Source organism: Passer montanus, unplaced genomic scaffold, assembly GCF_014805655.1.
Source record: "Passer montanus isolate IOZ18808 unplaced genomic scaffold, ASM1480565v1 scaffold29, whole genome shotgun sequence".
Lineage (NCBI taxonomy): Eukaryota > Metazoa > Chordata > Aves > Passeriformes > Passeridae > Passer > Passer montanus.
The window spans coordinates 10713644-10784573 of NW_024367596.1; the positions used below are offsets into that span (position 1 = coordinate 10713644).

Sequence of the window (70930 nt, forward strand, 5' to 3'; positions counted from 1 at the left end):
TCCTTGGGATGGGGAGCTTTAGGTGTGCCCACCTTGGAGGGCTGGTGGGGCTGCTGAGGGCAGGGACCCCCTTTCACAGCAGCCACGTGTGCAGCAGTGCCTCAGGCAGCCTTGCAGAGGGATGGGGGCTATCAATGGCTCTGATGCCTTGGCCAGACCTGCACCCCAGGACAGGTTTGTTGCAGAGGAGCTTCATGGGATGGGGTGAAATTTGGTATCCCAGATATCCTGGAATCACCTTCTGAGGATAACAACGGAGGTGTGTTGAACTCAGTCCAGGTGTTGTAGCCAACAGTGCTAAGAAGCGCTGCAGCACTTTGAGCAGACAGGAGTTTCCTTAGCACGACAGGCTTTGTGTCCAGCCATTTCTCTCTGCTGTCAGCCTGCCAAGATGTGATAAAAGTACCAATAAGGGCAGGTTACTCACTGCCAGGATGGAAGAGGCTCTAGGCCAACCTGAGAGGACAATGAGCTTTCCCGGGCAAGGGCACTCCTACACTAGGGGCTGCACTTAAAATCGCTGGCCACATTCTCCAGGAGCAGTGCTGGCCCAAATCTCTGCAGATTTTTATTCCACTCCTCAGACTCCCTGACACTGCCCTTGCAGTCTGTTTCAGGTGCCCACTCCTCATCCATCATCAATTTCAGCCTCATCAAGGCTCTGTCTGTGCCGGCAATAGAGAAGAAACGGTGACACTTCTCTGGGACGAGGTGGCATCAGAATGTCCAGGGAGCCCCGGGAGGAAATTACGAGGAAGGAATTCCAGCACACCAGAGAAGAGAATGGGAAACTTTACTTTCCCGGGGGGCAGGTGGCCCGCAGAGCGCTCAGGGGCTGCGGCAGCAGCAGGGCTGTGTCCGCCAGCCCATCCACAGAGTGCCCCGAACGTGTCCAAGGGCTCCGGGCCGGCTCCACGGGCTCCGGGCGCCTCGGGGCCCCGGGCACTGCCGCCGGCAGGGCGGCTCCGGCCAGGAGAGGGAGCCGTGGCCCCGCGCACCCCGCTCGCACCCCGCCTCCCCGGCCCGACCCGGCAGCTGCGGAGGGCCGGAGCTGAGGGCCGGAGCTGTGCCTGTGCCTGTGCCTGTGCCTGCGCCTGCCCCAGCCCCTGCCCCTGCCCCGGCCGCGCTGCCCGCCGTGACCGCGGCGGGACCGCCCCGAGCGCCTGCGGAGCGCGGCCGCGGGGACAGGGGCGGAGCGGAGCCCGGGGGCGCGGATCGGGCACCACGGCGAGGAGGCAGAAGAGGAGGCAGAAGAGGAGGAAGAGGAGAAGGAGGAAGAGGAGAGCGCGGCGCGCCGGGCACAGCTGCGCGCTCCCCGCGTCCCCAGGTGAGCCGCGCTGCCTGGGGGTGCGCGGGGGACGCCCGTGTTCCTGTAGGCGTGGGCGTGGGCAGGGACAAGGGACGGGGGAGCCTGTCCCGCCCCGCCCCGGCCGTGAACTTCCCCGCACGCGAAGGGAAAGTTTGTGCCGGAGGAGGCGGGCTGCAGCCGCGGCGGGGGGAGCCGGGCGGCGGCGAGCAGCCGGCAGCGGCCCCCGCTCCTCGGCTGGCACGGGCGGATCGCGAGGGAAGAGGAGGAAAGAGGAGGAAGCGCTCGGCAGAGCCCGGGGAGCAGCGCCCGGCGGCCACGAAGGAGGAGGACAGGTGGGCACGGTGGGAGCGAGCCTGGGGGAGCCGGGGATGGGGACCGGGGGTGGGCGATGGTGCCGGGGACCCTCGGGGGACCCTCGGGGAACCCTGGGTGTGCAGGGACCCAGCCGATATCAGCAATTTGTCCCCGCCGCTCCTGCAGCCGCGCTGGCGATGCCCCCGCTCCCCGACATGCGGAGGGATTTGCTTTAATTCGCTCCCGTGGGGGCCGTGGAGATCTGGGTATTCCTGGCTGGAGCGCTGCACGCGCTGGGAAATGCAACTTTAATTTTCATCCGGATTGCAAATTCTTGAGCCTCCGATACCTGCTCTCTGCTGTCAAACGGGTCTCTGAATGGGAGTGGGGAGAGGAAGGGGTCAGGCTTAAGCCGTAGCAGGGAAATAAAGTGGAAGAGACGTGTCCAAGAAATCAGACTGGAAGCGATTAGATGCTGGCAGCAAGATGGCCTTTGCTGTGTTTGTTGGGGGCAGCTGCCCCCTTATGTGAAGCAGGTACTTTTTTGGTTTTTTATTTTTTGGTGTGTGGGGGGGGTGTATCTGGAGGGAAACCGGATGGTTTCCTAAAAAAGAAGGGGGAAAAGGAAACCATCAGGGCTTCAGTACTTCGGGTGTCCCTTTTCTGTGCCAATGTCGCTTTCCCTGTTACAGTGGCAGTACTTGTTCCTCACTCTGGGCTGGTTTCTTGCAGTGTGCCTGTACAGTGCTTGGCACAACAGAATCCTGATCTTGGGGCCTTAGGATGTCACAGCAAACTGGATTATAAATGCCCTCTCACATGCACACTCTCTCTTTTCATCCTGACCTCTGCTTTGTGAATAGCTGGTTATAGTGCTTGGATAAAATCCTGGTTGGCTTTACAGATCTTTCTTTTCTTATAAAATGATGGATTTTGTTCCATGCATTCAGTTTTTTGTCCTAGGAAAGGCTTTTCATTTCTGGATTTGTGAGATTGCAGCAAGCTCCTTGTATTATAAAAACACTTATCTCCTTCGTAATTAAAAAGTATTCTTTTCTTGACACTCCATTTTTAACTGTGCCCCTCTAGGGCAAGCAGAAGTGTCACCCAACATATGCTTCCATACCTAGAAGGATTGTGAGGTGTTAGTTATTAACTGTACTGTGGAGAGTCCATATCTCATAACTTAGAGGGTCATTTATAACAGGTTGCTTTTGGCAGCTCTGGAAGATTTACTTGCTGTCTTGTATTCCTTGCAGGAAAGGCATCCCTTGTATTCATGGAGAGCATCACTCCAGCCCACAGGCTCTCGGGTGGGCAGGCTTGGTGCTGGAAAGGCTCCTGCTTTCTGTCTCCATTGCCTGCCTGTGGTGAGCAGGAGAGGGCAAGCAGAGAGGATTAAACTCTGAAACCCAGATATTGTTCCCTGGAAGTAGGCACGGTGTTGTTGCTGGGATCACCTTGTCTGGAGGGGCAGCTAAGGATGGAGCATAATGGGGGACATGGAGAGTCAGCCTGAGAGGACTTGGGCTGGTGGAAGCCTGCAGGGCACTGCAGTGACTGGGAAATGTTAACCTGGGAAGGTGGGAGCTGCCGCATGGAGCTGGAGGAAGGGGCTGTGGGGTGAGAGGTTGTGTTTCTAACTCCTCTGCCGTCCTCTGTGCAAGGCAGAGGGCAGGGCTGCATCCACACAGCCCTGGGATTGCTTTCCATGTCTCTGCTTCTAGCTTGAGTTCAAAGTGTCTGCGTTTGATATGATGCTTGCTGATGTCTGTCCGTGCCTCCCCAGAGTCCAGAAGGTCCCCTGATCCCTCCGTGGTGTGGAAGGAAAGGCTGTGTATGAACATTCTGGGCTCTCCCTTTCCAGACTCCCTTGGTCTGTGCAGGTATCCTGCATTTGAGCAGGAGCAGTGGGGATGAGTACTGCCCTGCTCTGGGCTCCAGCATCCTCATCCCCAGGTAGCACTACACAAAACCACCTGGCACCACGAAGCACACAAAGATAAGAGAGACTTAAGAGGGTAGTGGGAGTGGTGTAGCAGCCTGGATACTTGGAGGTGTGGGAAATGCCTCCCTGCTGGCCTCAGAGCTGTAATTTTAAGCTCTAAAATAAGCATTCAGGAAGAATGAGGCAGAAAGATTTTGTCCTAGCCTTATTCCTTCAAGACCTGCATGAACCAGATGCCAGCTCTAGGGAGGAAGAATTATATTCCTTCAGAATAAGAGTCCAAAATTTGAGTTTTTATTCCTTCTTCTCACTTCTGTTTGGATTTCTCTGTTGGTTATTTTGGCAGGCACATGATTCATATTTCTTTCCCTGTGTGTCCTGGGTCCCCTCTCTTGTCAAGTGTCCTCCCATTTCAGCAAGACTCTGACTTGCAAAAACTTGCCACAAAGCCCTTGTGACTGGTGGTGTGGGAGAAGAGGTGCCCCAGCCTGGCTCTCAGAGTGCAGGTTGGATTAGCCAGGTGGACACTTGGGAAGATTGTATCAGCATGTGAATGCATTCATGTCTTTTTTTTTTTTCCTTATCATACAGTAATGGGGAGTGCTTTGGGAATAAAAATAGAAATAGTGAAAAGCCTATATAAGCTGAAATCTGTGAACAGCGCCACGTTATCTGGGAACTAAAACACGTTCTACAGTGCAGCTCTGCTCTCCTCCTTCCTCCCCTGTCTTTCTCTTGACACAGCTCATGGATTTCAGTGCCCCATGGGCAGAGCCTGTGTCCTCTGTGCTGCTGCAGCCTGACTGGTGGCAGCTCTGTACCTGGAGGTGAGCTGGAGCATCTCTGGCTGGGCAGAGTGGGACAGCTGCAAAGGCAGAAGGAGGCAGAGCTGGCTCAGGTGTGCCACGCTTGGGCTGACCCTTCTCCACACCCTGCAGGAGGCTCGGGGGCTGTGGCAGGAGGGGCTCTGCCATCCACGGTTTGGAGCTGCTTTGTTCTGCTCCACCATCAGCAAAACCTGCAGCTGAGATTCCCGGCTAAGCTGGAACAAAGCAGCTTCTTCTTTTGGGAGGTATTTTAGGATTTCTCCCCCTGCCACAGCGGTGCTTTTGCCAGGCAGAGGGCTAATCTGACATTTCTCAGCCACGGTGCTGGTCTGTGTGAGGCTTTTGCACGTGCCTGAGCCAGATGAGCTCAGAGAGAGGGCAGAAAGGGAACTGATTTGGGGAAATTGCTTCCATGGTGCCTGCCCTTTAGGGAATTTTGCTCTTGGCCACTGTGTTTACTGTGTTCAGCCTCAGAAGTCCCAATAAGACACATGCACAGAACATGATATTTGTAATTTTGGAGTCTGATTTTACAGAAAATAAAATACAGGAAAATGAGTGTACAAGTGTGTCTATTTTGTTACAGGGTTCTCTAAAAATAGTTACTTGTAAAACAGTATTTTCACTACAAATGAAGAATCGTGTCTTTAGTCAGTCCTTTGTTAACCTAACAACTCTCAGTTTCATCAAATGGGAATATATCCCCAGGAATTCCTCTGACAAAGGTTTCCCCTGAGTCTGGATGATTATCCAATTACAATTTAAAGAAAATTACAGCAAGGATAATTGGCTAAAGATAGAAGTATCTGAGAGTGCTAGGGAAAGAGAAGGAGAGAGTGAGAAAGTGAGAGCTCCACTTTCTCATATGAGTAAATGAGAATTATTTCAGTCCTTAACTTTTGCAGTGAGTGGATTCAAGGTCCCTGGTGTTTGGATCTCCCTCCTCTTCTCTCCCTCCTTCTACTCTGTCTTCTTATGTGTTGACTTGATATTTAGATGAAAAAGTTACATTGATTCTTAGGGAATCTTTTTACATCTACATGTGTTAACAAAAAGAGACTGTTAACTTAAACGCTCTATTTGCAGCAGAGAATAAGACATTTCCATGAGTCCTGGGCTCAGCCGGGGAAGTGGTGGGTGGCTCCTTCTCCTGGGAACACTGGGAAGGTGCCAGAGAGCCATTAGCTCGGAAATCCCACTCAGAGCGGGGCCATCAGGAGCTGCCAGCCCTGCCTGGGTGCCCACAGAAGGAGATCCACTGCCACCCCTGCCTGGCAGGAGCCCCGCGTGCCCCAGCGCTGCGCCCATCCCTGTGCCCATCCCTGTGCCCATCCCTGAGCTGCCCTGGCAGAGTGTCCTGGTGGTTCTGAAGCATTTGAGGCTGCCTTCAAGCCCACTCGCTCTATTTCATTGCTGACAGCTTGTTTGGGCAAGGCTGGGCAAGCGTGGGAGCTCCGAGGTGCAGCCTGGCAGTGCCAGGGCAGAGCATGGATTCGGGTCCCCATGCAGCTCCCTGGACAGCTTTGCTGTGCTTGCAGCTGAAACACGAAGATACAACATGAATCATTCTCTTATACAAATACTTAAGGAGCCTCTTCAGCTTTACTAAGCCGAGGTGTTATCAGAATTAGAAGAAGGCTTAAAAAAATAGTAAAGAAAAAAGAGTGGGTTTTAATACCTCTCTATTTATCTGGGAAAGCTGCTGGGTTTGCTTGTTTGTTTGTTTGTTTTCCCCACAGTTTTCTTTAATCCCTTGCATTACTGAAATAAAAGTGTAGTGGAGTGTCTTGCCTCTCTTAGGCCTGATGCTGTTTATTTAGAGGGATGTGAGATTTTTCCAGTGTTCTGAGGAAGATTCTTAGGTATTTGATCAATTTGTGTGTAAAGGCTTGCAAGACTGTGACTTAAATGTTTATCCTTAGTGCTGACAGGATGTTGTGGAGTTGTTTAACTGTATATTTGTAACAATTATGATGCTTGGCAAGAAAGACGTGTTTTCTTCTCAGAGGGAATTTTTGTTGGTTTTCTTTTTTTTTGGCCTTTTTCTGCCTGTGAGTTGTGGTTATAGTGCCTTTCTTTATCATTTTACTTTTTGTTTTAGATGTAAATAAAGAGCTAATTACAGTTAATCTCAGTGCAAAGGAATGAGGTTTTAAAGCGTGAAAAATAACACCCATCTGTTGGATTTGCAGTAACATTTTGGGGTTTGCCTTCTACTTGGAAGGATGCCAAAACTTATCTTGCTCAATTTAAAGTTTTCTTTGCACTATTTAAACTGGATTTTTAATAATTTATAAAAACAAACAGAAATGGAAATAGCTTTTCAAATTATGTTTGGTCATGTTCTTTATGTGATGGTTGCTAAAATGTGAGCAGCTCTAACTGAAATGAGTTCAAATCCCACCACCAAATTCTATAGGAACAGGTTGAAAACCTTCTGGAAAAGCATCCATTTTTCATAGTAGTGTATTGCATTTCTCTGTTCCCTGCCTGCTGGGGCTCCATGTGCCCAACTAACCAGCCCCAAAATTACTTGTTGCAAGGGATCTGTTCCTTAAGTAGCTACTATTTGAGATAGGCTCAGAACCCCTGTTTTTTGTGGTGGGTATGTGTTACTTTTAGCCCCATCAGCTCCACTGACAGTTGAGCACTGGGAATTAATCCATACTTTGCACTCATATGTTATCTTTCATCTCAGCATCTCTAAGCACTTTAGAGATATTAAGATGCACTGCTGGGGTGTGAGATGGGGAGAGGCTGTTCTAAATGTGGCTGGGGAAACAGAGGCACAGATTTCAAAAGCCTCTACTAATGCACTCAGTTCAGGGGCCAGCCATTTATAAGTTCTCTAATGCCTGATTATCAGGGAGGCACTACAATTTTTCATGCACTGCCTTTGGTGATTGATGCCTATATACAGATTTCATGTTTATTAGCCAGAAACTCATATTTCTGCCCTAAACTAGAGACTGTTTTAAAATCTTCAACCTTAGAGACTTACAGGAGGCCAATAAATGCAAGTGTAAGGATTCCAAATTCCTAGTTATTTTTTTCTCAGGTTAGTCCTGTTGCAAAAAGTAAAACCTCACCTCCCTCCCACCATAGTAACATCAAGAGCCCCACCTACATGAATTTATTAGCAATCTGTTGAGTCAAAGCTCTGAGATGTGTAAAAAAAATACTTAATTTGTCAGTAAGAGGAATGCAAATTCACTCTAATACAAATAATTGGATTTGTTTTGTTGAGAAATAGCCCCTCTTCCTTCAAGCACAGATCTCTCCCAGCCCTTGTTTTTAAGAAGGAATCTGGGTAGTGGGAGGAGGATGTTGCTGCCCAGCTGGCAGGCTCTGGAGGTCTTGAGGGCACCCAGCCTCTCTGAATGAACACAGATGTGCTGCTGAATCCCAAAATGTGTTGCTCTAGCAAATTGTGCTGGTTGCATTTGAGCTGATGCGTTGCGGTGACTGACAGAACTCAGACTCCGCTGGAATAACATCCCTATGGACTGGGATGGGATTTCCCCTGTGTCCATTCTCTTGAAAAATAGCCCCAGTGCATTTACCTTTCTCCTCCTTGTCCTCTCTCACAGTGCTGTGTGGAATTTTGGGAGCCTGGTTAACTCTGTCTCCTTGGGAGGTTTCACACACACAGACTCCTGACCCATGGAGAGACAGAAACGCTTTTCTGCAGGCTCACTGTGTCCTCTTGTCCTGTGTCTCCCTACAGGGGAGCTGTACCTTGCATTTCAGCCCCGTTCAATAGTCCAGGAGGGTAATGTTTCCCCCTTAGAATTTTTTTTTGCCCCCTTGTCTGTCAGGTGCAGTGACTCTGTAGTTGCTGACATGAAGTGTCAAAGAGCAGGAGGGAAACTCAACCCACCTGTGTTGGTTTTTGCATGGCCTGGTTTTTGGTGGTGATAGGAGGGCCACAGAGGTGGCTTCTGTGGGAAGCTTCTGGAGGCTTCCACCATGTCTGGCAGAGCTGGTCCCTGGGGGCTCTGGAGATGGACATGCTGCTGGCCAAGGCTGGGCCAGTTGGAGACGTGGGTGGCACCTCTGGGATAACGTATTGGGGAGCAGGATCAACACAAAGTGGGGCAGGTGCAGTTTTTCTTCCAGTCAGAGAAGAGGAGGGGGTGTTGACATGTGAGGGAAACAACATGGAGACACCACGGCCAGTGCTGAAGGAGGGGAGGAGGTGCTGCAGGTGCCGGAGCCGTGAATGCTCTGCAGGCCCTGGTGAGACCATGGTGGAGCAGCTGAGGCCCTGCAGCCCCTGGGGATCCATGGGGATGCAGAGATCCACGCACAGCCCATGGAGATCCATGGGGGATACAGAGATCCACCCACAGCCTGTGGGATCCATGAGGGTGCAGAGATCCACCCCCAGCCCATGAAGATCCATGGGGGATACAGAGATCCACCCACAGCCCATGGGGAGGTGCCCATGGCAGAGCAGGTGGATGCCTGGAGGAGGCTGTGATCCAATGCAGACCCAGTGGAGAGAGGGGCCCTGCTCCCAGGCTGGAGCAGCCTGTCCTTGGAGGATGGCACCCCATGGAAGAGTGACCCATGGCACAGCAGTTTTGGGAGGGCTGTCTGCCCGTGGGAGGGACTCACACTGCAGTAGGGGTGGTAGGGCTGCTGCTCATGAGAGTGGACTCACACTGGAGAAGTTCATGGAGAACTGCCTCCCGTGGGAGGGACCCCATGGGCTCACAGGGGAAGGGATCCTCTCCCAGACCAGTGGAAGAAAATCTCAGTGACAAACAGACCCAAAACCTCCCATGCCCTGTCTCCCTGTGCTGTTGGTGGGAAGGAAGGAGGGGTTGGGGGGAGAAAAGTGTTTTAAGGGCTTTCTTTTGCTTCTCATTATCCTCTTCTGGCTCTGCTAGTAATAAATTCACTTTGTACCTCTAAGCTGAGCCTGTTTTGCCCTTGGTGTGTTTTTTTCCTGGTCCTTATCTAAACTCATGAACCCTTCATTAATTTCTTCTCTCCTCTGCCCAGCTGTGGCACGGGAGGGGAGGGTGAGTGAGCAGCTTTTGTGGGAGTCTGGCACTGGGCCAGAGTCAAACCATGACACCAACTTCCCAAAGATCCTCAGTGATTACTTCCTCTCAATGCAAAGATGGGAGCCAGCCCAGGGCTGGGGTCAGCACAGATTTGAGAATATGAAGGCATCTGCTTCCTGGCATTGAAGGTGCCATTTCAGGTGAACATTTCAGAGACTTACCAGATTTTTGGCCCTTTGCAGCAGGGCTTTTAGTGCATAGCAGTATTTTCTTGTGTCTCTGCACCTCGTAGCCTTTGGAAATGTCAGCAGCGCATGTATTGCCTTTTGTTTGTCATTCAGCTGGAGAAATGAATTCATTGCCCTTGTGAGATCAATCATATTCTCCCCAAATAATTAATATTGATGACAGTCACAGCATACTGCTGCCTGCAGCTCCATCTCAGCTTTCCCACTGGGTAGGTGCTGTGGGTCACAGAGCAGACTTTCTCACAGGAGGCTCCTGGACTTCAAATTTCAGGGTGCTGTTCTTTGAAGGTTGAATTTCAAGATGCACTGATGGGACCAGGGCAGGCAGAGCCTGAGCAAGTTCCCTGTGATGGTGCAACCAAATATTTGCAGAGGGAGATGTTAGAGACATGGGGAGCAAAAGGAATTCACATCACAGCGGGGAAAGGATTGTCTCACTCTTCTCCTTTTTTCTGTACACAGCTTTTCCTAGTCCCCTTTGCAGAATGCAGCTCTACACTGTGCTGGCCAGAAAGGGACAGGTATGCAAAAGAAAGCTGCTCTGATAGTCACCAGGAGGACCAGGTGGGTGGGCTGGGAATGTGGAGGGCTGGAACGACCTCCAGAGAACTGCTTTTAAGTGAGGTGCTGTCTTGGGGAATGCTAGTAGCTCCTGGGCTATTTTTATATTGCTTTAAATTGATTGATGTATAAAGCACACTTGGAGTAGCCTGTCTGAGCTGCAGGACAGGGATTGAAGCATCTTGATGTCTTATTCTTGTTTGCTTTTACTTGTAAGGTTAAATGGGATTAAATTAACATGATTAATATAAGTACCAGGTGTGGAAATGCTGTGTGGCCGAAACTTGAAAAACTCATCTGACTTGCTTTTACCCTTGAATATGCTGCTTATCCCAGGATACCCAGGGTCACTTGAGGAAATCATTCTCTTATGCCTCAGGAAGAGCTGGGCTTCCCACTGGCAGCAGCATGGGCAAACCTGGTAATAGTGCTGGAGACATTGCAGCTCCTGAGGCACCACAGGAAAGCAGATTCTTGGGAAGGGAAGTGAAAGACAGTGCTGTGCTCTGGAGCATGGTGGTGCTTGGAGGATTTTTGCCTGTTGTGTCCCTCTCTGGAGGAATGAGAAGGGAAGGATGTTGTCTGGATATGGAGCATCCTGGGAATCTGGTGCTCGAGCACTTAGTGCTGTGAGGGGAGGAGATGAAGTGAAGGAGCAGGTATGTAGCTGCCAGCAAGGGCTTGAACTTAAGAAAAGAAACTCTTGGAGTGTTTTTGACACTGAGAGGCTGTTGCTGAGCAGGGCTGGTGCAGCCCCTGATGTGACAGGGGAGATGGGAGCGGGGCTGCAGGGCACTGGTTGGACCAGGCTGGGCTTGCAAGGAGACACCTCCTGGGAAAGCTGCTCTGGGGTTTGAGAGTCCTGGGCCTGTCCTGGAAAATGCATTAAGCCCATCTAAAAACCTGCTCAAATCTGCATTGTATTATCTGGATTTAGACACCTGTGCTGAGCTAGCCTGGGGCTGCTGCTGTGCAATGTGATGCACAGTGTGGATGTGCTGCTGTGTCCACTGGGGCAGTGGAACAACCTCCTAGGGAGGGTAGTGGAGCTGCTTACATTGTAAAACCATTAAAAAGGTCAGGAGGCACAATGTATAAATTAAATGCATGTTGTCAGATGTCTCCAAGTGTTTCATGGCAGTTAATTGGAGCTTTTCCAGTGAGGGAGGATCTCACCTTGGATTCCTTAAGTCTTCTCAGGTCTTTGGGCCACACGGATTGCAGATTTCCTTTTTTTTCTGTGCAAAGATTGGTTTCTCAGTTAATTTTGTGGTAGCACAATACGTGTGTGTTTCTCAGAACTCTCCCTTCACTATAACATAGCTGTCCAAAATAGAAAGCATTGTGTCTGGCTTCATGGAAGATCTCGGCTCTCTTTGAAGCACGGTTGGAAACTTTTCATTCCCTGGCTATTCACACATAAAAAATAGACTATCTTAGCTGGATACCTTTTGCTCGAGCACAGAAGTGCTCTTGTAGCTTAGTGTTTGAGCTGCTCAGTGGCCAGCGTGGATCCATTTGTAATCCATACTGTTTGATTTTATAGCTGTGCCTCTACTTGCCCCTCTCCAGCCCACTCCACAGATCTCCAGGCAACAGTCCCAGCTGCTTATTTGACTTGTCTAGGTGAGCATATTTTGCAGAGGTGACAGAGAGCTCATTTATGAGCAATGTATGATGTATGAAACGTAGTGTGCTCTGCCCACTAAATTGGTGGCAGAGTATGATCAGGGGCACCCTGGACTCCAGCAGAGCAGTGTGCAGGATCTGTAGCATTTCTGCTTTTCCAGGTCCTGAGAGGACCCCAGGGGAAGTGCAAAGGGAAGCAGGGGATTACAAATTTCTTCAGGAACATTTTCAAGCCCTCCCTCCACTTCTCTCCACATGCCTAGATTGCGCTTCTTTCTTTTGTGAGGGTGAAAAAAACCTTCTTCCTCTGAATTCTCATTGTTAGCGTTAAATCTGCTGAGCCAAAAGGATGCCAGGAGATGGTATGTAAGTGCCAATAGCAAATCACAAATTCCCTGCCTGGAAATCTCACCTCCATGTCCCAAACATTGGCACTGGCAAATCTTGCACTACCAAGGAAGCTCCCAGGAATGACTCACTGTGGATGAAAGTCTCCACACTTTTTCCTGAGCCTCTGAGCTTGAGGGGAGGCTGCTGCCAGCTCTGCCCTTGGGAGCTCTTGGTGCTCCTGGAAAGGCAGCCTTACTTCAGCAATTTGTGCTGCTCTGTTGAAGGAGAAATAGCTTGGGATCACCTCCCACGGTGACTCTGGAGCATCACACTGCTGAGCTCGTTCATCCCCATGTTGGGGATTTTGTAAAATGTCATTATTAAAAAGCCAGCAGGCTGCAGCCCTTGGCCTGGCTGTGCAGGCAGGAAGCCAGGGAGGGGCCGTGGTGGGTGTCAGGCAAATGGAGCCACCTTGGATGCTTGGTGTCATGTCCTTGGCTGGCAGTGAGCTGGCTGAGCCACTGGTTAAGAAGACTATTTCTAGATTTTCTTGTTGTGTCTTTGTTTTTGGTTTGGTATTTTTGTCCTTCAGGGTAGTCAGTAGCTCTGGCTGTAAAGCTGTGTGGCAGTGCCCAGGTCTGACCAAGCAAGGCAGAAAATCCTTTGTGCTGGTGACAGGAGACACCTCTCACCAGGGCAACTTTCCATCTGACTCCCACTAGTTTAATTCTTGTTCCCCTCTGCAAAAGCAGGTGTATAATATTTGATTCTTGCTGGTGAAAAGCTTTCAGGCTGCTCAAATTTCAGCATTTCCTGTGGTTCTGATGACATAAATTACTTTTGTAATAGAAATATTTCAGAACAAATTCCTTTCAGCCTGCTCTGATGTCAGGCATGCGATGGCCTGGTGAGTGCAGCTGCCCTGGCCCAGGTGGGACTCCAGCTCTGATTTTGCAGGTCCCTGCCTGGGATGTGTCACCAGTAGATGCAGTGACTGGGTCACACCTATGGCTCCTGTGATATCCCTGATTGCAGGGCAGGCTTCAGCTCTGCTTGATCCCTGCTGAAATGTGCCTGGCTGTTTGGGAGCTGCTGCCAGGACAGATTGGGCCCCCTGCCCTGAGGAGAGATGTGGATGTTTTTTGCAAGGCCAGCGCTGGGCCCTCTGGTCACTGTGCCTGTGTTTGGAGTGATGAGTGTGGCGTAGCATGCACGAGAGCAGGGCAAGTGCTGTGAGCTGCTTTTGGTGCTCATCATCAAACTGCTGCTGCATCCCTCCCCGCTCTCTTCCTGGGGTGGAAATTGTCATGAATGTGGTTATTCCTCCTGGGCAGTGAAGGCTGCACTTCCAAAAGCCATGGCCTGTCTTTCTGCCTAGGTGTCACATTGTGTTCCTCTGGAGGGCTGTCCCTGGCACTGACCAGCTCTGTGCAGGAGGGCAGGACAGAGTGGCACCATGGACACCACAGCCAAGGGCAGTGCCAGGCAGTGCCCACATGGCCCCACAGGGTCAGAGAGACACTGTGCAAGCCCTGGCTAAGTGGCACCAAGACGGTTTATGCTACAGTAATTCCTCCTTTTGTCTGACTTACTCCGGCACATACTGAAAAGCAAAAGTGTTTCCTGGGGGGCTGAAGGGCCTTTTCCCTTTTCCATTAGTGGTTTTGCTGTTACTTTTCTGCAGCTGCTTTTTCAGGCTGCCCTTTGTCTGCCTTTTGGATTCTTTGAATTTACTTGAACTGTACATCTATTTTTCCCCATAAGAAACCCAGCAAACTTGTCGAGCCGCCTTCTGCAGTGCTCTGTGTGATGATGCAGGGACCCAGGGTTTGTGGGCACGCAGAGAGCTGAGCCCCTTTCCTGAGCCCCTTTCCTGAGCACCTGCTCTGCTCTGCAGTCCATCAATCAACCTTCATCTCCAAGTCCATGTGCACAGAACCAAAGCGTTTCCTAAGCTAGCCCACTCTGAATTTTGCCAGCCTTCCTGTGTCTGTATCCCATTTTTTGGGGCTCTCAAATGCTTTTGAGTTGGGACAGAATTACAGAAAGAAAATACTATGCAAAACGTGCTTGGGCTGAAATTATTTATTTCCTCTTTCAAAAACTGCTTTATTTTACACTCCCTTTCAGTCAGAGCACTTAGTGGCAAGGTTCTGAAGGGCACTTTTGTTCTGCAGGCCGTAGTGTGACTTCTCCATAAAAAGCAAAAAACCTATCAGCTCTCCCTAGAGGCCTCTGGTTAGGAGGGACAAAGGCATTTTTCCTGGACAATGCAGCATTGTTCTGTAGAATTGGTACAGTGTCTTTGAGAATAGGTGTGCAGTAGTTACTTTGAGTGCAGTTCTCTTCATTAATTACTTGACATCTGTCTTTGGTTTTATAATTGCTGGTAAAGTGCGTGGGCTTTGCAGAGTCCATGCTGCTAAAGGCAGGAGGGAATGATGCCTTGCTGAGGTCTCTTTGGCAAGGGTGTTTTATTAAAGGGTGTTTTATATAAAAATACTCATGTTTTTTTCTGACAGAAATGCCACGTGTGACCAGTATGAAATGAAAAAAATTAGATTTTCCACCCCCTTTGATGTTAAGAGCATGAGACACTTCCATGATTGTACTTCCCCCCACCCCTCTTTTCTTTGCTCCTCAGTAGACAGAAGGTGAAAGTTTGAAGAAAAAAGTGCTCCGGAAGGAAAAGGGAACAATTTCTGATTTGAAACAAAGTGAACATTTCAAGTTAAGTTCCTTAAAAAAAATTCTAGCAAGGGCTGTGATGGATCATTTTCCCTAACCGCTCTATGAATTATTATTAAAATGTTAATTTATGGAGACATTAAGAGCACCTCAGAGTATATTGGTCTCGTGAGAAGTTCCTGGAGTGCTGAGGAAGTATCAGAGCTCTCCAGCTGCCTTCTGGCTGCTCTGATTGCCTGCTTTTTAGCTGCAGTGTGATTTCTGAGCTGGCGAGCTCTCCCGCTCACTGATTTTCTTCTCATTTTGTTTTTATTTGCACTGGGTGGATGCAGTTGGGAGAAGCCTTCTGCTGCAGCCTGGGTTTGCACTCCCTGGCCTCTGGCTGCTTTGGTTGCAGCCACAGAAGCTGGTGTTTGGTGCAGTTCTACAGAATTGCACAAGAAGTTCATCAGACACCACTGAAATTGCGTCACAGGCAGGAAAAATGGCAACATGCTTTGTCCTGTCACGAAACACAGAAGCTGGGAAAGGTTGAGAAAACTCTTCTGTTCCTGGCAAGACCAGGGTGGGTTGTAGCCCTGTGGTGTCAGGTTCTTTAGGGCATTGCAAAACCCACCCCTCTCTAAGGGATGCAATGCTCTTCTCCTGTGTCACCACAGGACTGCTGTGGGCAGAGCTTTTTATCTGGGGGGGTGTCACAGGTTTGGGGCTGCTGGGGTTTTGGAGTATTTTTGAGTCATCGTGTCCCACAGGAATGGAGCTGGGCTGGCAAACCCTGGCATGGTCAGGGCGTCCAGGAAGGTGTGATGCCTCCCCTTGACCAGCCCTTGACTCTGTGCATGTCCCTTCCATGGTCTATTGCATTTTGTGTAGAGTGGGGGCAGCCAGGGCTGTGGTCAGCTGTGTCCCTTCTCTGTAATGGAGAAATTGCTATAATCTGACAGGCTCTGTGTCTGTCTCAACTGATAAGATCTCTGGAAAGCCTGGAATGAACCAGAAGTAAATCACTCTGTGTGTAAGGCTTCTGATTTTATGGCTGGGCAGAGCAAGAAAAAAAGGAGTTTCCTACTAGTAGACAGAGCATGGGAATCTTGGATACCTTGCTCATGGGAACGGAGACCTGGTGGCTCTGTGAGACAGTTGAAAGGAGCGTGTTCCCGTGAGCACAGCTAATGGATGTAAATATTAGCTCACTGCAGAGTTCGTGTACCACCGAGTCAAATGTAGTAGTTTATTTTGGCCTCAGGCCACGCAAATGGCCTTGCTCAATGCAAGGGAAACTCATCCAAAGTCTGTAGTTGTTCCTGCTTGCTTCAGGGCTGAATTCAGTCTGATTTGTGCAAAATGCAGGAGAGAGTCGCTTGAAAATAAGGGTGAGTTAGGACACGCTGTGCATTTAGCTAATGACAAATGGAGAGGGAACCATGAGGGATCTTGATTATGGGAATGATTCCCTGCCACTCTTTACACCTCCTCTCTTTAAGCATCTCAATTACCAAAAGTTCCTTCATTTCCACCAGAAGTGCAGCACGTTGGATCTCTCTGTCCATTTATCTGATGGCATAAAAATGTTTTATCTTTCTTCAGCATTTCCAAGGGGTGGGAGTACTTAATATTGTTTCTTCCCTATGGAGTCTTAAGTAACGTTGGAAGCTGGTTGTAGGTGGCAATAGAGAGGGATTTGATAAGCAGCTGGCATTTCAGTTTGGAGGAAGGTGGTAGAGGATGATCAGCCCTCTCAGCTGGACCCCAGGGAAAAAAAGCCCTCATTTTTTCCTTGCTTCTTGACCATTTTTGAAAGCCTGATGGCTTCAGAGGCAGTGTGCAGCCCTTTCCATGGACTGTGCAGGGAAGAACAGGCATGCTTCAGATTTCCTTTGTCTCTTTGAGATGAGCCCAGCAGAGGGAAGGCATCGCACAAAGGCTTTTCAGATGTAAGCCCTGAAAAGGAAGGATTCAATATCCGCTGCTGGGTTTTGAGTAGTGCTGTTCACGTGTCGCATTCTTGTTAATCTCTGCAATCTGTGCAATCATAGGTGTTCTCTGCTTATGCTCAAAGCCCTTCTGTGTACTGCATATTTTCTGGACAGGTTTTTGAGGGATATGTTTAAGGGAGCTCTGTGGCTTCTCCCCCCTCACTTTTAACACACCCTGATGGAGCAGGTTTCTCTGTCATCTCATGAGCACATTCCTGACAGTATCACCATGCTCATTACTGCATCTGCCTGGCAGAGCTGAAATGCTTTGATGAAGTTCAGCCTTTTAACCATCTCTTCTCCCTTTGTGATCTGACAGCACACAGGAATATCAAATGTGACCTTAACCCCTTTAATGAGAGCATCTAGTAGATGTCAGTTTTCATGACTACCAGCTTATAAATTGCATCCTGAAAAACCTAGAAACAGAGGGGTATTTAATTCCAGTGAGTGAGCAGCTCTGAGAGCCGAATGCCAGATACTGGAGTGGGCAGCCAGTGAAACTCTGGCAGTGTACATTTATCTCAAATTACAGGAAATTGTGTTCTGTAGTGGAAATGGAGAAGTTTGGGATTGTTTTTTGCTTATCACTTCTGCTTACAAAGTATAAACCTTTGTTTAGATCCTTTCTGAAAAGTGTACAAACCTGGCGTTTGTTTACTCCTGTGATTTCCAAGGAGGGTTTGACTAGGAGGAGCTGATGTCTTGCCTCCACTGCCTGCAGGAGCCAGTGGAAGCAGGATCTGGCAGCTGGCCCCTTTGCAGGTCCCTGGCAGCACCCCTTGGGACTGCTGCCAGTTGGGACTGCTCTGGTGTGGCTGTCCTGTCAGAGTGTGGCACAAGCACTCAGTACAGATGTGCCACAGCCACTGTGAGCGCTCTCTGCACTTGTTCTTAGAGATGACCAGAAGGAGGTCTTGGCAAAGGACCTTCTTTTGGGAGTCAGAGCTTGGGATGTTTGTAGCCTGCAAACATCCATTTGACTCCTTGTGCTCCCTGATGTAGACCATTCTGGTGACTTAAGTCAATGAGCTGGGCTGTCCTTTTCAGAGCCATCACCTCCCAGGCTTGGCAAGCTGCCCGCAGGCGGAGTGATGCTGCCGTGCAGGTGCTGTCCTTAAGGAATCTTAATGAAACAAAACAGGGATGTGCCAGAATTAAAGGACCACTGGGTGAACGGAGGAATAAACACATAGAGTTAAAAAATGGCCTGCAGTGGTAAAACAGTGTCAAGTAACCAGGTCTGTGTGCTTTGTCTCCCAGGATGAAGATGGTCAGTGTCCTGCTGGTTTCACTCTGGCTGTCCATGGTCACCCTTGGCAGAGCCTCAGGTAAGGACATAGCATGTGATGGACCTGCTCTCTTACTCTGCAGAGGAGAAAACTGTCTGCAGTGAGTTTGGAGCCTTTGCAATATTTCTGGATTAAATAGTTGTGTATAAAATACTTTAGTAAATGCATGAAGACAGTGTTGGTTCTGGTGGGCTGTTGTACAGTGCTCTGTGTAGAGACGACCAGGGTGGTGTGAAGAGGTGCATGAGCAAATAGAAGCAGCACCTCGACCTAGGTGTGCTTTGCAAACTCCAGCTGTCCCCTTTGTCATTATTATCATTAGTCATTATTATAATTTGTCATTAGTATCATTATTGCCCTTCTGTGAGGGGTGAATCCAGGGCTGGCCTATGGAGCTGCCTTGTCACTGAGCTGCAGGAAGGACCCAGGCTTGAACCTGAACTCTGCTATCCCTGCTTGGATCTGGAGGGAACTGAGATTCAGCTCTCCAATTCTGACTCATGCCTTAGCAATGCAAGGGGAGAGGGGAACTTCTAGAGTAAGAGAAGCTCTGATACCCGTCTCACTGAGTCACTTTCCTGACAGGAAATATGTTGTCATGCTCGCAGCTCCTCTGGCACTCGTTCAGCCCAGCTCTTGTGAAGAGGCAGATTGTGCATGTCTCGGCTCCGGACTTCCTATTTGGGGGTGGAAGGAGACAGCATGATTTGCAGGAGGCAAGTGGAAAGGGGGAGGGAGGAAAGAACAGGAGCTGGTTTTATGGGGGGAAATGTTCAGAAATAAGGGCTGTACAGGGGTTTGATGAGTCGCCCTCATGAACTCTTGTCCCTCTGCAATGCTGGCAAGCAAGCAGATACAATATACCCCGAGCAGATGAACAGCTCTTCTGTCATTCTCTCTTGGACCACACTGAATTACTGTGGGCCAGATTCACAACGTGCACTTCAGCAAGGTTCATCTCAGTGCAGCGTTCATTGCAGAGGCTGAAGCCTGAGAGGTTTTTTCCCTTGGGCTGCCCAAGGGCTGCAGGCACTCACAGTAGGCTGTGATCTTTAGTGGGGGATGTCCCATCCTGGCTGACAAGGGCTGGGTGGAAGTGGTGAGCAAAGGGGAAACAGCAAAGGATAAAGAATACACGGCCTAGGTCTCCTCCACTAAGCCCTAGGCAGTGGGAGTGTGTGGGGAAGGAGGGAACCAGAAGCATGGATCTCAGCTGCTTGCTGGGAAAATCCCTGCTTTGCTTGTGCTTCTGGACGAGCTGTTCTGCTCTCCACCAACGCAACATCCTCCTCCTGCTGAGGCAGCATTACAACACCCCACGTGCAGTCATCTTGGGATTTTGCAGAAATGAGAGGTAGGTGCAATTGAATCAGGATTGCCCAGGAAATGTTAGAGCAGCTCTAAAAGCTAACACAGTTGGCTGGGAAGAAGCTGATTTCAGAAATGAGCACCCTGGCATTTTAGTCACACAGGCTCGTGCCAATTGATCTGGCAGAACCAGAACCCTCCATGCATTTCTGCAGGGCATTTAGTACTTTGTAAACATGTCTCCTTTAGCAGAGATTTGCTGTACAGGGTGGCCAGGACCCTTGTAGAGTGCTGCAAGAATGTAAGTCAAGTCTCAATACATGAGACACGTGATCAGTTAAAATACACTTCTCCTGCAAATCCACTGCAGTGTATACATTTAATTTCCTGCAGGTCTGTGGGTGTCAGACGTGCTCTTCAGTTCAGAGCTTCCTTTTTGTGCCATGGACTTCATAAACTGGTTTGGGCTGTCAGAATGTCCTTTGTTATTCATGATGGGCTTGGATGGCTGTTTGTGCTTGGATGGAGGGGCAGCCGTCTGTGCAGCCCTCTGTTTCTCTGCAGGGTTTCCTGGGATTGGCACCAAAAGGAGACTGGAGCTCGTTTCACCCTTGCAAAGTCATAAATACATAGCAGTATGATAGAGTGGCCTTGTTCTGGAAATGTTACAGCATTTGGGCTTGCTTTTCCTTCTTGGAGCAGGGATGTAGGTGGGGGGAGCAGAGCTGAGCTTATCTGGAGTGGATGCAGAAGGGCTGTGTACTGCAGCTGCCCTGGTGGTCATCTAACATCAAGCAGGGCCATGGAGATGGGTAGCTCTCACTGGGGAACCTGGTTCCTGGGATATTTAACGTATGTGACTTGGTACGGATTTGTCATTTTAGCTGAGTTTTTTTCTGTGCTTTGACTATTAAGTCATGTACTGCTGTATTGTTGGGACCAGCTTTCTCTCCAGCCCAGGATGGACTGAGGAAGGCTGGAGGCAGGGCCAGGAGTCATCTTGTGGTTTGCTCCCACTTTTCCTGCCTCTGCCATCCTTCCCAGTGGAGCAATCTGGTCAGCAATAATGACCAGGGACTGCCTAAGCCGGGGCTACCAGCTCTGCTGATTCCCAAGTTCTGTGATCTTACAGAGGAGGTGAGGAACCAACACTTGCTAAGTTTCAGCTCTAAAATGCCAGCATTGCTCTGGTTGCAAGTGGCCTTTCCATCCAGTTAAGCCACTATGGCTGTCAGTCTCTCTGGCAGTGTGTCAGAAAGCTTTAGCATCATGTTTCACCCTGCTTCCTATTGGAGAGACAAACCCACAAACTTTATTTCCCCCCCAGATTTTGCCTGCAGCACTGTGGCTCTAAACATCTGTTCTCTGGGCTCTGCTGTTTCTGCTGCGTATGGAGGCTGGTGCTGAAACAAAATCAGTTGCTGAAAGGGAGGTGCAAGCTGAACGAGGGAAGAAATATCTGAGTAGTGTAGAGTAATAGATGTAGAGCCTGAGACTGAATTGGTGCCTGAGTCTTCTGTTGGCTCACGCTGAACGCGTGGGCAAATCTTTTCTGGGTCTTGAGAATATCCATGACCTGCAGTGCATGGAGTGCACGAGTGCATCACTCATGACCTTTGGGTCAGTGTTTACAGTGGTACTTGATGTCTTCTGCTTTCCTTGCCTAGCTAAGCCATCCTTCAGATGGAACTCATGTTGCAGGATGCTTAATTAACCCAGATGTTCTGATAGCCAGGGAAGGATAACAAAAGTTGATGGACCCGCGTCTGGTTGTACAATAGTTTCTTTGGCACTACTGAAGTCATATAAATATATAAATATACACTGGCTCAAAAGAGATGAAAAACCAGATGGACAAAGAACATAACAGCCACTATGAATAGAGAATAATGTTATCTTCCAGTTTCTGAACAAATCTGGCCAATGTTAGATACCTGCTTATAAAGAAGATGTGGCTGTAATTGTGCTTCTTCTTCTATTTTTTCCTCTCTGTTAACCAGGCTGCTCTCTCACCCTCCAAGAGCTTTTGTAGCGTGAGGGCTGAAGAGATGACCGTGGTTGGGAGTACTGTCTTAGGGAATTGCAAAAGCAGAAGAATATTGCTGCCAGGAGAGGAGGAGCAGCCTCCTGCTGATTATCTAATGGACCCGTGTAGTGTGAGCAGGTACCTGCTGTGCATAAATAGCCCTTTGGTGGGGGAGTCATCATGTGTGCATGGGAAATGCCTCTGTAGCTCCCTTGGGGGCTATCAGGCAGCCTGTGTGGTAGGATGAGCCCAGGACTGGGCCAGAATGATACCCCAGCATGGCAGGTAGTGGCTGGAAGGCAGCCAGGAGTTTCTCTCCTGGGAGCTTTATTTCAGGCTTTGCTGTTATTTGCTGGATTGTGAACATGTCTATTTACACTCCCCCATATCAGAGGCTTTCAGCTACTTTGGTTTTGTCTGCTCTGAAGCTGGTTCCAAAGTGCTAGATATCATCAATGTTTCTGGGTTCAGGTGGTGGCTGGAGCAGTGGAGTTCTGGCTGCAGTGACAAAGAAACAGAGGTCTAACTCCAGAGGTCAGAGCCACTGCCTGCACTGTCTCTCCCCAGTGCTGAACTGTACTGTGGATCTTATGCTTAGCAGAAAGGCAGAACAGTTACTTTTGGCCAGGGGAAATTTGCAGATTAATAAATTACTGTCTGTAAAAGACTTTGAAGATGGAAAGCCCTGTGCAGCTCCTCAGGATTATTACTGTATGGCTCTTACTCTGCTGATGGTTTCCAGTCACCTTATTTTCCTTATGATTTGTGACAGCCCCAGAAGCTGAGAAGCTTATTTTAGTGTGTAAAGTCAAAAGAAAAACAGATTAAACTGCATTATTGTTTTCTAAAGAGACTAAATCCCTCCCCCACCATCATCTCCTGGGATTTCCTGACTTCCTCCTACTCTTCCAATCTCAGCTTCTTGCTGTCCTAATTTAGGACGTGATTTTATAACCATCCGTACCCATCTGTGAGCTACTGTGGTTGTGGAAGTTTATGGCACTTGGGGGCATGAAGTCATTGACACTGAGGGTGTTGAAATCTGCACAGGCCTGGAGTGGATGGAGATAAAACCCATGGAGCAGAGCTGACCTGGGTGCAGATGTGTCCCCACAGCTGCCAGCCTCCCTCCACACCAGCCAGAGCTGTGCCCACTGGGGAGATAAAACCTCACGTCTGCTTCTTGTCAGCTGAGGAAATGGGTTGTGAGGGTGAGCTCTGTGCAGGCATCATGGTGTCACCTGTCTGCACTGAAGTGCAGGAGTGTCTGGAGGAAAGCAGCCCTTTCTGGGTGTGTTGCCGACACGGTATTGAACAGTCACCTTTGCTCCTGTGTGTGTGTCAAATAGGGCACCAGGGAGCTGTCATGTCCCCCTGCCACAGCTGCAGGGCTGTGCTCTCACTGTCAGATGTTTTGTGGCACCCAGGTGACTCTGCTGGACCCTTGGACCCTTTTACTGCCTGCTGCCTTTGTTTGCTTCCCATCCTTGTCTGAGGACACCTACTGCAGCATCTTTGTAATGCATCCCTGTGGGATGGACAGGGAAGAATTGCTGACTGTATTTTGAGCACCTGGCTAAGTGCAGTGACTGGGCTGCATGGGTTTAGCTAAGCAAGCCTGTTGGCAGAGCCAGGAGTTTAGCCTGGACCTTGTCAAGTGCCAGTGTGGTGTCCCAGGCACGCAAGAGCCCCTGCCAGCTTAAGCACAGCTCAGCAGTGATGCTGATCAGATGCTGACCCCTTTTCATGCTGCCTTTCCTACAGATGACTTTGCAATGGGGTGTTCCATTTCCTGTACCTCTCCTCTTCCTATGCTGCTCTGCTTTGCTTCACGCATAAATTTTCTCAATGAAGTGGGATGGCAAGTAGCTGTTTGCTCTTCTTATCCTTCAGGGAAGTAGTTCATGCCCCTACCTTTATCGTTTTGATCTCAAATTTAAAGAAAGCCTCCAGAAAAATATGTCAAGCTTGCTAGAGAAATCTGAATATATTTTTTTTTTTGGCCCAGTTGCTGGGGGTAACCAAAATACTCTGCCACATGCAGTAAACAGCTTTATGCACAGATAGAGAGTGAAGTCACAGGGCTCACTGTGGAGGAGTTCTAAGAGACACAAATAAGGACTACCCAGTGTTACAGGCTGTGCTTGATGAGATAAGGCAATTCAGAGTCAGAAGCTCTGGGTTCCATTACAGAATCAGTTTTTTGGATGTCCTGCTTTGGCTGCTTCCCCTGAAGTCAACAGAAGTTTATGCAGTCAGCTTGTTTTCCATGACTTTGGCAGAGGCAGGTTTTCACACCTGTTTAAATTAGACATTCGGGGTCTAAAGTTAATCAACTGCCATGTACAGGTGCTTTTCAAAACTGAGCCATTCTGCAACGAAAGGTCCTTTTCCTTCTTCTTTCCTGAGCTGTCCTACCTATGCAAATGATAAAAGCACTTGGGGGGAGAGAGAGACTCCATCCCAGTGCGCAGCGTCCAGATGAGAGGCTTCTGTGGTGGCATCACAGCTCAGTGGCAACACGGGATGAATATGATGAAACCTGGGAGAAGTGTAAAACCATGTCACCAATGCCATCACAGCAGAACTACATGGATGGGGTTGGGCTGTGTAGGAAGGTTGTGCCAGGACCATTTCCACCTCCTTGCTCTTCTGGAGAGGCTGTGGGAGGAAGGCAGTGGGGTTATGAGAGGCCTCTTTGGATGCGTTTCCACTGGAAGTGAGATTATAAATTTCTGCAGAATTGGCACAGCTTCTAGGCTGAGCCTCCAAGGCAGCATTCAGTTACAATTCAGTTTTCAGGTGTTCTCTGGCCACCATCACTTCTGCAGAAGTAGTGAGAGCAAACGGTGAGAGCCAGCTGATCCTGGCTGGGCCTAACCCAACTTCTGTGTCATTCCCACCCATCTCAGCGTGTTTTGGTTTGTGCCTCTTCTCCCAGTTAAGGAGAAGAGGCAGAAACCAGAGGGCAGAGCTTTTAATTTGTTTTTTTCCATGCTTCTCTTCTTCTGCATCCTGTTGTATGGTCAGATGGGATACTACTGAGCAGAGAACACAGCCAGGGAACAGCCAGGGCTGGTCTCGTGCAGGGTGGAAAAGGAAGAATGCAGACACAGTGGGGAGAGTGGGTGCTCCTGGCACTGGCATGAATGGGAGATGCACCCACGCATGGTACTGGCCACAGCTGGTGCCTCCTGTGCTCACAGCATGGCTTCTCCATTCAGCCTGGCTTCCTCTCCTTCCTTCTCACTGACTGAGCTTGAAAGATGGTGGTGAGGAACATTTTTTTTTAAGCTAGTAACAATTAATTCTTGTTTAATTGCTTTGTGTGATCAACTTTTCCTGCCTTATTGATGCTGATTCGTGCATCATAGAAGGCTGGCCTTGCTGTGCCCCATGGGTAGAGGCTGACTCATACCAGCTTTGCTTTGAGATAATGCAGCAGGGACAGATGAGTAGGAACCTGTTGAGATATGACTTGGCAGCCCCAAAAACCCAACTGTGTCGTGGGTCACAACAAAAGAAGTGTGGCCAGGAGGTCAACGGAGGTGATTCTGCCCCTCTACTCTGTTCTGGTGAGACCCCACTGCAGTGCTGTGTTCAGCTCTGGGGTCCCCAGCATACAAAGGACATGAATCAGTTGGAGTGAGTCCAGAGGAGGGCATGAAGTTGATCTGGGAGCTGGAGCACCTCTCCTGTGAAGACAGGCTGAGAGAGTTGGGGCTACAGGTGTATGTGTAGTGCTCCATTTGCTGTAGCATAGAAGAGATGTGCAGTTGGATACAGCTCCATCTTCTCCCTAGTTTCCATTTGTTAGGGAACCTCTGGAGTCACAGCATGAATGCTGATCCCAGTTGATTTAATCAGGAGCTGCTCTTAACTCCAGCAGCTGTTTTTTTGCAGGAAACATTTCAAGAGAGAAGAAACTCACTTCTGAGGCTTAGCCAGTGAAAACAAGTGTGAGTTGCTACAAATGGGCACAGCACCATAGAAGTTAGTGCTGTTTCTCACAATTACAACTGGATCCTTGCATCCTTTTTCTGCAGTGCTCCCTCAAATCACATTGTTGCTGGAATCAGGATCTAGCAATGTGTGTATGTATATATTTTTTCTTCCTAGTGGGACTGCTTTATGCTGATGAAGGGTCAGTCATGCCATTTTATTGCATGCCAGGCTATCTCCAATTTAGACTGACACACAAGTAGCTGCATGCTGATCTTAGCAGCAAGTAGGCTCTGAATATCCAGTAGACCTTAAAATAGTGGAAAGAGCACAAAATGTTGTGGGGAGCTGTTGGATGCAAATAAAATTACAGCAATAGTAATGTGAGTATCCCCTCTACTTAATGGATGTGTGTGGACATGTTGCCCCATCTGCTGGGCTCTGCTGCAGAAGTGCCACCACAGCAAAGGTTGCTGTTGTCACAGGGAGAAGAGCACTGTCAGAGGTGAGGAGGAGGAGGCTCACAAAGGTGTGTGTGAGGGGTGCCCTGCAGTTCTCACACATTATATCAGGCAGAGCCTGGCTACCTTGGGAGTAAACCACCCCAGAAAGTAGAAATAGCAGTGCAAGTGCTGCATGGCACAGGGAGAGGGAAGCTGTGCAAAGCACCACAACTTCTGTCCTTGGTGTTTTATGTGATAAGGACATTTTGCTGCAGCCTGTGGTGTTCCTGCATCTCTGCTCTGAGTGAGGGGTCATGGCAGTACTTCCTGAGCCCTCGGAGTCATGCTGGGTGCCTTTGCCCTGGCAGCCAGGAGGAGTCCTTGCCTTGGGAGGGAGGCACAGCCTGGGATCTCCCACTGCACAGCAGCTCCTGAGCTCTGGGTGTAGCTGTTCATTGCCAGCAGTTATGTGGTTATGTGCTGTGTCTGGGGCTCACTCAGAGCCTGCAGCACCCAGGGCAGGGCACATGGGGAGCCTGAGCAGCGCCTGTTTGCTGTGACAGTGTCCCTGAAGCCAGGCCAGCTCTGAGACAAAATCTCCTACAGCCCTTACAGTAAAACAATAATAGTGCCCTCTTCCCAAGCCAAGAAGGCAAGGCCTGGGCATTGTTTTGGAGAAATGTAGGAAGAAGAAAAGAGAAAATAGTTGTATTTATTTTCAATAACTCATTCAGGTTGAACGGGTAAGTAGTTTTACAGTGCTGATTTATGGGCTGTTGCAAAATGCAAGAGCTGCTCACGATTGCAAATTTCATTGATCTTGACTCCAAGAATTTCAGTACAGTAATGTTTTATATAGTTTCTTCTCTCCCCAGTCCTGCCATTTGAAGTAATAAGGATGATTTGCCTTTATGCAGCCCAAGAGGAGACACAAGTCAGATGCTGGGAAGAGAACCTGGGCATCCTGATTTACAGAGCCAGGTCTGCTCCTTTCAGAGGGGAAGCCTTTCTTTACAGAAAAAAACTGCCCTGTCTCCATGAGTAAGAGTCCATGCTTTATCATGCAGTTAGCAGGCAGTCTCTGCAGGCTCATTTGTCTCATTACCACTCTAAGGACACTTGTCCATGCCTATTTCATGGCCCCACCAGCATAAAGCAGTCTGCTGGTTCCAGTTTGCCTTGATCACGGTGGTGATGGGTCATTATGCTCCTTCCCAGGGTGTGAGGCTTCCAGCAGTGGTCCCAGCCTCGGCACTGCCTGTGGTAGCAGCCATGGTGTGTGATGCTGTGCACTTCTGAAAGATCTGTATGTTTTTAGATGGTGAGCACTCTCCAGATATTTGGGGTTGGGGTTTCTCTGAACAAATGCTAGTGTTCTGGGTAGCTTCACTGCTTTTTCCTAGTCCAATTCATTCTCTTCCTCCAGAAGTAGCACTCTGTCATATGGGTGTTTGGCATACTGCAGGAGGAGCAGTGCAGCTTGCATTTACATTTATGTGTAAACCCGCCAGAAAACATTTCTATTCTTACTGGCCCAGATTCCTCCTGCCCATGACTAACCATTGCTGAGCCACAGGAGTTAGCATCACTGCCTTTAAGTGCTGCAGGCCTGTCTTCTCAAAGGTTTATCTCTGCTTTTTTTAATTAAGTATGAATCTGGAGGCAAGCTACATCCCACTGTCTATTTAGGGAAGAATAAATGCCAGAAATCCTGCTTTGGGCCTGTGAAGTCAGTTCAGAAGAATTCAGAAGAATTGGGCTCAAAGAGCATATTGTATTCTGTTTCTCCTCTCAGTCTGAGTTCATCTAATATCTGCAAATGAGAGAGACTTTGCAGTGTAGTCTGTGGTGAGCCTGTGTGTGATGTGCTGAGACACTGCTCCCAAGGACTGCTGCAGGCAGCACAGCCCTCTCCTGTTTGACTCATTTTGGGTTCTCAGACGTCAGGCTGCCCTAGCAAATGCCTCCCAGCAGCTCCAAGAGAGGAAGTGTGCCATGCTGTGCTCTGCCTTGTCAGCGTGGGGAGGCAGGAGGTGCAGTGACAGCAGCTTCTCCGTGTGTCTCAGTTGGCTCTGACAGCACAGGTTGCTCCCAGGTTTGCTGACACCCTGGGACTGTGCTTTGCTTGCACCGAGTCCCTGCCTGCCTGGACATCCTGATGGGTTGGAGGAACAGAGTGGAGAAGAGTCCTTGGAAGAGAAGTGGGTTTGGACTGTGCTTTTTGTGTCAAAACTGTTTGCTAATGGCAAGAATATTTTTTAAAAGAAAGTAATTAAAGAAAGAAAGCTCTATACAGGTTTTTCTCATGCTGTATGTTTTCTATGTCAGTCCAAGTCTGCTGAGAGCCACACTGAGCCACTGCCTGTTGTTGAACTGTGCTTGGGCTTTGCAACTGGGCACTGCTTGGGAATACAAGAGAACCTGCTGCTGCCTACTCCATACTGTTCCCTCTGCCCCCTAGGCTCCAGTTCTAAACTTCACTGTCAACAGTCTTTCTGTGTCACTTATTACTGCTTGTACTCATTGTGCTATCCTGGTGTGCCCAGGTGTCACATTAAACCATCACAGGAAAGACAGTCCTCACTTCTGGAACCCACAGTTCAGCTTCTTCTGGCAGGGAAAGTGACCCACAGCTCTAAGGGAGGGTTGATGTTTGATTTATTTTCTTTTTTTTCCCTCCTATTTCAGCATGTCTGTTTCCATCTTCCCTATCATTGTGTATGGATGCACACACACCTCTGGCTTTGTTGTCATCCAAATTTTATCTTCCCACATAAGACTTTTGTGGTATATTTTCTTGGAGCTCTGTAGGAAGCCTAGTTTTATGCAGGAATATCCTAGTCTATTGTCCTGATGAGAGATAAATAGCTTGGCATAAACGTAGGAGGTGTGCAAATGAAAACAGAAGTTTCCAAGTTCTCTAGAAATGAACACAATGTTCTTGCTCTGTTTTATAAAAGCTCAGTTTGCTTTCATTGAAAACACTACAGTTTTGTCTCTGATTTTAATGGGGACAGGACCAAGGGCTGTGGGGGGCATGGGCAAAACTGTTTTCCTCCTGCAGACTTGCAAGCCTAAAGCACCTTGTTCTTCCTGGCTGCAGAGCGCTGCGATGACTGGGGTGTGGACACCATGAAGCAGATCCAGATTTACGATGGGGAACCTGCCAAGATCAAATGCCCACTTTTTGAGACCTTCTTGAAGTACAACTATAGCACAGCCCATTCTGCTGGCTTAACCCTGATCTGGTACAGGATCGCGCAGGACCGGGATCTGGAGGAGCCCATTAATTATCGCCTGCCTGACAATCACATCAGTAAGGATAAAGACACCCTTTGGTTCTGGCCTGCTCTTCTCAATGACACTGGGAATTACACCTGCATGCTCAGGTAGGTTGTGTGGTGCAGTTTCTGTACATCTTCAGTGCAATCAAAGGACTTTTGTGGAGGTGGGGAAAGGATGCTGTTAGCATCAGAGCTTTCTGTGGGGAGACTACCATTTACAAAAGCATTAATGGGAAAAGAATGTTGCAATTATAGGACTGCTCAGTGCTGAGCCAATTTACATGGCAATAATGCTTGGAGCCTTGCAGACACTAATGAGTGTGCCTCTCCTTGCTGCAAGTGTCCGTGAAAATATTATTGCTGAGCCCATGGCAAAATCCACAGGCACTCACCATTAAGAAGTGATCTGCATGTCTAGAGTAAAAATAGCTTCAGATGCAGGGGTAATGTTTTGACTGCACACTAATTTGGCAAAGATTCATGAGATTCAGACTTCTAGGAAATTAAGGGTGTCTCTAACTGTGGTGCAAAATGAACGTAGCATCTGCTGTGTGTAAGAGCTCTTTTTGGTCTTCCTCACGTTGTCTTTTGTCTGTGTCTTTGACCTTATGATCTGCTTTAGCAGCAGGAGAGTGGATTTTGCTTGTTAGTCATCTTTATAGGCTTTTGTGAGCTTGTGTGGCCACCTCTGGTGGGGTTTTCTTTGCCATTTATAAATGAGTCAACTAAGGCTGTACATACCTCATCAGCACTGTGATGCTTGTTATTGCAGATGTAATTTTTATTTCATTCCACTCCACTGCTGTAGGAGTAAACAAGTTTCAACTAATCAGCCCTGTTCTCATCCACCCTTAGGAACACAACCTACTGCAGCAAAGTTGCTTTTCCCTTGGAAGTTGTTCCAAAAGACCAGCACTCTTGTGTGAGCCATTCCATAAAACCCACTGAGGAGATGTTCTACTTGGAGCATGCCAATCAGAAGATCACGTGTCCAGATATTGATGGGTTTTATCCTGCCAGTGTGACACCAACTGTCAAGTGGTACCTGGTAAGAAGAGCTTACTTGCAGCAGGGGGATGCAGTGGTGTGTGTGAAAAAGCAGTGGTTGGCATGGCAGTCATGGAACTGCGTTTCAGAGTCTCCCCAGTGATGATACTGTTAATGAAGCTTTACTAATTTTAAGAGCTCTGCTTCCATTGAGTTCATGGGTAAAACTGCTCTTGGAAAGAAATTGAGAGCTAACGCTGAAGCTTTTTTGACCAGTGTGCACAAGTGAAAAATACTTCTAGGAGGGATTTAGGTGGCTCAGTTCAGTTATGGGCAGTGTGCCTGACCTGCTGTGTGTGAGCCTCTCACTTTCCTGGAAAGGAAACTGTCATTCATATTCCCTCTTCTTTAAAAAAACCCACCTGTTCATGAAAATTGCATCCTTTGCAAAATCCTCTGAGGTCAGGAAGTGAAGTTGTACATCAGGCAAAGACAATGGGTGTCCTGTTTGACACAATTCAGCAAACCTCTTTTCTGAAGACTGATACATCTCTACCCCACCCTCCATAGTTTTCTGATTATTAGACTGTATCCAGCCATCCTCAGGCTCTTGCCTACAGAATTACTGCTCAATTTTATTAAATATGATTTCACTCTTTCTCTCTAGGTGGATGCCTTTAGTCAGTAGAGAATAAGAAGTCTCAGGGGATGTAAAGTCTGAGAGTTCTGGGAATAAATTCTTTAATAACATACTATACGGTGCTTTTGTATTTCTAGATAGAAGATTTTGTATAAATGAATTTCATAAGGGAAATTGTCAACAAATATACCTGCTGATTTAAAAAAGAAATTAAAAAGACCCAAAAGGAAAATCCCACCTCTAAAACCCTTCAGGAGAAACTTCCTCTTGTATCAAGAGGAGCCATTTCACTTCAGTAGTTTAAATGCTTTACTTGTATCATTCATTGAAATTCACATCTCGGCAATCAATTAGCAGAATGAAACACAAAGCCCCTTGGAAGTAATTTTTCAGGCAGCAAGTCATCCCATGCCTAATAAAAATCATTAAAAATGGTATATGACCCCTGTACTAAACTACCCCATTAGGATGTATCAGATTTGGAAATGTACCATTCAAAAATAATCTCTTAGAAAATGTGCACATCTTTGGGTTTTATGACAATCAAGATGTTATCTGCATAGCCTCTTTCTGAAAAGGGATCTCCAGCTTGGTATTTTGGCAGTTTTTCTGCCTTGCCTGACAGAAAGAGAGGAGTTATTAAGGTTTATGTACTATAGATTCTCGTTTGCTATTTGCACATTCTGGGGCCTCATCCTGAACTGAAGGCAGCCAGGAGAGCTTGATTAGTCCCAAAAGATGGACATCAATGGGGTACATGTCCTTTAGTCTTGGTATCCATTTGTGAATACGTCATCATTTTCTTTTTATCACTTTTTACTTCATTCTTCACTCTGCTGAGGTGCTCACTTTGATTGCCAAGGTACTTCTGAATCAGAGATCTCTCCTTTGTAAAATTGTCTGTGTTTAAAGTGGGATAAAGTTATTAGGGTGATCTGCTTCATCACTTCATTTTCAAGGTGAACATAGCAGTCTATATTCCAACATGCTCAAAGTTCGTGGTATTTAGGTCTGACCTACATCATGATCCCAAGTGTCATATTAATAGTTTAAATGAGATCTTTGTAGAAGCATTTAAACCAATATCTGTACTTTTGAGTCCCAAACTCAAGTATTTTTCTGCCTGACTCCAGAACTGCAACTCGGTGGATGGCTTCTATGAGCGATACCCCCAGGGGCCCAGGCTTGTCATTGGCATTGTCCGCAGTGCCTATAAAGGGAATTACACTTGCATTGTGACATTCAAGGACCACGGAAGAACCTATAATCTCACCAGAACCATAAAGATGAAGGTGGTGGGTAAGAATGACTTTAAAATGTGTAAAATGCATGTGGGTGTCTGCAGAAGTGGTAAAAAAAGCTGCAAGAGTTTGTTGCAGGATCCATTTGTGGTTGTAGTCCATCTGCATTACCCAATTGACGTGATGGTTTTTTTCTTGCTGGGGTCAGACCTGTGTGGCTGTCCAGAACATACTGCAGTAGATGTCTCTCCTGCCACCTTGTCAAATGCCCCAAACACAGAGTGGCCAGCCTCAGGGTGGTGAGGTTCAGCCCATGAGATGGCCAGGGGTACCCTCTGCTGGCATGTGAATGCATAACCTTGGCACTCCTGCTCGTGGTCTCCTTTGCTCATCACTACTTGTGGGATTCTCACTTCATAGCCAACTGGTCTTGGTCTTCTTGGAATCTCAAAGCCATTTGTGCTGGGGTTGAGACTGCTAATCCGCTAGGCAGAACTCCAGGTACTCACTGCTTGGACACATCTGTTCCAGGCACAGAGGCTCAGCTTATCTGCCAGGGAATTGCAGAGTTTAAAAACCTAGTGAGCTATAGGATACATTCTGAGTTCCTCAGAAACAGCTGTTTTAAGGGTTGAAATAGATATTTGTGACACAAAATGAGGTTTGTATTTTGTTTTTTAGAGCAGCAGTAAAAACAAACTGGTGCAGGTTATGCCTTGTGGGAGATGAGAAGGCTATGGAGCTCTTCTCATGTGAGAGGCCCAAACTAGCTTACCTAAACTTTGGGGGAGCCTTAAAATCAGGACCTGGCCCTGAGTTTGGGGACTAGGATTAGATTTGTGTGTGCACAGAACTCCACAGCAGGAATGCACCATGAGTTAGACTGGAGAACGTGCAGTGCAGTGCGAGGGCATTGGGAGTGAGGCTGCAAGAATTCCAAGTTTTCATGAGTCTGGGGCCCCATGGGGGCTCTCTGTTGTCTCCTGCAGGATCTCCAAACAAGGCCTTGCCACCACAGTTCACCTCTCCAAATGAGAAAGTTGTGTACGAGCTGGAAGCAGGTAAAGTCCAACACTCAGAGCGTGCCAGTGGGACAGGGAGACCCAGCCAGGCACAAAGCTCTCCCACTGCATCCCTGGTGCTTTCCCTCTCAGAGCACTCGAGCTGCCACGGGTTGCCTGGGGGACAGTGTGGGATGCTAATTTTTGATGGAGAGCACAGCTTTAAAAGCTGATTTTTTGCAAGATATTCAGGTGTGATGATACAAAACTGCAGCTGCAGAAGCAGATGAAACGGGGACACTCAGCTGCTTAGGAGAATTCCTGTAGGACCTTGTTTCAGCTGTGGCCCTGGCTGTGGTTTGCTCCCTTCCTCCCTCCTTCATTCACCCCTAGAGTGGCTTTAGTCTTTTAGCCAATTCTTGCTCATCTCCCCTTTTATTGGCTGATGACTTCCTAATTAGTGACAGCTCTCCTTCTGCTGACCTCGCAGCACTGGGTAATGGGGTACCACACCCTTTCCCTCAGCCCTTCCCCCACACCGTCAGTTTTGCCTAATAGCTTTTTGGAGCAATTCCCTCTATCAAATGGATTGTGTCCCATTACAGTGCTGTAATAAATGTGGTGGCAATGATGATGATTAGCACCAGAGTCTTGACTTTAAAGAACAGTTCCTTTGGCTCAGAAGGTCGGATTTCATCCATAGTCCTTTGTAACATAAAGTCACTTACTGATCGCCAAGATATTCACGCTCCTAAGTCTGATCTTGAGCAGAAGTCAAATTCCTGAAGAAGTATTTCCAAACCAAAATGTTTTTGTGGAGCTTGATCCTTCACTTTGTGGCATCTGTGCTGTGGGATTGATCAGCACTGCCTGGGTTTCCAAGGAAGTGGCTGGCATGGAGCATGTCTCTTTGGGTGGGTCACTTTGTGCAGTCAAGGAATTTGTAACACATTTGAGAAGGCAGGACATCCTTTTCTATTTATGTCTGTCACAAATCCTCATGTCCAGGGATGTTAAGCTGTTATTACAGTTTATGTCAGAAAGTGGATGTTGGCCTCATTCTTTCCTGAAGGAAGGCAGAGCTGAGGCTGATAGGATTTTGGAAAGCACTGAAGTGAAGGGGGTGCTGTTCCTGCACTGCAATACCTTTTCTCCTAGGAGATGATGGTCCTTTCTTTGCAGGTGATGACCTTGTCCTGCCCTGTGAGGTTTTCTTCACATTCCTGAAGGACTCCCGGACTGAGGTGTGGTGGACCATAGATGGGAGAAACACAGATGACATCACAGATCCCAAGATAAAAGTCACACAAAGGTAACATCTAATGTCAACCTTCATTTCTAATCCCCTGGGGGTGTGTGGTATGGGCATGGGACAGTTCTAATGGAGTGGGCAGTGTCCCTGTTATTCAGAAGCCCCTCTGTCTGCACCATGCTGTGATGAGCAGCAGGACCTCCAAGGAGGAGGCCTCCAGACCTGGACAGTGTCATATCTTACAGATGGATTTGAGGGAGCTTTGTTAACCAGTTCACATCATCATTTGTTCAGGTCCTGGTAGTGATGCCAACAGCTGCTGTTGTTCTGGGACTTACAAAACAGGGGCTAACAATTCTATTTAGAGGAGTGTTCCCAAATAGCATAGGGTATAAAAGTGTTTCAGAAAAACAGAGGCTGAAAACAAAAATGTAATATTATACATAGTGTTGATTAGGAAGAATAGAGATTCAATCACGTGAAGAACCCAAATGAGGATCGAAGTCCCATTTGCTGGATGCTGAGTTACAAGTGGAAGACAGTCACTGCCCCAGCTGATTTGCAAACCAATGTAGAAAAAGGAAAGGCAAAAGAAAATAAAGTATCCTCATTTTGCAGACGGTCAATTCAGGCAGAGAGAGACAAAGTGACTCATCCAGGACTGCATAGGGAATGTGACGTGAGCTGTGAATCTTGAGTTCACGAGATCTTCTTGTTTATAGGCAAGAACTTCCATTTCCTCTAAAAGGCAATGTGGCACAGCTGCAATGAGAAAATTATGAGCAGTAAAATAAATATTAAGGAAAATCAGATAAAGGAATAGCTGCAGCTGTATTACAATCTGAAGTGTATATTGATTTATAAATATCAAGTTATGTGTTTTGGCCTTTTTAAAGGAAGAGGTTATATCAGGGAAAGGAATATCTGTCACTGAAAACTTGCTGCACTTTCACGTCTGTTTTTCTCTTACAGTGAAATTACCAGAGATTTTGAAGACAAAACTCTGGTAAGGACTCTGACAGTTGCAAAGGCCACGGCGGAGGAGCTGAGGCGGAATTACACGTGCCACGCCAGGAACGCCAAAGGCGAGGAGCGCAGCCAGGCCGTGGTGCGCGTGAAAGGTGCGGTGCCTGCGCGGCAGGGTGGGCTGGGGGCTCCTGCTGCTGCCTTCAGCCTTGCCCTGCAAAACAGGAAGGGGGCAAAGAGTTCCATCAGGCCTTTCTGCCTAAGTCTGTTCTGTAGGAACTGCTGTCGTACTGCACCACTTCTCGGAGGCAAAGGGAACAAAGAGCCCTCCATGGGCAAGTTCGTGGGTAGAGAAAGGACAGATCTGTTGTCTTCATCCCATCCCTGTAGCACAGCTGAAGCAGAGCTGAGCGCACAGGCTGCTTGAAATGATTTCAGGTTATTTGGTTGTGTGAGGGTTTTGCATGACACAACAGCTAGCAGCTGGCATCCTCCAGAAGACAGTCTGCGCTTGCTGGCATTGCTCAGGGAGTGAGACAGTCACACCACAGCACTCTCTGCTCTTACTCCTTGCTGTCATGATGCTGCAGTCTAGATACAGCCACCTCAGCATGGATAGCATAGACTGATTCAGCTCTGCTCTGTGTGGGGTTTTCCAACATCGTTTTTTCATCAGAGATTTGGTTTTTTTTTCCCAGACCCACCTCTCAGTTATAAAAGCTATGTGAGGCTTCCTTATTAAGGTGGGTTTTTCTGCCTCCTTATTAGCCTCATCTAGAACTTCAACACCTGCTTCTACTGTAAGCCAGACCTCCCCGTCCCACAGGGAATGCTGCCATGGCTTGTGTAGCTCACACCAGACACCTTCTTCCTTCTACTCTGCATTATAAGCATAGGAAAGCTCTTGGAGGTCTTTACTGGAAGATCTTTTTCTTCTTGATACTTGTCCTCCTTCTATTTTAGTCTCATTCAATTGAGACAAACCTTTCTGGATTGTTAGGGAGGAACAATAGACCACACACATAACTGAGACAGGCTGAAACCATTGTCAGTGAGTTCTGGTGTGATAATATTTGTACATGTAGCAAAGTGAATCTGAAATACTCAGATTCTTTCCCTAAATATCAGTGCCTAAATACTGTTTTCTAGTGGACTGATCTGTACTATCCTCCCTTTTCCTCCCCATGTTCTTGGTTAGTTGACTGGGTTTGCTCTGGGCAGACATGGTTACCCTCTACCCACTCCTTCTTCCTGCTCTATTCCACAGCAAAGTCCAAGAGCCATCCCTAGCTGCTGCTGGCAGAGCAGCCTTATGCTAAGCTCAGTGCAGCCCATCCCTCTGCACATCCCATAGGAGCATCAGGCATGCCAGAAACTATCCCCTCAGCACCTGGCTTTTAGCAAGTGGCTCTGTGTGTTGGCTCCAACTCTTCCATTACATTAGGTCATATACATTTCTTGCTTTTTCTGGATGATTTCCCTCTCCTTCTTATGGACTTCTGCTGCTCATCACCTAATGGACATTGATAAATTCCTTCCATTTTTGATTTTGTAATTCAGATTTATTAGCAACTTATTAAATATTGGAATTTGGTGATGTTTCCACTCCCCGTTGTTCTGTTATTGTGCAGTTTGCCAATTTGCACATCAACTGCCACCAACAGAGTTGCCCAGGGATACAGTTAGAAATTTTCTGTCCTTAGTACAAAGAAGCAGCAGTGGTGTGACAGACAGTTCATGAGCTGGAGGGGGCCTGTGATGCCCGCAGGTGGCCCTGTTTATTTGCAAGCATTTCAGCTTTTCTGTAAGGAACTCTGATTTTTCTGTCATGGTAGAAAAGAGTCAGGCCATGGCTACTTATGGTGTCAGTCTGGGACAAGCCATAAGACCTGTGTCTGTTTGATAGGGAGGGAGAATGGCAACCATTGCCTTTATTTTGCTGCAGGTGCTTTATCTGGATCTCTTAGAAGTCAGAGCAGTTGTGTTCCCCCAAGAGTTTGCTGATACTGCTGAGAAGGTCATGTTCATGTTCTGGCTTTGGACTGTGCAGGTTTCTTCCACCAGCAGGTCATTCTATCACCTGTCTGCTCCCAAGGCCTCGCTCAGAGACACAAGTCCAGCCTGTGCCATGGACTTGCTCTGCCAGCATGACCAGACCCAATAACCCAGAATGTTGTTCCAGGGTGGCCAGCCATCACGTGCCCTATGAGAAAAGCCTTGGCTTGGCCACCTTACTCTGAAGGGTCAGCTTGGCTCCTGGCTGCTCCTCTGTGGTGTTTGGCTGCACATGACACAAGCTTGTTCCTGCCCAGCTGAAGGTCCAACCTGTTCTTTAACCCTGATTCCCTGTCTATTTTTGTACTCAGTTGTAGCACCCAAGTACACTGTGGAGCTGGCCTGTGGCCTGGGGGCCACCATCCTTCTCGTCGTGGTGCTCATAGTCATCTATCATGTGTATTGGCTTGAAATGGTCCTCTTCTATCGGGCTCATTTTGGAACAGATGAAACCATTCTAGGTAAGGAGTTAAAATGCTTTCTTTTATTTATCCTGCTGCAGACCCTTTATTTTCATATAGGAGTTTTCCTATAAGCTATTTTTAAGCCTCTTCACAGCATAATGACATTTTGACCTTCCATTTCTCTATCTACATGCACTTGTGTGGGTCATTGCTGATTAGAGCTAGAGGAGTCAGGCTTTTAGCTCAGGGAAAAGAAGAAAGAAGTCCTCTGTATTCTCTGCAGAGGTGGAGCATGGATTTGCCCAGCTCCCCAGGGCCCTGCCCTGCTGATCTAGCTGTATCACCCAATCTAGATTGTCAAGATGTGTCATCAGGTTCCAGTAAGTCCCTTGTTTCCCTGGTGACTCTATGTAAAGGATTCATGATCTGATCCAGAGTGATCTGCTTTAAAATGTGGGAAGGCATCCAAAAGGATGGATGTGGAAATCACCGTTCTGTCCTCAGTTCTTCCCTGTGTTACTGGGAGTTCATTGCTAGGGACTCTGAGGTGAGATTCCCTCCTCTGGAGGAGGAGGAGGGTGTTTGAGCCCTTGCAGCTTGTGGTGTGAACCTGCCAGGGGGGTGCGGCAGCTCTCGGAGGGTGTAGGCAGGGTGCAAGTCTCTGTCTGGTGGGACTGCTTGTGTGCATAGACAGCAGCAAGAGAGAGCAGAGTCAAAGGTGGCAAAAGGCAAAAGAAGCCTGGACAGAACGGCTTGGTCTGTGGAAATCTACGTGCCTTAACCTGCAATAGTGCTTACCAAGTGAGCCTTCCTACCTGCTTCTCTTGCAAGTCAAAGGCCCAGCATGGGCAGTATCACAGGTGTCCCTTGTGCCCTTTGTGTCCCCTGTGCCCCCCTGCCCAGACGGGAAGGAGTACGATGTGTATGTGTCCTACGCGCGCAACGCGGAGGAGGAGGAGTTTGTGCTGCTGACGCTGCGGGGAGTCCTGGAGAACGAGTTCGGGTACAAGCTGTGTATCTTCGACAGAGACAGCCTCCCTGGGGGAAGTGAGTATCTCACACGGTGCTGTGCTCCGTGCACATCCCGTTTATTGGTCTTTATCGTTGAGGTATTGATCGTTGATTGCGACAAGCCTATCCAGATTATGTTTTGGTTTTTTTCCCTATCACTGTTAATGAGCTCTCTTTAGTGTCTTCTAATGTTTTTGCTTCACGACAGTGTTGCAGATGCACCTGGCCACCAAAATGGCTGCTGTGGGGGTGGTGGTTGGTTGTTTCAGTTGCTCTTTCCAGGAGTGTTGTGTAGGAATGTCAGAATGGGGAACTGGAAAACCCTCTGAGCTCCCTTAAAAAATGAGATAAAGTCAAGGCTAGAAGAGGCAGGAAAGTGTTATACTGGATCAGCTCACAGAGAGTAATGGAGAATCCTTGTAAAAAACAGGAGCGTCTACTTCAGGAAGGAGTGGAAGTCAAAATCAGTGAGAGGATAATGTGTGTCCCATCCACTCTCATTAATTAGGGAGTTTGTGTCTCATATGTCATACAATTTAGCCGCTATTATTAAAAGGACTTTGTTGCAGGTAGTGAGACTCATCTCTTCAGTAAGAGGTAGTCCTTTTTTACTGTTTTGAGATAAATCATATGAGGTTCTGGACATTATGTCTGCTTCAGGGAGGTGGGAAATCACCAAGAACAGAAGTTTGTGAACTATCCAGATACACATACATTAACACAAGTTCCATAGCAAGGGCACAAATCTAGACAACATTCTTGATTTTTACTTTTTAGAGGCTGAGTTTGTTGTATGATCCTGATGCCTATAAAAAGTTCAAAGTCTGAATTTCTGCCAGTGCAGACTGCCCTGCTTTGAATTCATGGGCTTTGGCTCAAGACCCCAAAGTCCTTTTTGTTGGTGACAAAACCTTTGCTGGGAAAGTCCATTGGGGTGTCCCTTTTGAGTAGGAACGGGGGGACTGCTGGATTCTCTGCCCACCTACCTGACAAAGAGAGTAGAATCAGTCTGGGTTCTGTTATCTTTCCCTCCTAGATTGCTGGCAGGATGTAGGAGCACCTTAAAGTTTGAGGGTAAATAAATATGTGTGTCTCAGTGAGACAGCTGCAATCCTGGTGCTGTTCCTCCTTGAAGAGAGCTTGAATGATGTGGCAGGGCACCCTCCAGGCTCGATTTGCTTGATGCCACTGTCAGGCTCAGAACAGGTTTGCTCTGAGCCATTGTCACCAGATGTCCATCTCCCTCCTGTTCCCTCTGCTTCTTCTTGCCCTGTTCGCTTTAGAGGGTGTCATTTCTCTCCCAGCACTGCTCTCCTGGGCTCTCTGTGCTTCACCTTACCCCCAAATGTTTCCATCTGCCCCCCTCAGTCCCTGCCAGCCTCAAGCCAGTGCCAGCCCTGTGGGGTGCTGCCGGAGTGGTTTGTCACCACACTGCCATCCCTGATGCTGCTGGGGCTTCCCCGGAGCTTCTTAGCCTGGATTTGACTAATCTCCTTCTCAGGAAAGCATGGGGGCCAGGAAATAGCTTTTGGCAGCTGGCATCATGCCTCCAGAGTGTGCATCTGTGTCATGGGTAGAGAGTTATGTTGTCCTTGATGAAGAAACAGTGGGAGATGGATTATCCTGTGGGTTAGCTGACAGGAACTAATCAAACGTGCTTGACAGCTAAATGAAGTTGTCTGTCAGCATTATTTTACTCTCCATTGTAATTTCTGACCAGTCAAGAGTGTTTCCTTATCAAGGAAGTGTGGGAGATTTTGCAACAGAGAGTACAAGCACCCGGATTCGCACTTACAAGGGATTTTCACATTAATTACAGACGGTGGCCAGGGACAGTGTACCTGCAGATGTAGGAAAATTAAAGAGGATCCACAGTTACCATGGCATTTCTCTAGCTCAAAGGATGTCATTTTTGGGACACTTCACTAGAAGTCCTCAGAGTCAGTTCTAAAAATGCTCTAATCTGCTTTCATAGATGACGGCAGCAGGAACAGATGGATGAGTAACAGGAGTTAGGATGGTGGCATTACCAAAGCAAATTATCCCATGAGAACTCTTGGGGACGGTGTGAATACTTACTTTGTGTGGGGAAACTGAGGCAGGAAGAGTGAAGGGAGTATCCAGAGTCTGGACATCTGCCAGATGAGGATGTAAGCACAGACATTCAGGCTTCTTGAAGCTTCTTCAGGGTGAGTCTTTCCCTTGAGTTCATGTGTTATGCAGCTGGCAGTTTCCCTACTAGTTTCCAGAGAGCCTCTTTTCCCCCTCTCATTAGAAGGAAGCTAAATCTCAGCCTGAGATCAGCAGCTCTCTTGGCCACAAGGCATCCTCACTGCACTGGGTGGTGTCACTGATGTGTAGTGACACATCAGTGTCTTTTAGGTGTAGCTGTCTTGGTTATCTGCGTGTAGCATGGGTAGAAGGAAAGGCATCTATAGGTAGTCTGGAGTGATGGAGAATATGCCACTGTACGGGGTAGTGGGAACCAGCCCTAGTGTAGGAAGTTCCACCTGGAGTCACTTACAGGGTTGGGAAGCACCAGTGTAATCTAGATAGGGCCTCCAAAGGATTTACTGTCCCTTTCAAGAGTCACCTGGTGTCACAGCAGCAGCTCAGCAGCACATTCTTGGGCATCACTAACCACCTCAATGTTTCTTTCTCCCAGTTGTCACAGACGAAACCCTGAGCTTCATCCAGAAAAGTCGACGTCTGCTTGTTGTCCTGAGCCCCAACTACGTCTTGCAGGGGACACAGGCCCTGCTGGAGCTCAAGGCTGGCCTAGAGAATATGGCCTCCAAGGGCAACATCAAGGTCATTCTAGTGCAGTACAAAGCCATCAAGAAGAGCAAAGTGAAGGAGCTGAAGCAGGCCAAAGCAGCCTTGAATGTCATTAAATGGAAAGGCGAGAAATCCAAGTTCCCAAAGGGCAGGTTCTGGAAGCAGCTGCAGGTGGAGATGCCAGTGAAAAAAATTAGCAGGAGTTTAAGCCTTGATGGATTGATGCATATCCCTGAAAAATGTTTGACGCAATCAGAAAACAAATCAAAACACACCTCAAAAATCCACAAGTTAGGCCAGGGAGTGGGGAGGAACTCAGGTTTTTTCCCATGAAGGACCATGTCCCGAGCATTTCAGAGGATAGTTGAGTTTTCCCTGCAGCTTTGATATTGCTCTGTCATTAGAGAGACCGAAGATGCAAACACCTGCTTTCTGCAAATGTATGTCCTTGCTATCAATCACACAAGCCCTGGGCTTAAGGTCTAAATTTGCTATCTAGGAGGGATGCATCCAGCACCTTGTGATAGCATGGCCAGTACTCCTAGATCCTGTTCCTATGGGACCTTCATTAGCATCCAGGACAGAGCTTCCTTCCAGTCCTAAGTAACTTCACTCCTTTCTGGTCCTCAGTCCCTGTTGCAGAGGCTGAGGAACAATTTGCAAGGTGGCTCCAGTGTAGAGCCTTTCCTGCATGTCCCAGGTCTGTAGTCCCCATCACTTGTGGGATCACAGACTCCTACTGCACTGTGGGGGTGTGGACTTTTGAAGCCCCTCATCTTAATTCCCCAAATTTCCTTTGAAGTAGATGCACCCAGGTAGTTTCCAGTGGGAAATAGATGTTACAGTAGCATTAAAAAAACCCCACAACTCTACTGGGTGCTATTTGTATTGTAGCACATCTAGTAACAAGTAGTCAGTCTCTGGGACTCTGTAGTCTCAAAAGTGCCCCAGGTCCTTCAGAGCTGCTTGTAATCCAGGGAAATCTCTCATGAGTACAGGCTGTGGAGCGTGTGAGAGATGTTTATGTGTAGAGTAAACTCAGGGACTTCACAAGCACTACAAGGAGCCCCAATGTACTACTGAACCTGCCTACCCTCTCTGCCACTGGCTGGGGGAAAGCATCGTGCAAGGTGCTTCCAAGTTCTTTGGAATGACATGGATATAAGTCCAACTCAGAAGGACACCCCAGAAACTTACTTGAACTTCCTAAAACTACTAGTTCTGTCCATGTAGGTAAGACTGTGAGGACAGGCTGAGAAAGCTGGGGATGTTCTCCCTGGAGAAGGCTCCTGGGAGACCTTTTTGTGGCCTTTCAGTGCTTAAAGGGAGCTTATAAGAAAAGTGGGGACAGACTTTTTAGTAGGGCCTTTTGCAATTACCCCTTTATGGACAAGGGGTAATGGTTTTAAACTAAAAGAGAGTAGATTCAGACTACATTTAAGGAGGACATCTTTTACAATGAGGGGGGATAGAACACTGGCACAAGTTGCCAAGGGAGGTGGATACCCCATCCCTGGAACCATTCAAGGCCAGGTTGGACAAAGTTGTCAGCAGTCTGATCCAGTTGAATATGTCCCTGCTTATTGCAGGGAGGGTGGTCTTTGAAGGTTCTTCCCAACCCAAATTATTCTATGGTTTTATAAAGACTCTCTCTTCAATGCCTGGTTTTGCCATTTCTAATTCAAGGTTTAGGTTTAAACCAGCTTTGGCTTTACAAAGTCTCTCCCCATCTTGATTCCAGCCTAAAGCTGCAGAACAGAGAGTGTATCTCAGCTTCTGCAACATTTGCACAAAACAGAAGCACAAAAACCCACTGTGTAGGTGTCCTTGCTTCAGCAGGAGAGGGCATGGTGAGTTAACCCCCATCACACAGCTCATGCTGAGGAGGGGAGTTTAATCTCTCTTGTAGGACAAACTAAAGCACAGTAGGGCCCTGGCATACACTGGTGCTATGGTTAACAATGTTTTCAAATAAAACTTCAGGTTCTGGGTGGTGTCTCCATACTCCTGCAGCTCTTAGTGCAAGGACCTGCCCACTTAATTGTGGAGTTCAGTATTACACACACCAAGTGCATGCTTATTTTTATTGGTGATGGTTGTTCCTGAGTCACCTTTGACTCATGCATTTGTTCTGTTGGTGTCCAGTGGGTGGGGCATAAGCATTCACTATGGCATTATAAAAGCACTACAATTAGGAGTCTATGCACTATTTACCCAGCTGAGCTGGGAGCTTTGAGGGCATCCCAGTAAAAAGCCCAGCCTTAAAGGTGTGGGACTGGTATCAGGAAAACCTTTTGCCCTTAGCATTTTATGATTAATAATGTTATTCCAGGGCTGCAGGGAGCTACTAAGCCCCATGCCCTTAGTCAGGTACTGTGTGTCGTGTTTAGGAAAGGTACTCCACAATTCAGGGAAACTGATGTGCCCCTCATTTTCCCCTTCTCCCTCCTTCTGCAGAGGGAGGAGAGGAGAATTGAAGGCACAAAAGGTAAAGATCCTGCTTTGAGATAAGAAAAATTTACTGGAAACAGCAATGAGATAAGAAAATGAACATTAACTACAACAATACTGGTGATAGAGGGTACAAGAAATTAATCATTCCCATGGAAAAACCCCCTGACAATTGACCATATCCAACCATTCCTTCTGCTGCCCTGCACTGGCCCAGCTGCGCTGTGCTGGGACCCTTTCTCCCAAAAGAGATCCCCTTCCCTCCACCCCTTGCAAATGCAAGGTGGTATAGAATAACTTCAGTGTCCTGGACATGCCCCCTCCTGACTAGTGCAGAAACTAACCCTGTCCTGGCCGGAACCAGGACACTGTACAGATGTGTAACAAATAGAGCTTCTTTCTTACTGTCCTTTTCATCTTTCCCACCCCAAGTAAGCTTTGATTTAAGCAGGTAAAATTGCAGTCAGCTTCACTGGAGGCAGTGGAGCTCCTCATCTGCTCAGAGGTGCTTAAAAGTTTTGTTATGAGCTTTTCTGCTGTGGTTGTCTGTGGAGGGACAGAGCTGCTTCCCACACTCCAGAAAACTTCATTTATAAGAGATAGCATCCAAACCCATGCTTGGCTTTGTGAACCCATTGCAACCCTGTCATTGTGCCCAGCTTCACCTTTTTGTTTGTGTTTTAAGCATCTCTGTGATCAGCTGCCAGATCTGCAAGCAGAGGGAAGGCCCTGAAGCCAAAGCAGAGCTCTGTTAGGTTCTCGTATGATTTTTAAAAGATTGACTCCCAAATGCTCATAAATTGAATCTCAGACCTCACTACATCACATCTCACTTTTGCCTGAGTTAACAAGAGATTTTATGCTGATGTTTTAGTAAGTCTGATTATTTTAGGAATTTAAATCCATCTCATGTATTTTGCCGATTTTATTAGAAGAGTTTTCCAGATAATGAATAGGCCTGGACTTTCTCAGGCATACACTGCAGTGGCCTTTGGTGTCATTGACTAGTTGAGGTGTTAGAACATGGGTTGGAGTCGATGATCTTACAGGTCTCTTCCAACCTAGAAATTCTGTGATTCTGTGATTGCAACCCCAGAACAGGGTTACTGAGGGACACCAGCAGAGCAGCCACAAGGTGAAGGTTTGGAAGGGACCTGAGAGGTCAGAGGGAGCAGTGTGGAAGGAACAGTCCAGAAGCAGGTTCCACTCACCCAGGAGCTTTACCACTGGCTTTGCTGGGGTATTTCAGGCCAAGGGTAAAGCCCAGTCCCAACTGTAAAGTAGATCTGCAAGTGCCTCAGATATGCCTGTCATGTCATTCTGTGCCACGTGTGGTTTCCATTGTGGGATTCTATCACAGCATCCATCTGAATCAGTTGATTCATTTGAGTTTCTGTGCTCTAACCTAACATTTATCAATATGCAGCTCATGCAAAGTTCCTAATTGTTTTTTCATTGGGAAACAGCGTGGCACAAATTGGAAAAAATATCTTCCCTTCCCGTGTTGTTTGATGTTGTACAGCTGTTCCAGAGTTTTCCCTTTTCTGTATGTTTTTGCCTTTGTGTGATTTGGTTTGTGAAGTGTCAGTATTATTTTTATTTTGCTTTTCAATAAAACATTTTCATTTTTGCATTTCAGTCCTTGTGCATTTCTCATAAGTACCATCTTCTCATTTCGTCTGCAAAATGCTGTTAAAGAAAGATGATGTGTGTGTAGTCCAAGAATCAAGATCATTTGGGGCTCCTCCCTGGAATGGAACACTTTCCTGGCTGTTTCATGCTGTGCCTGCAGAGACACCTGGGCTCCCAGGACCATCCAAGCAGAAACACAGTGACACACAGCATTCAGATGTCTCACAGCAGTGGACACGCACACACAGAAAGTCTTTGATCTAAAGAGTGCTCACTTGGCAATCACAAGACAGAAAGATGGGAAGGCAACATAATCTCTGCTTTAAATATCAAATCAGAATTTTAGAAATCTGCCAAAACCACAGAAATCAAACTCACTCTCAGGCTACTTTGCCCATCAGTTTCTAGGTTCAGTCAGCTTCATATTTTCTCATCCAAGTCACTTTCTTGCCCATTTCCCATGTTTGCCTGCCTGCAGGTAAGTTGACAGACAGCCCAGCACTTCCAGGCCACTAGCAAAATGAGTACCTGTGACCACCTATGGATTTGAGGTCTCTGGGTATGGGATCTGTGATCATAATCCTTATAATCTGTTACATATTTGTGGTGCATTGGGGAGACACAAGAAAACCAGTAAAAATATGCAGTGTCTTTTGCAAACATTTAGTGAAGATGGAAGGTTTTTTAGTAAAAAGATAACCAAGAGTATTGAATCCCCAAGCCCCTGCAGTGTTATTGTTGCCTGTCCCACCCAGTGCTGTTTAACTGGGAGGGAAAATTCTACCTGCACTGTGAAGTGTCTACTCAGGATTTTTCCTGAGCTGGGTAAACATTGGAAACTGAACAGCCCAAGGTACCCTGGTCAGCCAACTCTAAATACATCCCTTTCTCAAAATGAGATATATCTTTGGAAATTTGAACACCCTCCTTGCAAAAAAAAAAAAAGTCTAAAAAAAAGAGTGTCAAAAAACATGAGTCTCAAAATAAAAAGTCTCAAAAAGTGTTGCAAATTCAAAATGGGTACAAGAAAACCAGCACTGTCACCTCAATCAAAACATTTCATTTCAGCAGCATCAGAGTCATTCATGTTAATTGAAGCTGGGCTTTTTGAGCAGGCAGGTAGACCTCCCAGGGGCTGCTCCTGCTTACATTTTGCTGTGGTTCTGTGATTCCAGTTTCAAAAAGAAAGACCTTTCAAACAGCGAAAGAGCTTTTTCTTTCACAAACTGTTGAAGCCTGGCTGTTTTCAAAATAGATTTCAATCACTTGTAGAAAAGTTTGGATGAGATCTGGACGTAGGAGATTGCTGCCAATTCTTTATGCCTTTGAAACAGGGTGGTAAAAATGTGTCCTAGTGGTAAGTGACAGAACTATCATCTACTTTTGGTTTCAATGAATCAGTGTTTTCCTGTGTGTGCTGGGGGTAAAAATCCCACCAAACTTTTTATACAAGAAAAAAACACCCTCAAAATAATTTGACTTAAATTCCAGTATTTTATTAACCAAACAGTGCCCTACTTTCTCCATTAGCATTTGACTGTATGATCATTTTTCCTTTCTGGGTCTCCACATAATCTAGTGACAATGAGTTTTACAGCTAGTCATACTTCTTTGAAAAGTACTGCTCTGTACCATATTAAAATAAGGTGCATTCAGATGCAACACAGTACACCTTCTGCTGTGAGATAAGAGACAGCCAAGCGCTGGGAGAATTAAGAGGCATTGCCATTACAGGGAAGGAACAGTATTTTTATTCATATAAAAGAGCAGTGTTCCACTGTCAGGGAGAGAGGAGAGTCTCCAGCCTGAGGAATGAAGGCTTTAGCAGTGTGAAATGGAAGGGGAGCAGGAGGTAGCTCTTCTTCCCAGAACAGCTCTTTGAAAGACATTCCTAGAGGCAGATTTTTCTCTCTGAATGTGCAAGAGCTCTTACTCTAATGATCCTTGTCTTCCTTGAACACCAATTTGTCCTTGGATCCCCTCTCATCTCAGGCACCAGCACTTAGTAAGTGTATGGGCTTTTAAAATTTTTTACAGTTTTATTACTCAGCTTTTGTTGAATTGCTGAGTGCCACAGCCATATAGTTCCCATCTTTTCCACTGCTCACCCTTTAGCCACTACACCTTCAATATACTTTCTGTGTCCCAAGCCACAGGTAGAAGTCCAAGGACATCCTTCAGGTTTGCTACTTTTGAAAACTGGTAATAAAAGAAATGTTACTCTTGCCTGGCACCATTTCAGCTAAGCTTCTTCCTGAGCTTTACAACTTGCAATTAATTCCAAGAAATGCTTTGAAGGGAAGTATTTCCACGCCCCATGATGCCTAGGGGAACTGGTGGAGGGGTTTAAGGCTGACATTTTTTGCTTTCTAAATTTGGAGGTTTCTTTTTAAAGATGAGAGAGCATGACGGGGGGAGGTGGGTCAGCCCCTGCAGTTTGAGCTGGGTCAGGATGACATGATTGCTTTGATCCCCTGATGCAAAGAATTGCTCAAGCTGTGGGCAGGTGGTTCCCAAAGAAGACCCACCCTTTATCAAATGTCTGCACTTCTCTGGGCATGCCTGATGCTGTGCAGAAGTCAGAGTATAATCATGGCATATCCTGGCTTCTCATTTATGCCTCAGCCTTCTCAAAAACCCACTGCACAGCAAAAATGCTGCCAGCATTGGTGGGCAAGTTGAAAGTCACAGAGCTTGTGCCAGGTTTCCCTCTGTGGGAAGAGGGATCTGTGCAGGTATGCCACCAAACAGTTTCCTTAGCTTTTCTCTCCCCACTCCCTTCTCCTTGTGCACCCCAATTCCTCTACCCTTGTACTCTTAGATACCACTGAAGCCGTGTTTGACTTCATCCAGAGGAGCCGCAGGATGATCGTGGTCCTGAGTCCTGACTACCTGACAGAGAAGAGCATCAGCCTTCTGGAGTTCAAGCTGGGCATTATGTGCCAGAACGCCATCGCCACCAAGCTCATCGTGGTGGAGTACAGGCCGCTGCAGTGCACCCACCCCAGCATCCTCCAGCTGAAGGAATCCGTCTCCTTCGTCACCTGGAAGGGGGAGAAGTCCAAGCGCTCCGGCTCCCAGTTCTGGAAGGCGCTGCGGCTCGCCCTGCCGCTGCGCAGCCTGAGCGCCAGCGCCGGCTGGAACGAGAGCTGCTCCTCCCAGTCCGACATCAGCCTGGACCCCGTCCAGAGGAGAAGGAGCCGCTTGAAAGGGCAGCCCGACCCACGGGGTGCCACTCCTGTGACTCTCCCTCACGGAGGGACGGCCTCGGCCTCCGAGTCAAAGGCCAAACAGCGAGCCAAGCGCTTCCTGACGTGCCGGTGTTGTGGGACCTACTGCAATGGCAGCGGCAGACACAAGCACCAGGCCGTGGCTGAGCCCCGGTGGGACAGTCACCTCTGCAACCCGGGCTCGGGCAGGCCCCCGGCACAGGGCCTTCAGGGCAGGGCGCGAGCCGAGCCCCCGGCGGCACAGGGCCCCGCTCTCGCCCTCTGCCATTACAGTGACCTGTCAAACAACAATGACTTCTACGTGCTCTAACGCACAGGCCGAAGCACTGCTGGTGCTGGGCCACTGAAAGAAACTCACTGTGGCCTCAGGATAGTTTTACCATGTCACAGGCTGGCACGGTGCCATTAAATGTCAGTGCCAGGCCTGCACGGAGGACTGCAGCAATTCCACTGCTGGTGACCTGAGCCAGGGACCTGCAGCCATGCACAGAGCAGCGGCTGGGGGCTTCCTGCCCGGGTGCTTCTCCTGAGTTTAAATTACAAAGTGGAGATGAAAATGCGTTTATGTGGTGTTGCTTTTCCACACCGTGGCTGTGTTTGCAGCAGGGCTGCTGCTGGGGTCGGGTGCGGAGGGCAGGTCCCCAGCTGGGGAGGGAGGGAGCAGGGAGAAGCCATCCTGCTGGCAGTAACCTCTGGAGAAAGGGGAGCAAGCCTGCATTTTGCAAAGGCTAAAACTTTGCTAATGAGGGTAATGGGAGCCCCTGCCACTGCAGTTATCCACTGTAGTCTAAAAGAACTTGCTCAACAGTTTCAAGACAAGCCCTTTCTCTCTAAATAAAATTGATTTCTTTAATCTGCTGTTGTAAAAAGTTCCATAGGAACTGGTAAATGCTGTATGTTCACCAGGCCGTGCCTGGAGATATGGTTTGCCCAAGCTGGCTGAGATCCCCTCCTGTTCCCTGAGCTTGCAACGGCCTCCTGGGCTTGGTCCCCATCTCCACTTCACCATATGAGGAATTTGTTCTGTCAGTCGAGTGGCCTTCCACGCAGCAGGAAAGAAAACCATTACAGGGAATATTATTAAAAAAATTCTTTGAGTAGCCAGTGAACCCAGGGATAGGAGCAAGACCTCAAACTCTCACAGAAAACCTCCGGCGCTGAATCTGAGGGGTCAAAACTCAACCACACTTCATTAAATAACCAAAAGAGCCTTTGAACAGTCTCCCTGGGGCTGCTGTTTCATCAGTCTGTTGAGCTGGCTGTCAGCAGTGTTTCCCATTCTGCTCCTGCACTGAAAACTTCATTTGCCTCATTCCACATTGTGTAAGGCCTTCTCTCCCCACCAAGGAAGGGTGCTGATCCTGGCAGCCAGTTGCTCGCCTTCAGCTGATGCTTTGGCATGACAGACCTTCTAATACACTGCATTTATTTTCTTTCCCTGAGACCAAAAAAGGTCTCCTTCACCACTCTAGTCAGTCCAGTAATTGTGTATCAGAGTGACAAGTAATTATTTTTCTTCTGCCTTGAAAATATGATCTGAGCCCTTGGGGTACAGGGTCTGGTGGCCCCAGGACCCCTATCTGATGGCCTCAGGTGAACTTGCTGGAGCTGTGAGGAAGGACAGAGCCATGTCTCACCCATTTTAATAATGCTGAAGTCCAGCTATAATTCATATATCACTTTCCTTCCCTCAGCAGACCCTCTTCCTCAGTATTGCCCTGACTTTTTTGATCCTTTCCTTCTGAGATCAAGCACAGCTGACAGCTCTCCTGTTAGAAGCCTCTGTGAGCTGAATCCTAACAGCCTCCTGCAACAGATTGAGAAATAGAAACCAGAAAATGTGGTGCTGAGTCAATCTAAATAAAATAAGGGCAACAAACCCTCTACCAACTCATAGGAGCTAAAAATTCAGATTCTGGAGAAGTTTCCAGGTGTGGATGTCTCTCTAATTTCTATCAGAAACATTGTAAATTGCTCAGAAAAGCTTTGCCCATATGTGGCTATTCTCAGTGACCAGAGGAGGAGCAGGAATGAGATATTTGGAAAGAAAGCTGACACATTGCAGGATGCTTTGTAAGACGTAATCAAAATGCCATGAAATTATTCCAGTTGCTTGCAATTAAATGTAGGATGGTACTGTCAGTGAGTCTGGTAGCGCTGAAAAGTGCAGCTAAAAAATATAAATAATTTGTAATCAATCAGCCTCCAGAGTCAACATATTTGTTATTTGTTGGCATTTAAACAGCTTTTATTTACAGACTTTGCCCTTATTTGAGTGTGGCATTGTCTCGGTCGACTACAACAATGCAAAGATAGAGGAAACAACAGCTAGAGCTCCTCACAGATGTATCAAATGGCCAAATGCAGCCTTTTGGGGCAAACTGTCATCACTTCATGAAAGAACAAATGCAAACTAGTAATGACCATTGCTTTTCCTGATGCTTCAACGGAGCCAGTGCAATTTTACCACTTCTTTTCTGACCCCTCAAATGGATCCAGGGTCTTGTTTGCTCTTATAACAAATACTGAGACATGGTGCAGAGACCCTGCCTCCCAAGGCCAAGGTCCCAGAGGCCAAAGGCACTTCCTGTTGGAGGGATGTCTGATCAAGAATATAGGAAGAAACCCTAGAACCGATTTCCATTGTGTTTATCTCTCATGCTGAGGAAGGTGTTAGCAATACCCTATATCCCATCACAATGTCCTACTTTAGGACCAGAACAAACTCGTTGCAGAGTTGAATTCTGCTCTCTGAAAATCTGTTAAAATCTGTTCATGTCCCATCTGACACCCCCTGGTGCAGATGGACTGTAGTCACTGCTCTCTTCCCTGGTACATGTGCATTTGCCAATTGAATACAAAAATGTAATAACTTCCAAAGTTAACTGGCAGCACAGTATTACAACCTCCTTCACCCCACATGGTTGTTTCAAAAGAACAGTTCAGCAGGAGCAGAGCTAGTATATATGTGGAATTTCTACTATATCTTAATATAAAAACATTCATACAAAGTTGAATATCCTACCTAAGCATGCAATGGTAGAAGGCTACCAGGTTTGGATGTGCAGAGCCATTTGTACAATATTTCCACTGTTACCTGGAGGTTTTTACTCTGTGGAAGGCTGGTGCTGTCAGGAAGACACTGAACATGGGTAACTAAACAGTTAGGGGACACAGACAAGCCACATGGTCCATCTCAACATCAACCTGTCTTCACTTTAGTGACTGCAAAGTTCTGGTGCCTTAGGTCTCTCCCTAGCAAGTGCCACTGGACATGCCAATAATGGGCTGCTCCTCACATCTGAAATACCTGAATCACTAACCTGCAAGAACTAAAAGAAACTCTCTTTCTAACATCAAACAGATTTTTATTCTCATCTGTTACACTAGATGCTGATCTCAGAGCATCTGATCTAAGTGTATTTATAGCAGACATTTTCCCAAACAATGACAAGATTGTGAAGGAACCAACAGATGCCAGAAATAGGGAAAAAATGTTTCCAACCTTTAATCCTTGCTCCACATTTATATTTTATCTTCCACAGCTGATTCACCAGAAATATCTGTGAAGGGCAGCACTACCTCTAGGATGGTGTTTGTGCTGTGTGACACACTCAGCCTAGAAGTATAATCCAGAGCCATGTCAAGCAGGGGAGCGCAGACCATATCAGGGTCTATGGGGGATATATGAGCTCCCTGCTCACCACCCAGGCCTTGGGCCTCACCTGGCAGCCAAAGAAACCTGGTGCTGTTCTGGAAATGCATAAGGTAAAACATGATGGACCGAGCAGGGAGCAACGTGAATGACCCTGAAGCTGCCTGCCCAAATCCATGTGAAAGAGGTGCTGGGGTTTGACTGTTATCCACATGGATGTTTACACTGGATACCATCACTGGTCATGCTGGGAAGAGGCTGTGGCTCTTAAATGGCATCATAAATGTACCATGCAGGCTCCTTTTGCAGAGATGTTAATGACAGATAGAGAAGCTGCAGAATGGTTTACAGAAGAATATGACTTGAATTCTTTGTAGTACCAGACACAGTAATGGCCAGACGTCAGGGAACACAGCATTTCCACTGATGTGCCTGTAATCAGGCTAATGATTTGTACTTCACTAAAATGTATCTGCCACAAACTCATTTGGCTTGAAAACACTGAAGAGTTTCCCAACTCATCAGTATTTGTTCAAGTGAATATTCAGCCTCAGCCTTAATATTGTGCCTGATTGTTTTGCAACCTAGATTTTGCTTCCAAATGGGCTGATGGTTCTACTCCTCTGCTGCAGCAAAGAGACTTTTCAGGTATTTTTCTGTCAGTGGGAGTACTTCTACTCTATTGCCAAATCATTTGACAATCCATTGCCCACAAAATGATTGTTTTCCAAAAGGTTTTCTTCCTTTTCTTTGCAATTAATAATTTTCAGACCATAGGTGGCAGAGTGTCTCTCCTGTTGCCTGGGCTGAAGAAGGAAGTGAAGTCCCTGACCTGCAGGTATTCACTGCTTCCCCCCTGACACTCTTCTTCATCCCACTGCATCTCAGTGGGAAACCGGACTTGACTGCTCGTTGTGTCCAACACCTTTCCCAAGGAAGTGCTACGGCTGAGGTGTCTCTGGGCATTCCCCTGGCATGATCCTAGAAGAATTTTTTGTTACAGTGCACTGTGCCTGCTTGGGGCCAGTTCATCAGGCAAGGCAGATCACGTTGCATGCTTGGTGAAGCGGGAAATAGCGATGACAGGCAATCCTTGTTCCATCTGCCGTGGTTATTAGCAAATGATGTTTTATTTATCTCCAGATCAGCCATGAAGACGCTGAGACACTGATTCCCATCAGAAACTTGTTCAATAACGAGTTTTTACCTTCTGAGATCTATAGGTTAATGGATGAAGAACCAAAAGCCTGCTATTAATGTGTGCAGGGTGATGCTTACAAAACATTACCGCATCCATGTACCCACAGTTACCAGCCAAGCTGGAAGTACTATTGATGGAAAAAGGTCATTTGGGAATATCTGATCCCATTGAGCTCTTTTCACTGGCTACTGCTGATTACAGTGACACCTTGAAATTCCACATGTGGACAGTTCCATATTGACCAGTCTGGGAATGAGCCTGCAGTGAACTAGACAGAATCACAAAGAACTTGAGTTTTCCATTCACAGCAAATCCCATTTCTTTGATTTTATTTTTTTTTCCTCCTCTTCTGTCCTCAAGCAGAACAAAATCAGCACAAGACGACATCAAAATTTTCCATGAAAATGGAAAATGCATGATTGCCATTTAAAATTGTATTTTATTTAACATAAACAGGTTTTGAAAAGTTTTTAAACAAAGCTCAAAACATGCTACACTGAGAGTGTCAAAATCAGTCTGGTATTTCACTTCTGTTTTGCTTACAGCATGCTTTGTTAAGACTAGTGCCTTTTAAAACATTTCAGCTTAAATGAAAACAGCATTTTCCTTTGGAAAACAGATTTCATTATAAACACATCAGATCTGTATTGGTTATAAATGCCCTTTTCTGCATATTGGCCCAGCACTCTCAGTTTTCAGTATTTGCAGTTCCCCAGTCTGCTAAGATTTATTAAAGATTTAGGTCAGTGCTGCCATGAGCTCCCTAACCAGCCCTCTAGCAACTGAAAACCCTCAAACTATATTCTTACAGCTTGCTGGAAAAAAATCAACATGTTTGCATATCAGATTGTATCAGCTCCTCAAATCACACTCATGTTTGTGTATCAGGTCCAAGGACTTGGCTGTGGATAATACCTTACTGGCTCTCTCCTCTGTACACTGCCAACACAAATGGGGATGTCTCTGCAGACAGCAATCCATGCCTTCTGCTTTGCTCTCACTCTTTCCGAGCACACTGTTGCCACTGAAAGAAAATTCTGCTCCATTCATGCTTACATTTTAATTGCTTGCTCCTTTCTGGAGGCAAGCAAGAGTAACATCTATCATTTTGTTTCACATCTCTGCCTCGAAAGCATCTGCTCCATTTGGGGATGCAGGAGAGAGCAGCTGCTGGCTCCCATTCAGTGTCAGCCTCCCTGGCACATGTTCATTTACCTGCATTTAACTTCAAACAGCATTTCAAACTCACTCACTATCCATTTCAGATCTGCATACATGAAGAAAACCCATCCCAAACCAGCCAACAAATATCTGGCATTTCCCCCTGATACCCACATCTGTTTTGCCTGGTTTCATTCACTCCAGCAGCACAATACTGTCAGAGTTCTATCTGACCCAAACAATAGTTTTGGCTCATTTGGCACCAAGCTGGAGCTGAAAAAAGAAAAGTGAGGGTATCTGGGCTATGTTAATTTGCAGCTACTACCCAGCTCCTCAGATGACCATCAGACCCCTGCTAGGCTGCTCTCTTAGTGCTGAGTCTTAGTTTTCTGCTGGACTGGCTTGGTGCTCCTTGTTCCCTTGAGGACTCCAGGGTTACAGTTTAATAATACCCACAGTGTCATCAGGATCCATTCATATCACTAATTTTAAGCATTTATTATTGCTTTTTTGGGGGTTAGATAAGAAGATTTAAATGACTGGGCTAAGTTACCCTTTTCCCTGGGGACACCCTGCACTTCTGTTTCTTTTTGCTGTTATCAGTGAGCCAGACCTCTCCCACATGCTGCCTCTTACTCCTGCCAAGCTCCTACACACAGACATAATTGGGAAGATGCCCAGAGCTCATTCAAAACTTAATGCTTTGCTCAGTCCAGCTCAACTGCTTGCAATTCCTCTTACATGAATTTTATGCCAAGGGGGGACCCAAGGTCACCACTTTGTAAAACTAGATCAAGATGATTTAGCTTCCCATCTTCTTTTCTAATTTAGCTACCCCTCTGTCTTGCCTGTCTTAGTCTGAAGTTTTCTGATAACCATTGCCATGCACACAAGCAGCATCCAAGTATTTCCAGCTGTTCTGCACACTGCCCTGACTATTAGAGAGGACAGACTCAGCAGGTGCTGGGGCTCACCATCTCGCTCTACTCCATCCCAACCTGCTTGCTTGCATTCTCTCACTTATTCTTCTCTGAACTACAGCAGCTTATCTCCTATTCTTACACACCTCTGCCCCATCAGTAGCCAGATAATTCAGTCTCCAGCATATTCTTCCTCTCCATCCTCCATGGCTAAGGGAGAGTGTGCCAGGTGCTGTGGGGATGTCAGGGGACTCCTTCTCTAAGGGATGTCACTCTTATTTTGTGCAATCCCAGCTGTCTGACAGCAAACTTCCTCAAGGTCCACTAAATTAGTTCAGTTTGGCCCTGCTTCCAGTGCAGAGGTCAACACAACAGATGCTTTGGAGCACTGACTTCATCAGCAAGCCTGGCCCATGTCTGTGTGCAGACGTCTGTCTGCCAGTTACCACAAAATGCTGGAGCAGCCAGATCGGCGCAGGGTGTCACCTCCTGTCACCGGCTGTTTCAGCTGGGTGAGTGGCTTATATTTAGCCTCTAGTAGGTGATCTTATGAAAGGATATGGGACAAGGAAAGATGTGGCAGAGAAAGTAGATCACATCATTCCAATTAAAAAATTGTATTCATCCTGGTATTTCCAGTTGTACTTTTATACTTTTATTTATCAGTTTGTCATAGGGTTATTTCCTTCTTTCTCCTCTTTTTTTTTTCTTTTTTTTTTTTTTTTTGGAAATACAGTACTTGGCAGGCAAATAGCAGCTCTCCATTATACTACTACAGAGTGAAACTGTCATCACTCATTTCACAGACTAAAGGCAACCTTTATTATTCTCTGTTTAGTCAATGCTTTTACAGAAACACTGGAATAAGGAGAGAATTGCCCAAAAGCAAGCTCTAGGGCTATTGTTGAGAATTCCTGGCTGCCTGGCTGACACCTTAGCAGCATTTGTCATTGTCACCTTTATCACTGAGTTTGACCTACTTCATTATTTGATTTTTGTTGCTTTCCTCTCAGGTTGGCATTTGGCCTTTCTTTCAACATGTCTTGTGCTGCAACCTCCCCCCTGTTATAACTAGAGAAAGTTTGAAGTTCTTGCTATCTCTCATTCCTGTCTGCAAAAGCAGAGCAGACTGGATTAATATTAGATTAGTTACATTAATATTTTCCTTCATTTTTGAAAGATAGAAGGCACCAAATAATTAAGTAACATTGCTAGCAGGTGGAAAGAAAAATCTTTGCAACAAGTCCCACCTGTAACAACTCCTTTATTGCCTCAAGCAACTCTCTTCAGGTCACCCCATTAAATAATCAGTCAACATTTATCAATCACATCAGCTGTGTCTGATGAATACACCTAGACAAGCTAACCCTCTCAGAAATGTCTGAGAACTGGGGCTGGATTGAGATATATTACCAGGAGGTCACCAGAGATCACTTTTCCTATGGATCACTATGGTAAAGTATGGCTTATTACCTCCCTTGATAAAAGGTTCTGAAAGGTGGATATCTGAGTACTTCCAGATACCTTAGTCTAGGTAATTCCCCCTGGTTATGTGCAGACTTCATAACAGAGAAAGAAATTTTTGCAGCCATTAAGCTCAGTTTGTTCAGTTGAAATGTGACTTCTGTGTTGTCTCTGTGGAAAAACTGAAGGAAAAAAGCTGGTGCTTCCCTGCCAATTTCAGAGGAAGCTCCTTTGAGTTTTGGGGATGCAGACTCCCAGGAGCTGCAGAGCACACTAGACAAGATCACATTTCCTCATGTTCTATTGCATGCCAAGTGTATATTTTAACTAGAGAGCTTAACAGCCTTCAGTGTTCTTGCTCCCTCTCCATGTTTTTGTGAACTTAACCCTATTTATGAAGCTCTCCTTCAATAGCAGTTGCAATGCATAGCTCATGGTGGACAATCCCAGTCTGCATCAATCCAGACCATTTTTTTCCTCTTTTGATCCCCTCCTCCCAGCTTTTTACTACTCCTTCTCTCCTGACCTATTTGGTGTTGAAGAGACACGCACAGAATCTTGCCTGGCACTGTGTTCATGACTTGCTCTGCACAGAAATAGTCAGAAAATCAATAATTCTAACTACATGGGATCCATACCAGCGAGCACCTTCCCCACTGTGCCATCAGCCATAGCCAGCAGGAGCTGTTTGACACATTGCCAGTGTATCACACTTTCCTGAAGTGCCTCTGGTATGGGGAGAAAATGTAAGTGACTTTGTCCTGTTCTGCATTTTCAGGGATCTTTGGGTTCCTAGTGTAAGGACTAATGCAATAAGGGTTCATTTTATTTTTCCTTTGCAGCTGGAGTCTTCTAGCAGCTGTGCTTCCCTGTTAACCCTTGCTATGTGTGCACTCATCTATAGAGATTAGTGGTGCTGTCTCCAGCTGGAGTCAGACAGGGCCCTTCAGGTGCAGAACAAGAGGCAGGTTATGCCCACAGGGAATACAACCAGCAGTTCCATCTGCACTAAGCACATCAGAAAGGTCAGGAGATGCCTTGGAAGGGGCCCTCGATAGGCTGGCAGCTCAGGGCTTGCCTGGGGATAGTCCTGCTCAGACCACTTGTGCTGGCATCCACCTCTTGTGTGCACTGGGCTCATTGATATTTCTGCCACAGCCCAGCACGCCTTGCCACTCTGATAAGGCAGCTCTCTGGGGACATCTTGCTTGCTCTGGACACTCCTGGGTGGAGGCGTCAGCTCCGGCCGCGTTATCCTGCGCATCGGCAGCGCTGTGATATTTGCTCTGTGCTCCTGATGGGAGCTCTGCTAGCTCCCCCCACCTCCTTCATACACAGATACACACACTTCAAGCTGTCCAGTGTATTTCAAGAGAGCAGAAAGTATTTGCTAAAAATATTTATGCAGAAGTTATTTATGGCCTGGCCCACATCAACCCTGTGGCAGCCGTTACACAACGCGGCACAAAGGAGCCCTTATCTGGAGGAGCACACAGCCGGTTTTGCAGTCCTCAAGTCTCCAAGAAGCAATTCCAGTGGCTTTTCAATCAAATCAAGAACTTGAGGCCTGGATGTTCAATTTAGATGTCAAGTCTTGTCGAGCAGGCTCTGCCAAGCTGCTTTCTCATACTTCCCAGTTTGAAGGGGACTCTGGTAGAGGGGATCAGAAAATGCTGTACTATTTCAAGGAATGGCAGCTTTTTCTCAAAAAGCTGGAGGTAGGCAAAGCAGATATCTTTAGATGGAATTTGGTTCAGGATTAGAATTATTTTCTCTCTCTGCTTGCTGTAGAAAACATCTCAATAGCCTATAGAAGGGAAAGAGACCTACCCCATGGCTGACACTGGGCACATACCCACAAGGCTGGGCACAGAATCTAGTTCACAAATGCACTCTACTGCTAGAACAAATTTAGCCAAGGTGGCTTTTGGTTAAAACCCTAATAAAGGTATGGGGAGTTTATAAACCCCTTAATTAAAACAAAATAAAACAAAACTACTCAAAATGCAGTGCAAGGGAGATTCAGCCCTTTGTCCTGGACTATCTCCACATTTTTTGGACTATATTTATGATCTGCAATGGCCTCATGGGTGCTGATCTTTAAAGGTCTGTACTAAAACTCCCAGTGTCATCAGTCATGGTGGGTACGTGAAACATGATCTTGTGCAGGTAAGAAAGCAGGAGATGCTCTTGGTATAATGAAACTGGTGGGACACAAATGTACCAGAGGAATGACAGGAATATCAACACTTCCCTGCCCAGCTGCTCAGTGCTGTGAGCTAGAAGTGATTACAGCCCAATTCCTCAATTAACTTATGAAGGGAAAAATAATTGAAAGCCAGAATCTCCAATTAGGATCACACACATTGGTTCTCTCTTCTCCATCAGGTCACTAACCTTCTCACGGAATTCAGGTTGATTTGACATGCTTGTTTTCATCAAACTCCTGCTGCCAGGTCCTTATGGTTTCATTATCCATTCAGTACTAGTGATGGGATGCTCTGTAACCATTCTCAAGTCCTGGATCTTGGAAAGGCTAATCCCAGAGCCTCTCTTTGCCCTCTTCTTAAGATAAGTATTTTGCTTGCCCTTTTCCATTGCTTTGAGACCTCTGATGCTGTCTTTGCCCCCTCAAATGCAATCACTAATGGTTCAGAGGTTTAATTAAGCTAATTCTTTCTATAAGCACTCCAGGGGGAATTTCAGCAGCCCTTGCCAGTTTGAATACATGGAGTTTTTTAAAGTCTAGATATTTCTTGAAATCATTCTTTCACTATGCTCCTTCACAATAACCTATTCTGTTATATATATATATTTGCCCTGCTGGAATTTACTTGTTTGTGAAAAATAGAACAGGATTAATTTTGAGTCCTTCAGTTTTAATGTGCTTTTTTCAGATATTTGCTCTTTTTTCCAAAAAAGCAGTAAGTCAGTAGCATCTTTTGTCACAGCCTATTCCTCTTTCCCTTGTACCTCCATCTCCCTTCTTTTGGATCACCAGGCCAAAGTGCTGCCTTCTCAGGACTCTCATTAAAAAGAAAATGAGGGACACAGAGAAACCTCCAGAGTCAGAGATTAGATGTACATGCTGATAACATCTATCCACTCTTGGGAAAACCTTCATGGGACTGCAAGACTTTATCAGCAGCACTTGGGTACAGGTGGACAGCTCTGAAGAGAGTTTGTGCCCTCATGCATTTACTAATTTTAGTGTAGTTAGGTCTGCCCTGAGTAGATTTCAGCAGTGTCTGTGTGTGTTACCTGGGTTCCCCAGGCTGAGGGGAATGCCATCCTTGGATCTCCCTCCAAGGAACCCCAGTGCTGTCTCAGCTGTGTCTCTGCAGAGCTGTGTGGCTCTGCAGAGCTGGAGCTGCCTGACAATACCCATGGCTTTGCCAAAAAGGACACATCTCTACGTGAAATGCACATGAAACTGGCTCACTTAGGTACAAATATGGGAACTCGGAGAAGAAATAACTTCTGATTAATCCATTCTATTGCTTCCTGGCACTCCTGAGCTGGTCTGCAGGATAGCTATCACTGTTCTGAAAAGACCTATACATTCTTTTCCTGATGCTTTTTATACCTCTTGGAGATGTCAAGAAGAGCTAAGAACTCTGATCCATGAAAATCAAATTATTCTATTCTAGTTTTTCAGGTCTAAATCAGTTATGAAACACTAAGATCAGTACCAAACTAACACACAATAACAAACTTTGTGCCAGTGACTACTGAACATCTGCTGGCTGTGGTTTTCCTTCCTCTGAAGCACTTGGTTATTATCAGAAGCAAGATCTTGAACACTTGGTTATAGAGTAGTCGCACCTATGTCTCTAAAGGGTCAAAACCCAGGAAGTAGTTTTTAAAAGCCTCAAAATCACTATTTCAGACGATCAGCATTTTCCAGCTGACCTGAAAGAATCCTTCCTTCAGAAGGACTGTCTGCATTAGTGTTTAGTCCTCTGGGGTGGCAAAGCCAAGGCTGGATAGACACGTGCGTGTGCTGTAGATGGTGGTGAATGCAGGTAAACAATCTGCCCACATGGGAGCAGCCCATGTGTTACAGACACCTTTTGGGTGTGCTGGTTCTAAAGCTGGTTTCTAACTAACCTGTAAGAGCTGCTCCAAGGTACAGCACCTCTCTGCAGGCCATCTGGTGGCTGCTGGGGAAAGAGCTCTCAGACAGGATCACTGGAGTCATACAACAGCCCAGCTTCTGGGATGTGGATATTGCAAGAGGTTATTCTTGGAGGAATAAAGTTAAAAATCAGGTAAGACCACTCTTAATCATCTACTGTCATGAACCAAGCCACCAAATCCACGTCAGACCTTGGCATAAACATGGGTCAGCAGAGTTTGGGCAGCTGCAGCCTAGAAAACCTATCAGAAAACTATTTGTGAAAGTGATTTGGGTCTAGAAAAACAAATAAAAAACTACAGATGCTAATGTGAAGCTCTGGGTATCCAGTATGGATGTAGAGCTGACAGATTGACAGTGGTTTCAAATATGATTACAGATTTTGTGAGTCTTTCCCAGTTTCAAATATGATTACAGACTTTGTGTGAGTCTTTCCTAGTTCCTTCTAGGTCCTGCAATATGTCCAAGTGATTTAACAACCCAAGCCTAACATTTTTCCTCTGCCAACAGTATCCCAGCTGATGACACAGCTTTGCAAAAAATCCTATTTAGGATTGAGTTCTTAGGCACAACTGTAGGTATTCTAATAGTCTAATGAAATATGTCTAGAAATCAGTGACTGAGCAAGTCATCTAATGCAGCCTCTCCTCTTTCATTCACAAATTAGCTGGAATGGACTTTGTCTTTTATTTTGTTCTTGTTTTGGTTTCTGTTTTTGGTTTTTTTCCTCACTCTAGTCAGTGGTGTCAGAGGATGGTTCCAGCCTGCCTGAAATATTCCTGTAACTCAACCTTTGCATAAAAGCTCCAGGCTATTTCTGGGCTTAAGTTTTCAGTTAAAATTCATTTATGTTCTCCAGCTTTTTTTATTGAGTGAGCATTAGAACACAAAATGTCTCTCTTGTCTTAGTATTTGCAAAAAAACTAATATCAAAGCATCCAGACTTTAAGTTTCTGTGAAATAGCTTATATATAAATACACAGGAAAAGTATTTTTCAATCACATGATAATAATCCTATTTGTGGTCTCAAAAACTGGCTGAATGAGAATCTCCAAATGGATATTTGATTTCTTTTAATTTCTGTGATACAAAGGAATTTAACTCCATTTATATTACTGGATTATCTTTTGTTGTAGGAAGCCTCTCTAATTTAGCAAAAACAAGGATCTTCAAAATTGAAAATATAAAAATTTACTCTTAAGTTTAAAGGAAAAGTTTTCTCTACAGTGTTTTCCAAGAGTTTCCTTTTCATATAGCACAGCAATTGCACAAATCTAGATATCTATTCTAATTCCTCTCTTCCTTTGCTACTCTTTAAACAAAGATCAGTGTTGTTATTTTTCCAAAAAAGAGCTCTTTTAATAGTCACACAGACCATATCTCACAAAGTCTATGGCCCCATAGATCACAAAATATGAGCTCATGTTCTGATGAATTGTCAGTTGTTTGCAAAGAGTTCGTAGGCAACATGGCTTTGGAAAGGAATTTGGAGCAACTATTTTTGCTTCCATTATTCTTCCATTTCTTTTCCCCCCAAATAGTCTCTTTTCAGTTCCAAGGCATGTGCAGACTAGAAATAGCATCAGCCCTGGGGGATTTTCCTTTACCAATCCCTTGGACATTCGTTTCCCAATTTAGGGTGTCTGTTCTCAACTTTTCTGAATAGAATCTCCTTCCCTTGCTCTATCCTGCATGGACAGGCTGCCCTGGGAGAGAAATATTCTCAATTGGGCCAAACAAAGTCAGAACAGCCCCACTGCCTGTCTCCCAGCCAGCTGATGTAGCTGGACATGAATTTTATTTTTGGGAATAGAGGGTACTTGATTTCCTGGTTTATCCTTAACAGTCACTAGAGGGCAAAGCAGGTCTCCACAAAGCAAACCTGCCACCCTCAAGGGAGGCTCCCTGGCTCTTGCCTTTGCCTCATGAGGCTCTGGTGTGGTTCTGTCTGCAGGGACAGAGCTGGACAGTCCCAGCCTGATTGCTGACTTGGGACATACTCAAGTTTGCCCAGAGACTGCAGTTATGTGTTTCTGGTTTGGGACACAGTGTTGGCACCTATTATAATGTTTTGCTCATATAGAAGCAAAAGCATCTTTCAAGGTCCTCGCTGTGCAGCTTCCATCCAATCTTGCATCTTGCTACTAGGAGATGCCAAGAGTAAACTTCATTGAGCTGTTTTCCCTAGAATGTCCTCCTAGCCAACCGTGTCTTAGATAATTCAGGATGCAGAGCTCAGACCTTTGCAGAAAACATGTAGGCCTTTCTTTAACTTCTGATACCTTTTTGCATCCCAGTAGCCCGTATGTATTTACAGTGCTCTTGCACTGAAGTAATGAAGTTTACTTGGCTTTGTGTGAAAAAACACCTCCTTTGGTCTCTCTTGAACATGCTGCCTGATTGCTTCACACCATGTCCTCCCAGGCTGGTACCAGAAGCAGAAAGCTGCAGCCACCTTTTCATCCTCAAGACCATTGTGAATTAAAGTAGCTGTGCCATGTTCTCACCTATTATTTTTCTCTTCTGGGGTAAAAGTTCCTAATGTATGTTGTGGTTTGGACATTGATAAGGTCCTTCATCTTGCATGGCAGATCAGAAACCACCCCTGGAAGTCAGTGTGAAGCTACCTGGGGAAAATTTGACTGAAAGAACATAGGAAGACCCTGGGAGAGCAAAACATAGAGATGACAGCTCCAGGGCAACAGAACAGTTTCCTTTTGAAAAAACATGACTGCAGCCTCAACATGTGAAAACCCACCTAAGCCAGGATAACAAGAGATGCCAATGAAGCCCAAAGTATCTCATGTGTAGGAGTAAAATCTGTTGACATTATTCCAAAAGTAAGCTGTTTTCATGTTGGTGTGCTCTAAAAGGCCTTTGGAGAGTGTTTATGCAGCAAGAAGCCCTGACTGTTTAAACATAAGACTTGTGCTGTTGAACTTCATGGTTCTCAGTATCTTGGTGAATATTAAGCCTTCTGAATTAAAATCAGACATGTTTTGGTGTTTCAAAAATAAATGTTGGGCTTCAACACTTGCTGCCTGGAACGTACTTCAATCCAAAGTATTCCAAATTTGAGTGAAACACTTAAGAAACACCTTCCACTGTTCTCACTGACCTGAATCCCCATTTTTCAACCAATTTAGCTGGAAGTTTTTGAGTACTGAAATTGAAATCCACGTCTGCAGTCACAGCCTCCTTCACACTATGCTCTGCCGACTACTAAATCCTTCTCATGTGGACAGTGGTGGTTGCTGTGGGCCAGCCTACATGGCAGAGACAATTTGGCTGATGGCACCTGGTGATACAGAGGTGGATTGAGCCCCACGTGGAAAAATCCAGCCCTGAGCTGACAAGAAGGATTCCATATGAGTGGCAGGGTTTCCCTTTCTAGAGTGCCAGCCTGGTTTTTGCTGTGCAGGAAAGGCTTTTCAGTTCATAGATGTGATGGCAAGCTCATAAACAGCACCTCAGGTGAGTCAGTGTTCCCAGTTCTGAGCCAAAATCAACAAAGCCTGTGCTCAGGCCTGGCTGTTGGGAAATGATAATTGCTTTTTTTGTTGTGGACATGTCCTACACTGAGCCATTTAGCTGGGATCTATTACCCTGAAATGAGCAGAGAGGATGTAATGGTCAGGGAGGTCTGTGACAATCCAAAGGACTTCCCAGTCAACAGGATCCCAGATTTGCTCCCATGGGCACCCAGCTCCAAGTGGTGCTCTCAGCAGAGGCTGGTAAACTAGTAGTGAGCAGCACATGGATGCAGAGTGGGGCCAGAGTGTGCAGAAGCTGCTGAGCCACTGGCTGGATCTACTGTGCTTTTAGGAAAGACCAATTCTCCCAGGTCACACTGAGAGTCCCGTGAAAGTCAGTGGGAGGATGTCTTTCATTTTGATGTATTGATGTTTGATGTTGCTGCAGGAAGGACAAGGATCTAAGACTCGAGGGTTTTTTCACTTTTGCCCATTTAAAGCTGAATGCCTACTCTGGAGTTTTTGTTTGCAAAGCAGCCACAGCTCACACTGAGCACAGGGATAATTGTAAGTTCTCATCACTTCTGGAAAATGGGCCATTAAATAGGTCATTAAGTATAGCATTAGCTGCCTCATTTCAGCCACCTAGGCTGAAGAAATTGGGCTGTTGCAAGGCAAACAGAGGCTCAGGTTGGTGTTGGGTGCAGGCTGGCTGGCCATGCTATTGTCTCCTGCTGTACCACAAGAGCACAGGCAACCTGGGAGCCTTCAAACAGGTGCCATGAAGCCCACACATTTAATAAACTTCTTTCTCAGGAGAAACTAAACTTTTCCTGAAACCATGTTTTCAGAACACAGAGGAGATCCATAGCCCCACAGGACCTCTGAAAGTGGCAATCAGAGTTTTACGCTTTCAGATCATTGAGTCACGACTAGTTCATGTTGGAAGGTTGCTCAAACAGTGACTCTGGTATCCTGCTATGGAATGGGCTGACTGCTGTCCCTTTAGGAATCTGTTTGTCCACAGGAGAATGCCCCTGTGAGCTACCCCATGTAAGTGGTCTCCTGTGAGCACAGGGGTGGCCATTCCACCTCAGTCCAAAGATCCAGCTCTTCCAATGTGCTGTATCAAATAGTGGCTCCATGTAAAAACACTTAAGAACTTGGCAAGGACGTATGAATCTCCCAAATTTAGGAAGGGTCAGAGCCAGAAGGAGTTCCTCTGTCTTGAGCAACTCTATATATTTCTCGGTCCTCCCCCTTCTCCCACAGACCTATTGCATCCACACCATCCCTAGACAGGAACAAACCAATCTGAGAATCTCTGTCTTGAGCAACTCTATATATTTCTATTTCAGGAAGTTTCTCGGTCCTCCCCCTTCTCCCACAGACCTATTGCATCCACACCATCCCTAGACAGGAACAAACCAATCTGAGAATTGAATTGCAGAGAATAGACATGAAGAACAGTTGGAAGCAGTGGGAGAAAGCAAGCCAGCTTTCCTCTGGCTCAATTCCTCCTTGATGCAGCTGTAAGGAAACCTTTTCCCAACATGCTGGGTGTTTGCCACAGCTTTGGATTTGCTAAACCAAATTTGTGAAGAATCAGAACATTAAAAAAAAAAAAAAAATCATTAGTGAGGTATTTAGCATGAATTTGAGGAAAATAAGCCAACTGTGGGGCTGTGGGATGACCCCACCCAAACCCGCACGTGTTCCATAGGTCCCGGAAACAAACGTGAAAGCTCAAATGGCATCATTGTGCTACAGTGAGCTCTCTTCTTTGAAACATTTCATGATAAATGTTTAAACAGCTGCCCTTGTAGGATTCAGGGAAGGAGAGCAGCAAGGCATTGTCTTGTAGTAAAGCCACAAATGGACTGCAGCCAGAAGTGAGGAATTTGTAGGTGACATGAGTACATTTTTCATGCATTTTGCTGAATCCCCTGCATGGCGTAACTTTCTCCGTGGGAGATTTAGCCAAACAGTCTGAAGAAAAGAAAGAAATGTGGACAAACCAGCTTCTGTGATTTATTGCCTCAAAGCCATTCAGTAGAGATTGTCCCAGCTGGTCATAAACTACTTATTTCCTACTTCAGTGGAGGGGAAGAAGGGTACTGGATGCACATTTTGCCCAGATAGAGATCTCTATTCTTTAATTTATCTGACACACTTAGGACAAATTAATAGTAGTGTTGATCTTATCTCCTGCTTAATTTCTTGTTTATTTATTTATTTATTTTCTCAGTCCTCTTGTCCCCTCTCTTTTTTTCCCCACTCCCTTCAAGATGGGAAGTTTTTAACATTAGCTTTATATGTCACTGGAGAGTTGATAAAACACATAAATTAATAGCATTAGTAACCACAATGTGATCACCCCATCTGGTGCAATCCCAGAGAATAGAAATACTTGAGGACTACTAACTGTTTTCCTTCCCAAATATCAATTGAGATTACTGATCCATTGATTTAGACTGCTGTGAAGCCCTGAGTATGTGTCTGCGTTAGGGTTTCAGTTCAGATCAGGAGCTCCCTGTAAAATTAGTTTGGTTTGCATTGTGGTGCCATCTTAAGGATGTTTGAATTACTGTCCCTTTGGAAGAAACTTGTCTGGAATATGTGGTTCCCTAATCCATTCCAGGCACCACTGGGAACCAGACTGTGGGTGGCAAGAATTTAAAAAGAGGCAAAAAACCAAACAGCAAAGCCGCAAGCAATAACACCAAGAAATGCATTTATTGTGGATGTCAAGTCCTCAGCAAAAATCTTCCTGGTCCTTGGCTCTGCTCTGCTTAGTTAATCCTATTTGCTAATGCAAATGTAGTCTTAGAAAATCCACAGGTGGTCCTCAGTGAATTTGAAGGCTTCCTGTCTAAGCACTTCCAGTATAACCATAAAGTAAATGTACAAAATTAAGTGAGTCCAGCTGTGTTGTGTGTTACCTGTCTGCCTGCAAGCTCTGTGAAATGCAACTTTTGCTGTTGTCACAGATGGAAATTGTTCAAATATCGGTGTTCTTTTTTTTTTTTTTAATTCCATATAGATATAATTCTTATTTCTACAGTAAAGTAAATTGTTGGGGCTGGGAATCCCTCATTGGAAAGGGAGAAAATCTGTGATTCTTCTGATGGACCTGTATGTGCTGTGAACAGAGCAGCTCTGAATTGTACAAAAATCCATGCCAATGTGTCTAGAAAACTATTTATCATCTAGGTATCCATCCTTTGGGGTGTGATTCTGCCCACCCACAGCACCAGCATCCCAGCACTGATGATGGTTTGTTCTTCAGCCCTGGGAACAAAAACCCACTGATCATCACACAGGTGCAAATCCCCACATCCCATCACTTCCCACAACCTTCCTCTCTGCTGCCCCTTCAGAATACTTTAATTAAATCCCTCATTCATCACAGCCTCCTAAGGTGCAGAAGCTGCAGTGTTACAGGGGCAGAGGTGCAGCATGGGGGAGGCTGCACTGGTGGGAGTGGGGTTAAGTGTTCCTCACCGTTGCACTTGGATGTCTGTGCACCCCACTCTCTCACCTGGCTGCACATTTTGGTTTTTTTTGTGACAAAGTAATGAAATCAACTCAACTGAGATTGATTCTTTTCAGAGGGAAGGAATGGAAAGCAAGCGAGTCTGACACACACACAGCTGCTCCTCACAAAGCTGCTGTGCAGGCAGGTGGATGGGCAGTGATTGTCAAGCAAGGTGTCCTGACCCAAGCTGAGTCAGAGGATGTGGAGGGCAAAAAGCAGAGGCTACCTCTGCCACCACATTATTCCCAAGGATTATACACCTCCCAGAGGTGAGCTGCTGGATAATTTCGTTCAGCTATTGACAAGATCTCTGAGCTTGCAGTGGCAGACTGGGAAAGGTTTATTTGTTTGTTCCATTGGGCTTTCCATTAAACTATTGAAAGCAAGCTTTTTTTATCTTTATCTCTCTCACAGACACTTACACACAGGTGCTAACACCCCCACCTGCTGCTACCCACATTCAAGTAATAAGAGACAATCACTTTACCTGCAATTTTCTTACCCTTAAGTAACGCAGTTAACATAAATATTTAGGAGGAGGTTCATGATGATGCTGTAAATCAAGACCAGATTTGATGTCTAGATCTGCAATACATTTTTTATTATAAATATCTTGTAATTGGAAAAAAAAGGATTATGTAAAACATCAACAGTTCTGCTCTTTTGCCAAACACCCCTTTGGCTGAAAGTTTGCTCTCTATTAAGATGTGTTACTTCTTCTATAATCCAAGACTTTAAACATTCTTTTTGCAGGACTGTTAAGGAAATTATGAATTATTAAAATGTAAAGGATTAACAACTCCGACAAAATTATAATTTATTGAATTTACTTTGTTCTATTTAATTTTTACCTTTGTGAGGCCTCATACACTGAAATCCTGAGTCATCAGCACCCAAGACACTCATTTATGGGAGTCTTTAATGCTTTACACCCTCTCTGGTGTAATCTGCAGAGGTCAATGCATGTAACTACAGTTGCCCTTTAGTAGTTGTCTGAATTTTGGGATCTATCCTTTTCCAGACCATCTCGGTAGAAGCCTTGCCCTCTTCTTGACCACTGTTTTACCAGCTTTTGTGGACCCAGATTTCATGGAAAGAAAACTGATACAGAGAGAATTAATTAGCCAACTGTCCTTACAGACAGGAGATCTGCATGTGGAAAATTCTTACAAGCACAGACTTTGAAACTCAATGTAGGGCTTTGGGATTTAAGGGCATATTTGAACTCAGCAAAAATAAGCGACTCAGTGAATATGAATAGTCACAGCCTCCGTGTTTGCAGCTTATGTATCACTTCTGCAAACACAGTGGTTTATAATTGACTGAAAGGAGAAATACATCTTGCAACACCCACCAGCTCCTGCAGCCTGGGTGATTTCCCACCTGAGCACCTTGCTGGTCTATTTTTATCCTGCCAAGAGGTTACAGCACCTTGCTGGCCATGATTTCCTTTACCTAACAGGTGCTGGTTGTACTTTATTTTGCAAATGAGGCATCTTGTGAACTATCATGAGAGTAAAGAATTACTAGAGCTGAGGGGGCGGACGTGAAATGGAAAGAAAAGGAAGGAGGGCAAAGAATGACTTTGCAGACAAATCCTCCACACTATTGAATCTTTGTTGGCACAGAAAAAAGACCCCAAACACCAGAAAAGTCATGCTTCAGTTCTCTGCTGTTGCATTATCTTTTTTCTTTTCTTTTGCTACTTCAAAATACCTACAAGTATGCTGCCCTCCTTGAAGCCAGCTCCTTGAAAATGAAGTGTACATTTCAAAGACTGTGTACAGTATAACTCTTTGTGTTTGGCTTGGAGAAATATTTGTTGGGTGGAAAGGAAAAAAGGAATTTAAGCAGTTGGTAGTAAGCAAATGTTCCTCCAATACCTGCTCAAAACACTTTGAATACAAGGACATGTCTTGGCCATGCTGGACAGAAGTTCAGCATCTTGTGATGTTAGAAGACAGTTGGAACTCTTGACAGGGAGTTGAAAAATTAAACACCCCAAAACCTGTGAGGCACACATCCAGAGAGGGGGAGGCTCACACTTGTTAGGGTGGCATGCCCATGTGGGGATGACAGCGAGGACTGGTTGCCTCAGCATCTGTGCCCAGCCCAGGGCAGGGTCCCGAGCTCCTGTGGCACATCTGCTGCTGGCAGAGCTGTCAGAGCTGGTTTGAAGGGTGCTTCATCCACAGTGGAGCAGCAGTGAAAATACCTCATCTTGTCTGGCATAAAGCCACTAGAGCAGCAATAATGGAGAAGTCTGGGACATTGTTAAATTCACAATTGTTTTGCTCTCAGATAAAAGCAAAATATTCTTGGTCATTTCCCTGAAGTGGAGCCATAAAGAACACATCTTTAACATCAGTGATGGCTAAAATTGGATGAGCTTGTTCCTGTGTTATGGCAATCAATTCAGCCATGTTAGGCACTGCTGCTGTCAAAGGTGCTGTATGGGCATTTAATTTCCTGTAATCCACAATTAACTGCCATTTCCCATTCAACTTTTTACTGGCCATACAGGAGAGTTATATAGAGAATGATTGGAAGCAATGATTCCATCTTCCCTTAAGTCTAATATCACAGGGGAAATCCCTTCTCTGGCCCTCAG

At 46.4% G+C, this 70930-nt stretch overlaps 1 protein-coding gene across 6 annotated transcripts; it reads left to right on the forward strand.

Annotated features, from left to right (window-relative positions):
- The first annotated feature begins 1120 nt into the window (after nt 1–1120).
- On the forward strand, nt 1121–50365 carry LOC120504323 (interleukin 1 receptor accessory protein). 6 transcript variants are annotated; one of them, XM_039713728.1, is made up of 12 exons: nt 1136–1641; nt 18089–18156; nt 18703–18833; nt 28940–29225; nt 29976–30168; nt 31881–32046; nt 32978–33049; nt 34172–34301; nt 35214–35362; nt 37574–37723; nt 38570–38713; nt 48360–50365. In XM_039713728.1, exons 4-12 carry the CDS (start codon nt 28969–28971, stop codon nt 49076–49078), a joined length of 1980 nt encoding a protein of 659 aa, XP_039569662.1. In that variant the 5' UTR covers nt 1136–1641; nt 18089–18156; nt 18703–18833; nt 28940–28968; the 3' UTR covers nt 49079–50365. The 6 variants fall into 6 exon arrangements, with proteins under 6 accessions (XP_039569660.1, XP_039569666.1, XP_039569662.1 ...); XM_039713729.1 differs by having other exon boundaries at nt 18726–18833; XM_039713730.1 differs by having other exon boundaries at nt 1136–1327.
- Nucleotides 50366–70930: the final 20565 nt, after the last annotated feature.

Coding starts and splice junctions, on each gene's coding strand:
- LOC120504323 (XM_039713726.1), top strand. CDS start 18,090: ATGAAGATGGTCAGTGTCCTGCTGGTTTCACTCTGGCTGTCCATGGTC. Junction 18,157..28,939: donor CACCCTTGGCAGAGCCTCAG/GTAAGGACATAG, acceptor TCCTGGCTGCAG/AGCGCTGCGATGACTGGGGT. Junction 32,047..32,977: donor CATAAAGATGAAGGTGGTGG/GTAAGAATGACT, acceptor TGTCTCCTGCAG/GATCTCCAAACAAGGCCTTG.